This window comes from Quercus lobata, chromosome 8 (assembly GCF_001633185.2).
Source record: "Quercus lobata isolate SW786 chromosome 8, ValleyOak3.0 Primary Assembly, whole genome shotgun sequence".
NCBI classification, from domain to species: Eukaryota; Viridiplantae; Streptophyta; class Magnoliopsida; order Fagales; family Fagaceae; genus Quercus; species Quercus lobata.
This window is the reverse complement of record NC_044911.1, coordinates 23,100,881-23,172,969: the sequence shown is the minus strand read 5'-3', so window position 1 is coordinate 23,172,969 and position 72,089 is coordinate 23,100,881. Positions and strand designations below refer to the sequence as shown.

Sequence of the window (72,089 nt, the reverse complement as noted above, 5' to 3'; positions counted from 1 at the left end):
GTAACTTGGTATGGTGAAATTCAAAACCAAAGATTAGAAGTACTTGGGAACACTTTTAATCTTCACTCCAATTCCACTTGTGCCCAAGAAGTGTGGTCTCTCAATCAGTTTCCAAGGGGAGAGAATAAGAGAGTGGTTTATACTCACACACACACCATTTCATTATACAATTAGTGTCGCATAAAATTCTGTATGTTTCTCCCTTTATATCTAATTGGGCTAGTCTTTTGGGCCATCCTAATTAGGCTTAAGTATGTGGCTTGGAGTGAGACTAAAATGGAACAAATAAGACTCTAGCTCCAATGGACCTTGGACTTTTCAGTCAACTCTTGACAAGTCTAAAGTTACCATTAATTATATTTAATATCACTATATAAATAAAATTGCACTCTAGGCCTTATTAATAATTTATATCCCAAGACTTTATTGTACATGCAACCCCTTCATAAAATATTCATAATAATACAAAGCCATGAATATAGACTGCCACTTTGAAGATTACTATATCTTAATTCTTGAGTACCCGGTTTAATCTTTTAAGTTATTCATCATATATTTGTGAAATCTAATTTCATAAATATATACTTTAGTAACTCCTTACTAAAGTGGTTAGGCCTAATACTCTGAATAACCAAACCCATTAAACTTATCTCAAATGAATATTTTATATCTCCGTTAAGAGATTATGAATTCTATCTTGAGAATATATATTTCATCAACACTAAATGTGGTTGCCCAACATACTGAGATTTTGATCGTGACTTTAGATCTCACTCTTGATATATCAAAGCAACCTATACTTCATGATCAAGTCCATTATTCTCTCAGGATTAAGAGTTCATGTAAATAGAAGTCGTGAGATTTATTATTCATTTGACAGTCATTAGGAGAATAATAAATCTCACAGCAGCCTAGTTCAATATGTCTTAACTCTTAAAACATATCAAAATACTAACTAGAAGTTTCCACTTCCATGATCAAGACAAATCATCTTAGTTGATATGTTATAGTCTTTGCAGATGAAATGTTCAATTTCATCACCGACTATGAACTAAAATTCTGAGTTTACAAAGAACTTGTGATTTATATCTTCTATGACTAAATTACATACTATGCATCTTATGGACTAAATGATAATGTCCAAATATTCATGACATCATTATTTTAGATAATAATAAAACAACTTTATTAATTACAACATTAAGTCATACATAACATCATACAATAGGATTTAAGAGCACTAATCCTAACAGTAATATTATCTAAATGCAGTTGTACATCTTACTTGAGGCTCATTTTAAAAAATATTCCATTGAAATACATCATAACCACTAGAAAGAATATAGGTTGATAATAAAATATAGTAAGGGTCTCAACATAGAATGACCTCCTATCATAGATTCCTAAAGGAAATAGCTAAATAAAGTTCTTGGCTAAGAAAAATAACATGGCAAAAAAAAAAAAAACATAAAGAGTGACGGGATACTTAGCAGATTAGAGAGTGACAAAAGGGATTCTCAGTGTATTGGAACCTTTCTCTTTTCACGCATAGTACTGCTTCAGCCATTTTTCATTTATGGGATCTGCTAAGGTAGTCTCATCTTCCTTCGTAAGGTAATAATATCCACTATTGTGGGCTTCCCTGATATGTAAGGCCCTTCCCATTTTGGGGCAAATTTGGAGGGTCTTGGGACATTCTTCCTTACATGCTCCGCTACTCTTAACACCAGCTGCCCTTCTGTGAAGGTTCTTGGGTGTACTGTCTGCCCATATGCCTTAGCCATTCTTTGCTGGTACCTCTGACTTCTCCTTCTTGCCACTTCTTGCTCTTTTTTTAACCCCTCCAGATCTGCGAATCTTCCCTCATTATTTATGCTATCTGCGTCCTCTTGGATTCCTTCAAGTACTACTCTTGGTGTAGGGATAACTAACTCTACTAGACTGATGGCTTCTATCCCATTAATAAGGGAAAATGGTGAAAATCCTGTGGCTGTTTTCAGGGAGCTTCTGCATGCCCAGAGTACATTCGTCAGATGGGCACTTCATTTCCCCCCATACTCATGCTTCATCTTCTTGAGAATTTTTAGTATCACCCTATTGGTGGCTTCGGCTTGGCCATTTTGTTGTGGGTAGTATGGTGTGGACCTCCCGTGCTTGATGTGATATAACTCGATTAGGTTTTTTATGCCCTTTTTATGAACGGGTTACCATTGTCGCTGATCAGTCTCCTGGGTACCCCAAACCGTGTAATGATGTGTTCTTAAATGAAGTTTACAACAACTGGTCCAGTGGCCTTCTTCAAAGGAATGGTTTCTACCCATTTTGTAAAATACTCAGTGGCTGCCAAGATCCATATATGGCCATTGGAGGGAGGGTTTATGGGTCCTATAAGATCAAGCTCCAAGTGTGGAAAGGCCATGGTGTAGTCATATCTTGCAACACATTTGGATGAGTATAAATTTTGTCTTCGAGTACTTGGCATGCATGACACGTTTTAACTAGCTCCTCAGAGTATTTTTTTCATTGTGGGCCAATAGTACCTCGGTTACAATAGCTGCCTGTTGAGCCTTCTCTTCCCTGGGTGGCTTTTATAGTCATCGGAGTCGACTTCTCTTACTGCTTCTCTGGCTTCCCTGGGTCCTAGGCATCTTAAGGGATCCCCACTGTACCCCTTTTTGAACAAGATCCCGTTCTGCAGGAAGTACCTAATAGCGAGCTTCTTGAGCTGATGGGCCAGCATCCTATCAGTTGGCAGGATCCCTTGAGCCAAGTTTTCCATGAATAGGGTCCTCCAATCTTCTGTAATGAACACAGCATAACTTTCTTCTTTGTCCACCGAAAGCCGACACTTTTGACATTCTTCCTGTACAGTTACAACATCTCTGTTCATATTTGGCCAGTAGTACCCCATGTGTTGTATTCTTCTATATAGACTGATCTTTTTTGTGATCCCACAGGCTTGGCTGTGTAATTCTCCTAACCTCATCTTCCCTTCTTTTTCACTGATACATCTGGACAGGACCCCCCCGGGTAGCCTCCTGTACAGTTCTCCCTCTATCAAGGTGTAGTCTTTCAATTCTTTGATACTTCCTCCGTGCTCCAACTTTCCTATCTTCCCTTTTATCTCATCTCTCCAATCTTTCTGCTCTGATTCTTCAGGGAACATCCTTTTAAGAATCCCTATGATGGAATTTTCCTGCTTGTTTATCCTTATCAAAGTGCTATTTCCTTTTAAAGGGTATCTAGGATCCTAGAGTGGCTAGTGTGTCAGCGAACCGGTTTTCACTCCTTTAGGCATACTTCACACTAAAGGTTTGGAATTTCTATTCCACCTTCTATGCCCAAGTTCTATAAGTTGCCAAACTCTCCTCTCTTGATGCAAAATCTCCCTTTACTTAAGAAACCACGAGGTTGGAGTCTCCCAAAACCCTCATATGCTTTACTCTCATGCTGAGTGCTACGGCCAATCTAGTTAGGTACGCCTTATATTTAGTAACATTATTTAAGCAGGGGAACTCAAGCTTAAAGGATAATGGCACGGTATCCCCATCTTTGCAACTTAGCACAATTCATAAGCCATTTGAAGTTGTTGTTGTTGACCCATCAAACCTCATGGTCTACTTCTTTCTTGGGGGCTTTGCTACTATTACTTCTCTTGGGATCTCCTCACTTAGTGAACACTCTTCTTCCCTTGGGAACTAGACTAGTAGATCTGCTATGGCTTGGCTTTTGACAGCCTTGGAGGTCCTCAAACCGATGTCATATTGAGAGAGTAAGACCAGCCACTATGCTATTCTTCCCGTCAGGAAATGCTGATGGATAAGTGCCTTTATGGGATGAGACTTAGTCACCAGGAGGATCTGATGGGTTGAAAAGTACCGTTTTGGCCTTTGGGATGCATAGATAATCACTAGACATGCTCTTTCTATCTTCCCTGGTCTCTGTATCTTTTAGTGTCCTGCTCACATAATAAATGGGTTGCTCATTCCCTTCATCATCTTCCTGCACTAGTAGGGCTCCTATAGCCTAGGAATTTGATGCTAAATATAGCAACAAAGGTTGCCCACGTACTGGTGCTTACAGGGTAGGCAGATGATTCATGATCTACTGGATTCTCATAAAAGATTCCTACTGCTTAATTTCCCAAGTGAACCCAGCTCCCTTTTTCAACAGTTTGGATAATTCACTTGTGACTGAAGCTAATCCTTGCACAAATCTCCTAATGTAGGAGACCCTCCTCAAGAAACTTTTGAGCTCTTTAACCATTGTAGGCCTTTTCATTGTTGCGATGGCTATGGCCTTAGCTAGATCCACACTTATGCCTCTGTGATGTACTAGGAACCCAAGGAATTTCCCAGTAGACACTCTAAAGGCGCACTTCATAGGGTTCATGCGCAATTTGTACATCCTGCACCTCTCAAAAACTTGTTCAAGTACCTAGAAGTGTCCTGCCCTGGTTTTTGACTTTACTACGATGTCATCTACATAATCTTCCATTTCCTTATGCATCATATCATGGAAGATGGCTGCATGGTTCACTAGTACGTGGCCCTTACATTTTTAAGGCCAAAGGGCATCACATGTAATAAAAGTTTTCAATCGGGGTCCTGAACGCTATCTTTTCTGCATCTTTGGTAGACATCCAAATTTGGTTGTACCCACTATATCCATCCATAAACGAAAACATGGAGTTTTCCGCTGCTGAATCTACAAAGAGATTAATATTAGGTAGGGGGAACTCATCCTTTGGACATGCCTTGTTTAGATTGAGAAAATCCACACAATATCGGATTTAGCCATTCTTTTTCTTCACAGGTACTATGTTGGAGAGCCATTTGGGATGCTGGAATGGCTTGATGAACCTAACTGCCAATAATTTCCTAACTTCCTAAGTTATTTGAGCCTCCACCTTGATGTGAAAGACCTTGGCTGGTTGAACTACCGGTTTGACTCCTAGGTCCATATTAAGAGAATGGACTACCAACCTTGGATCCAAGCCAGGCATCTCATCGTGTGTCCATGCAAATACATCCACATACCTCTTGAGTAATGCTACTAACTGTTCTTTTTCTTGTACTATTAACTGACTGCTGATAAAAACAGGCTTTGGGGATCCTAGACCAGCCCCCAAGTTTATTTCTTCTAATTTCTCTTTAGGCTAGATCTGTGCTTTCTTGTCTGGGTCCTCTAAGATTTCTTCTTGAGCCATCATACAATCTGGTGGTCCGAGACCTTCTTGCACAACGCATTCGGGTTGCACGCACCTTCATAAACGATATATTAACCTTCCTCCGAGTTCCCGTACTACCACGCACTCCCGGGATCCTGAGGAGTTGGTCTCCTTCTTTTACCTTTTTCTATCCAGGAGGTTTCTTAGATCATAGGTAGCCCCTCCTTCTTCTTCTTCTAAGACATGTGCTCCAGGTGTCCCTGGTGTGGGACTCTCGTCATCTAGCCCCAAGTCGTCATAAAACATCATTTCTACAAAGTTCACTTCTTCTTGGCTAAATCGGTTTGGGTTGGCAAGGATTCTTATGGGCCTCCCATTCAATCTCCCTTTAACACATTGGTGGTATGTAGAGGGAATGAGACGATGCTTATGAAGCCAGGGGCGCCCTAACAGAACATGGTAGGAAACTTTTGAGTTGATCACATGGAATCTGGTCAGGGCTACTATTAGGCCTACTCTCAAGGCTAGCTGCACATATCCTTTAATTGATTCCGCCGCCTCCCTAAATCCTGTTATCTCCATAGGAGCTCCCAGGATCCTTCTACCAGTCAAGCCTACAACCTCCAGGGTACTTAGGGTGATGAGGTTGGGTGTTGCCCTTATGTCCACCAATGCTCTCCTAATCTGGACACCATTTATGGTAGCCATTAAATAAAGGGGTCTACGATGGTTCGGGTGCTCAACCTCCATATCTTCATCCGTGAAGGTTATTGCATTGGTTGTCTCTAAGTAAACTCAGTTGGCATGGGATTCCGCTATGAAACATTCTATCCCTAAATCTGTTGCTATACTTATGAGGGATTTTGTGGCAATCCTTCTTGCTTCTAGCCCAAATCCCAGTTGGTTGAATAGTGACTTGAACTTAGGGCTCTTTTGAAGGGTCCTGATTGTGCTTGGATGGAAGGATCCTTTAGACTCTTCTGCTTCTATTGGGTTCCCATGGATCACCATAGCCACTACTCCTTTTCCTTTGTGATTGGGTAAAGGGTTCCTCTGCACCTCAAGTTCCTGTTGGGTGAGCTCTAGGGTCCCCTCCCTAAGATTTTTGTGAAATAGCCTTCAAAAGGTCCAACAATCCTTAGTAGGGTGCTTGACATAGTTATGAATCCTACAAAACAATGGATTCTTTCTTTCTTCCTTAGTAGGTGGCCTAGATACAGAGAATGACCTAACAATTCTGTCTCCAATCCATTTATCTAAAACATGGTTCAACTCTTTTGCAATACATGGGATTACAAGTGGTTCCTTAGTCATTTTTCCTTCAAGTCTCTTTCTTTTTTCTCCTACGGAAGCTGTCATGGTTTGGGATACTAGTACTCTCTTCGTCTTCATGGTTAACGTTGTTCTCCTGGCCCTTTGTAGTAAGTCAGGAAACTAGGTTATGCATAAATTTTCGAGATTAAGCCTGTATCAAAGAGCATGTTGGATATGCAGGTCTCCATAAGCTCATTTTCTTCATGATCTCTATAACAGTCTAGAGAAACGTCCTCAAATCTTTTGATGAACCGGACAGGATCTTCTCTAGGCCTTTGCTTTACCATCTAAAGGCTTTGGAAAGTGACTTTATCTTCGCTTGGATAATGCTTTGTACAAAATCTTTCCATCATCTCATCCCAGGTCTTAATGGACCCAAGCCTCAATGTGGTACCATGTGTATGCTCTGTCTACTAGGGATTTACCAAACTCTCTTAGACATAATTCCTTGCCAAGGACTTTTGGTGGGAATGGGGGATCCTGAGAGAACTGCTTAGAGATCCCCAAGAGCTTCTTCATTTTTTGTTCAAGAAGGGAATTGACATCTACCAATGTGAGATACTGGGGGTTGGCTCCTCCTCCTACTGCTAACCCTCCATCTGGCTGGGCCATCTCTTGGTTGACCATAGGAGGAGTGTTATCCCTAATTTCTTGGGTTCTTCCCTCTTTGAGGAGACGGATCTCCTGCTAAATGTCCTTCATCATTTCTACCATCCGAGCCATAGGGTCTAGCTCTTGCACCTCACGCCTCTATCCTGAGATAACCTCATGCTCCACCAGAGGTACTTCCTAGAAGCTACTTCATTCTCTCCCACGGGCTCAGATACCGCGGGTGGCACGTTGGTACCCTTACTGTTCCTTGGTCTTGGAGCCATGCTTTGCGAAGGGATTGTTTCTTCCTTCTTCTTTACCAGTTCCCAGCAGAGTCGCCTTAATGTGTGGGTTTTTTTTTTTTTTTGGTAAAATAGCACATAGGCCCAAGTAAAGAAGTGTTGAGGTCCAAAAAATTACAGCACCCAAGCCCAAAGAAATAAGCACAAGGGGCCATGGAAAATGAAAAGAGATGGTAAGCCCAAAAGGCTTGAAGCCCAAAAACATAAAGAAAAAAGACAAGCCCGGAAGCTTATGAGAAAAGAAAGAAGAAAAAGAAAAGAAGCCCAGATCAGAAGATTGGAAAATTACTAGCGTAAAAAGAAAGCTAAGTTGGGATCCTCAGAAGCTGCCAAAGGCTCGGGATCCTTGAGGCATGTAGCACAGTCAAGAGAGGATTAAGACAGTTCAAAGGAAAAGCCAAAAGAACATGAGAAAAAGAGGATGGATACGTCCTTCTCAGGTACTAGAGATCCAATAAGAAAAAGAAGAAAACCTGGAGTGACCTCTCACAACGCAAGTGGACGGTACCTCGGGGAACCAGAATGAAAGGCTATAAAAGGGGAGTAGCAGCAAAGGACTTTCGAACCGACAGAGTGGGATTCCACCCATTTGAGAAAAAAGATAAAGAAGAAGGATGGCCAAAAGCTGAACTGTGAGGAATGTGACATCAGTGCACTTCGAAATAGATAGTCAGCCATGGACTTTCGAGGAAACAACACTAAAAGGAAGAAAAGAATGAGGAACAGGGAAAACTGAACCTCCTAGGCGATGGGCACAAAACAGGCTCTGGTACCCGGGGGGCAAAACAGGGGAATCAATAGTTCCTCGGGACTCCAGAATAACACTATAAAAGGGGGGAAGGATTGCGAAGAAGGATATAGAGAAAAAATTACAACAGAATCATTGAGAAAGTTCTGTCGAGAAGAAAACTCAGAGAAATTAGTAAAATTATCTCCTGGTATCCCAGAAACAGCCACTATAGCACATACTCGGATTCAAAAAGAATCAAACTTTGCAAGTCTTAGAGGCTTGAATAGCCATCTAAGACTGTAATTTTTGAGCTTACTTGAACCTTGTATCACGTCTTAGTGAGCACACTATAATCATAATAAAGAAAATTCAATGAAGTATTTCTTATTAATTTGAGGATTCTTAACCATTACTTTGTACATTAACAGTTTACTTTGCATTACTTTTTCTGTTTTGATTGTTGTTCAATACAAATATCCTCGTTTGCTAGTTTATGTGTATTGTAGGAAGTATGCCCTGTGCACCACTTGATTCTTAAACAGCCTTTTAGCTGCGATGAATCAAAGCCCAGTCCACCAAACTACAACTATTTGGCCCAAGATCCTTGGGCCTGAGTGCTAAAGAAAAAAAAGCACTCTCACAAGAAGCAAGGGTCCTGGGCTTGTTGCTTTATGCTTTAAGGGACTGGGCTTAGTTCACTATAACTAAATTGGGCTGATTTCGAACCAAGTGGTGCACAAAGCGTGGATCTATAACACATACATACTAACATATAGCAAACATATACGCATTGAACAACAAGAAATGGTAAAGAACAAAATAATGAGGAAGAAAAGTAAAGTAAAACATTAGAGATCCTTAGGATAATATGGGATGTTTCATTATTTTCTTAAGTTTTAATACATTATGCTCACTAGGATGTGTTACAAGGTCCAAATAGGTTAAAATCACAGACTTAGATGACTCCTCAGGCCTTTAAGACTTATGAAGTTTGAATCCAAGTGTATTCTCTAGTGGTTGCTTAAGGATCTCGAACGGTGTTTTCCCTCATTTTTCTCTTTTTGAATTTTATCTTTTCCCTCTAATTCACTATTGTTGAATGCCTTTCACTGTTGGCTGCCCATCCTTTTATAGTGCCATCTTAGGGTTTCTGGGGTACCATTGATTCCCTCTATTTACTCCCTTGGGTACTAGAACCAATGTTGTGTCAGCAACATTGGTGGCTGGTTCTTTCCTCATTCTTCACTATTTCCCTCTTTTAAGGTTCCCTCTTCAAAAGTCCCTAGCTGACTTTCCCGTTCTAAAGGGTTTTAGAGGGCTGACCTTTGATCTTTCTTTTTCCAAGGCTTCTAGATTCCACCTTTTCAGACCCACCTTTTTAGACCCACCTTTTGGCTGCTTTCCCTTTTGTCATTTTTCCCAAATAGGCTGATTCCTTTCAATCAGGCTGAAAGATCCCCAACCACCTTCCTTCATGGTCCATCTTCCTAGATTCCCCAAGGTACCGGACCCTTATTCATGAGTTGTTGGTTCCCAAGTCTTTTGATCCTTTTCTGCATCGTTGGGTGGCTGATGGGACATATTTGCCCTCGTTCTTCGTGTTTTTGGGCATGCCTTCTTGAACTGTCTCAGTCTCAACTTGGCCTTGCTACACATCTCGAGGATCCCAAGCTCCTGGGAATCTCCAAGTATCCTAGTTCAATTTTCTCCTCGGGCTCCTCAGTGATTTTCTTACCTTTAAGGGCTAGGCTGGACTTCTTCTTTCCTCTGTTTCGTGAGGTCCCAAGCTTGCCCATTCATGGGCCTGGGTCCTTCCTATAGGCTCTTATTGGATTTGGGCCTTCCCTTTTTTTATTGAAAGCCTGAATATTTCTAGATTTCAATCTTTTGTATTATTTTGGGCTTTGATACAACATCGTGATATTTTGGACCTCAACAATAAGTATTTCCCATCATCTAAGAAAACAAGTATAGAATCATTACAAGTCCTAAAAAGTTTTTATTGACAACGAAAACTTCCACGGCTCAAATTCCTCCCCCTATTGTTATAACTATTGAATTATAGAAAATAAAAATAAAATAATGATTGTTATCTATTAAGATTGTTTTTAAAATATTAAATACATCCTGGTATAGATTTTAACTATACATTAAATGTGAAATATATCATTTGAACATCTATATATTATTTATGTTAGAAATATTCTCAAATTATTATTTTAATTTGGTTATTTATTTAAGTTTTCTACGTACAGTAAGAAATCATTTTTCTTATCAAATAAATAATTTGGTATTTCTTGTTCACGGTAGAAAAGCCCATAATAAGCATTGCATGTAAAGGTTTGTTGACTTGATCACTCATAAACTAACTCATGAGTTCACGTGGTCCTTCCAAAATTGGAAGAGTAAAGGATTTTTAGAAGCATATGGAGTGGGTTTTTCAAAGATTTGGTTTGGTAAATTTTGAGGCTAAAATATGCCTAAATTGTGGAGTTAAAAAGATGTCTATGTGTGAGTTAGGGTTTACTATTTGAGTGGGAGGATTATCATTACGTGAATATGTATTGGGTTTGTGAGATTTTATAAGTATCAAGTTTATGACTTTGGTTTGTGATGGTAGGGGATTGCAAGTGTGTTTATGTTAATGTGATTTGTGAAAATTTGTAAATTTTGTAAATGTCATTTCTAATTTTTATTTTAATTTATATTGTTTGACAGTAGATTTTGATTGATATAGTGCCGGTTTGGATCCAGCTGAAACTCACGTCTTGCGTTTTGTGTTTTTTTTTTTTTTTTTTTTATTATTATTTTTCCTGCACCGTTTCTGCTTTAGGGGGACAAGAATACTGTTCACACACTATTGAGCACTGTTCACATACTGTTGAACACTGTTCATACACTGTTTGGCACTGTTTACGGGTTAAAAAATATTAAAAATGGATCCCACGATACTATTCACACATTTAAAAATAATTTTGCTATAGTATTTTCAGTTTCAGCAACAATAAGTTCAATCCAAACGGACCCATAGCTTGTAGATAACTAGATATAAACATGGATTTGGTTGAACCATGTAAAACCTTGGATCTTATACGTAGATTTTGATTTTTTTGTGTGTAAATACATGTTGATAGCGCGCTAAATTCCAACAAACTAATAGAAGAGCTTAAGATTGATCTTAGTGTAGTTCAATAGGAGATTATATTCGGTGCATGTTTGCAATTTATCTAAAATTAAAGACACGTGTCAGACATGTTTGGAAACAATGATTATCTTGTGAAGAAAAGCTTGCTTGTATTAAAATGAAATTTTTGTAGAAAAGAAGGAAGATTTTATATAATTTAAGTCAAGGTGAAAATATGTTGGAAATTACCTCAGGACAAAATTGGCCTTTGCCCCTTTCTATCAAACAATCCAGTATTTTGCCCTATTTCCCAAACTAATTAGGGAAATGCCTTTCTTTTAAAACTCGATTTTCTCAAAATCGAGTTATTAAAAAAAAAAAAAATTCTGAAACCCTATAGTAGCGTTTTAAGGAGCTTATAATGACGTTTTAAGGACCTATAGTGACGTTTTAGAACTCGAGTTCCATGAACTCGAATTCCATGCAATTTTTTTTTTTACCTATAACTCGAGTTCATGGAGCTCGAGTTCTAAAATGCTACTGTAGGATTCTTAAAACGTCACTATAGACTCCTTAAAACGCCACTGTAGGGCTTAACTTAATTTTGAGAAATTCTAGTTTCAAAAGAGGGGCATTTCCTTAATTAGTTTGAGAAAGAGGGCAAAATGCTGGATTGTTTGATAGAAAGGGGCGGCAAAGGCCAATTTTGTCCAATTACCTCATATTTTATTTGGATTTGGTTACTTATTTGAGATATGTCAAAGAGTAGAAATTAGAGCCTGTAAGTATTTCTTTTAAAGAGTTTTTGGTGGCTTCAGTTGGTCCTTTCATATAGGGAGATGGGAAGATTTTTAGAAAACGATAAACCAAGATTCTTCCAAAAGCTAGTTTGGTAGATTTCAAGTTTGAAAATATGTACATTGTGAGGTTAAACTCAATGGCAAAGGTTGAATGAATATATAGTATAGTTTATTGTTTGAGTGTGAAAGTGCCATTATTTTTTTTTTTTTTTTTTTTTTTTTTTTTTTTTTTTTAAAGTGAAGTCATTGCCATTAAATTATAATGAGTCAAAATACAATGCTTCCAACGCTGGTGGGGGAGATTCCTCCAACCACACTATTTCATCCTCAACTCCTTTAGCATATCTAGCCAAAGAGTGAGCCATTATATTAGGGTTTTGAGATTGTGAATTTGATTAATGTTTCCGAGGACTTGTGTTTGTTAGGAATTAAAAGTAGTGCCGTTAGGGGGCAAAATTAGGAAAAAAAAAAAAAACTTATCCACAAATTAATTCAATCGATAATAGTAATAAAAAAAGGATGGACATTTAATTGTTTAATTTTTTTTTTTTTTTGTCCCAATGGATAACTTATTTAACTTGATTATAATAAGAAAAATAATAAAATATTCCTTAAATATTAGTGAGTAACTAACAAAAGGAAGATATCAATGCAATTACATTATAAATATATGGAACATATAAAAATTACTGAAGCTTTTTCATGTTTCTTTTGGAGATAAAATATTACAATTTTTTTTCTCAACAAAAAATACAAAATTTTGTTTTTAAATGTTATAATTTATTACCCTTAATTAATAATGCAAATAAATTTCACAAGGTTTTTTTTTTTTTTTATTTTAAAAAAATATACTAGTAGAAAAGGGAATAAAAAACTCAAATTATCAATAAGTCTAATTTTAGAAGATACATTTTGACCATTAATGATTAGGGGTACTATATCATGACAATGTAGTTAAAATAGCCTTTAATTTTTTTATATTTTAACAAGAGTCCCGTTATTTGTAATTTTGGGTGGCATAATTGTAACAATTAAGTACTAGTAGTTAATTAAGTTTTGGAAGGGGCATCTTTGTTAGGTTACAAATAGACTTAATATGGAAGGAAGCAAATTAGAATTTACATGGCCTTCCACTTCTTATCTCTTGACCCCTTGGCTCTACTAATTTTTTTTTTTTTTTTTTTTTTTTTTTTTTTTTAGGACCTTGGCTCTACTATTGATTGCAAGCATGAATATTATGAATATTATACACATATATTATAATTATTCAAGCTTATTTATTTATTGATATGAATTAACAAAGCTTATTTTTTTTTAGAAGAAATTAATCAAGCTTATTGATTGGTGATATTAGTAAGAGTTTATGAATATTATAATTAATCAAGCTTATTGATATACATATATTGCGCTTATCCTTAGAGTAAAAGAACCAAATAAAATGCAAGACTACTAAGTATTCTTCCCGAATAAATTTCTCAAATTGAAGTGGCTTTGTGCTAGGTAGGCTTATAACTAACAATGTCCTTGTTACATATGAAATTATGCAATTTGTGTGTCTTAAAATATAATGCATATCACCACTACGGGGTGTTGTTTGATAGTAGGAATCCTTGAATTGATTTACTTGGTGAGCAGTTTGAGCGATAGTCCCTGTACGGCACCAAGATCCCAGGCCCATACAGGCCCTGGGCCCAGTCCCGATTGTACAGCGCCGAGATCCCAGGCCCATACAGGCCTTGGGCCTAGTCCCATACTGGTCTTGGGCGCAGGCCCAGTAGAAAGGTCCAGTTATCCTGCGCCCTCCTTGAAGCTTCCTTAATACACAGACAAGTGTAGGGCATTAAGTTAAGTTCCAAGAGGTGATCGGTCAAACGTTCCCGGGCAAGTATATGAATCGTTCCCAGGAAAATGTGGTATGCACGAGAGACTGAGTTGCCGAACATAATCGGTCCAGATGAAATCAAGTTCCAAGATCATAAATGCAGCACCGCCCTCTCACCTAAACATCCACTTAAATCAAATAATATTGGACCTTTAGTAGCACAAACGGTGGCTGTAATCATAATCTCCCCACTTACCTTGGCTATAAATAGAAGAAAGTTGGGAGAAGAAGGGGTTCAGAAAATTTGAGAGAAAAGAGTCTAGTGAGTGAATATCAACTAGGCGTTGCTTTGAGTCTCTCTGCCGAGAACGACCCATAGTAGGAAATCCTTAAGCCCACTACAAATAAATTGTGAGCCCAAGTGATCTAAGGCCCAGAAGTCTTATACTTGGTTCTTACAATTGGCGCCCACCGTGGGGCCCTCCTACAAAGCTGTGGTTCGACTGAGACTCAAACGACAAGAATGTCTGAGGAGCGTTCAGGAGAGCGTGCACCGAACGGCTCCATGGGATCTTCTCGGGGGTCAACGTGGAGGGAGAGAAGGCAGAAACGACGGGAAGATAGGGAGCACCCAAGAGGGGAGGAAAGGTCCGGATTGGGAGAGGGGTCGGCTCAGACACACTGGACGGTTTCAGACATCTCGACGCATCGGCAGTATGACGAAAGGGACCGAGAGCTGGAGTGGTTACGCAGACTGGTAATGGATTTAGAGCTGGAAGCAAGGGGTCGACAACATGAAAGGAATCGCAACCCCCAGCAAAGGAGAAACCAGGGCGAGGGCTCCAGCCGATCTAGTACGCAGCGATCCCGAGACCGATCGCGTTCCCAAGAGTCACACCGGCAACCACGGGAACCACGTCATCGGCGGAACCGTTCACGGTCGCATGGTTACGATCACCAAGGATCAAAATCGCCGGAGGAACGACTACACCACAATGCCGCCATGGACGCCATAAGCCGAGCCCTGCGGATGGCGGCTCGGTCACCATTCTCCGATGAAATTGAACGGGCCTCAATGCCGAGCAGATTCACATGACCACCATTCAATTCGTATGAGGGGAGGACAGACCCCGTGGAGCATGTTAGCCATTACATCCACATGATGTCTTTGCATGCGCACAACGATGCATTGATGTGTAAAGTATTCCCCTCTAGTCTCGGCTCTACTGCACTGAGATGGTTCAATGGGCTGCGGAAGGGTTCTATACACAGCTTCGCCGAGCTGATTCAAGAATTCGGCAGCAGGTTCGTGACATGCAGCCGAGTGCAACAACCGGTTGACGCACTACTTTCCATGAAGATGAGGGTCGGGGAAACCCTTCGGAGTTATGCCAGCCGATACTGGGAACTCTACAACGAGATTGGGGGAAGAAACGAGAAAATTGCAGCAAGCACCTTCAGGATGGGGCTCCCTGAAGATTCTGAATTACGGGAGTCACTGACAAGAAGACCCCCCGAGGATATGAGGCAACTGATGAGACGCATAGAGGAGTACAAAAGCCTGGAGGATGACCGGCTGCAAAGCAGGGGGAAAGCTCCTTTAGTGGGGAGATCTCGGCAAAGCATTTTGCCGACGAAACCGAAAAGAGACTTCAGAATACAAGAACCAGAGGTGCAGATCGATGGGGTTAACGTGGTATTTAAAGAGCCCGTGCACAAGATCTTGGAACGGATCAAAAATGAGCCATTCTTCAGGTGGCCGAACAAAATGGGGGGCGACCCATCACGGAGGAACCAAAACCTATACTGCACCTATCACAGAGACAAGGGGCACACCACCGAGCAGTGTCGGGTATTAAAAGATCATCTCGGACAGCTAGTAAGGTTCGGGTACCTGAAAGAATTTGTAGCAGATTCCATTGATCGAGAAACCGGGCAGGGTGCCCAACAGAAAAGGAATCCCCTTCCACCACCCCTGGGGATAATCGAAGTCATCCATACCGCACCAAGAGGGGCGGCAGCGGCGAAAAGGGTATTGACAGTGGCCTGCGCGGAGGGAGAATCATCCAAGAAGAAAAAAGTTGGACGGCTGTCCATCTCATTCGGAGAAGACAATTTTGAAGGGACGGTCCAACCCCACGACGATGCTTTGGTGGTGACAGCCCAGATAGGCAGATTCCTGGTGAAGAGGGTAATGATTGATCAAGGAAGTGGGGCTGACGTCATGTACTCGGACCTCTTTGAAGGGCTCGGGTTAAAGACCCAGGATTTGGTAAAGTATGACACGCCGTTGGTCTCGTTCGACGGGAGAGTCGTAATTCCCGAGGGGCAAATCTCTCTTCCAGTGGACATGGGAGGCAAGGGAGTTGTAGTTACATTTATAGTGGTCCGATCATTCGCACCATACACTACAATCCTGGGAAGGCCGTGGATTCACGCCATGGGGGCTGTTCCGTCCACCCTTCACGTGAAAGTAAAATTTCCTACTGAGAATGGAATTGCCGAGGTAAGGGGGAACCAACAGGTGGCGAGGCAGTGCCTTGTCGCCGCGGTCAGGTGGGAGAAGGAACAGCTCGGTCGAGCTGAGGAAAACGAGAAAGACAATTCATAGCAATTACAGAAACCCCGAGGGGAAACTGGGGCGGACTTTGCCGAGGAGGTGCTGAAGGTAAGAATTCTCCCAGATACTGACAGATATTTCCAGATAGGTACAAGCATGAATGACCGGGAAAGGGTAGAGATGTTGTTGTTCCTGTTGCAGAACATAGATGTTTTCGCATGGAGCCCGTATGAAGTGCCCGGCGTAGATCCTAAGTTCATTGTCCACAAACTCAACGTGGATCCATTATTCCCCCCGAAGAAGCAGAAACTGAGAAGAGCGTCAAAAGAACACGTCGATGCAGTAAACCTGGAAGTGCAGCGGCTGAAGGAGGCCGAAGCCATAAAGGAGATATTCTTCCCGAAGTGGTTGGCAAACACTGTCGTGGTGAAGAAGAAGAACGGGAAATGGAGAGTTTGTGTGGATTTCACAGACTTGAACAAGGCATGTCCCAAGGACCCATTCCTGATGCCCAAGATTAACCAGCTAGTAGATGCAACCTACGGGCACCCGAGGATGAGCTTCCTAGATGCCTTCCAGGGCTACCACCAGATTTCCTTGGCGCCCGAAGACCGAGAAAAGACAGCGTTTATCTCCCCGAATGCAAACTATCACTACGAGGTCATGCCGTTCGGATTGAAGAACGCCGGGGCTACGTATCAGCGAATGATGACGAGAATGTTCCGAGAAAAAATTGGATGCACGGTTGAAGTTTATATCGACGACATGGTGGTAAAAAGCAGAATCGAGTCAAAGCATACCGAAGACCTCTGGGGAGTGTTCGAGATACTACGTCGGCACAAATTGCGTCTGAATGCCGAGAAGTGCACTTTCGGAGTGGGGGCTGGAAAGTTCCTGGGATATCTGATCTCTACTTGGGGAATAGAAGCTAACCCCGACCAAATAGAAGCCGTGAACCGCCTTAAACCACCAAGCAATCCCAAAGAGGTGCAAGTGCTCACTGGAATGTTAGCCGCCCTGAACCGATTTATCTCCAAGTTTGCCGATCGCTGCCGGCCGTTTTATCAGCTTCTGAAAAAGTGGAAGGGGTTTCGATGGGACGAGAGTTGTGATGAAGCTTTTCGAGAACTAAAGGAATATTTGGCAAAGGCGCCGAGGTTGACGGCCCCGGAGCCCAGGGAGGATCTGTTTATGTACCTTGCAGTCACCAATCATGCCGTAAGTGCTGTGTTGCTAAGGGACCGGGGAGTGCAAATGCCGGTGTATTACGTGAGTAAAACCTTGGTCGATGCCGAGACAAGGTACTTGCCTCTTGAGAAGTTAGTTTTGGCCCTGGTGCACGCCACGAGGAAGTTACCACATTACTTCCAGGCACACACAGTGTTCGTCCTCACCGAGTATCCATTGCAGACACTGTTGAAGAGATCCGACTTCACAGGGCGGATTGCCAAACGGGGGACTCGGCTGGGATCGTTTGACATAAGATACCGACCTAGAAGCTCGGTGAAGGGACAGGTTCTCGCTGATTTCATCGCAGAATTTACACCCCAGAATGAAGGCAAAGTAATCTGTAGTGCGGAGATTCGCCCGTGGAGATTATTTGTGGACGGCGCATCAAATGCTATGGGGGCTGGGGCTGGCATTGTCATAATCACCCCTGAGGGTATACAACTGGAACACTCCTTCAGATTGGGGTTCAAAGCCTCGAACAACGAAGCCGAATATGAAACCCTACTGGCCGGGTTAAGGGCAGTATTGCATCTGGGCGCAAAGGACGTAGAGATCTACTCGGACTCTCGGCTGATTGTTTATCAGATCACTGGGGACTTCGAGGCTCGGGATCCCCGAATGAAAGCTTATCTAAGTACGGCAAAGCAGATTATCGGCCAGTTTGGAACTGTAAAGATATCCCAGGTAGCCCAGTCACAAAACAAGCACGCTGACTCTCTTGCCAAGTTAGCCTCATCGGCTACCGAGGACACACCGAGGCTTATCACGATAGAACTTGTAAGGGAGCCAAGCATCTGCGTGAAGAGTGTTCCCGACCAGGCCGGAGTAGAGGTTGCGCAGGTGGCAGTGGCTGGTCCATGTTGGATGAACCCGATCATAGACTTCCTTGCCGAAGATAAAGTTCCAGAGGATGAGGCCGAGGCCAACAAGATTCGACGAATGGCTCCCAGGTACTGGCTGTCTTCGGACCGAAAGTTGTACCGAAGGTCCTTCGTAGGCCCTTACCTCTTGTGCCTACATCCCGAAAGAGTCAAAGAGCTTCTGACCGAGCTGCATGAGGGAGTGTGCGGCGGGCATGCTGGGGGACGATCTTTAGCACACAGAGCGATGACACAGGGGTTTTGGTGGCCACAGATGCAGAAGGATGCCGCCGAATACGTTCGGAGTTGTGAACAGTGTCAAAAGCACGCCCCAATGATCCATCAGCCTGCAGGACGTCTAAATCCTGTCAGCAGCCCGTGGCCATTTGCACAATGGGGGCTTGACATCCTCGGGCCATTCCCCCGAGCAACGGGGAACCGCCGTTTTGTGTTGGTGGTTGTAGATTACTTCACAAAGTGGGCTGAAGCTGAAGCCTTGGCTAATATCCGGGATACTGACGTGAAAAAATTTGTATGGAAAAACATAGTCACAAGGTTTGGGGTGCCGAATTCGCTAGTGACAGACAGTGGGCTATAGTTCGACAGCAACGCTTTTCGGACCTTTTGCAGCGAGCTCGGCATCAAGAACAAGTATTCAACCCCGGCATACCCACAAAACAACGGCCAAGCTGAAGCAGTAAACAAGACTATTTTGAACGGGCTCAAGAGAAGGTTGGATGGAGCGAAAGGAAGATGGGCAGAAGAGCTACCCAGTGTATTGTGGGCCTACCGCACGACCCCCAGGAGATCCACGGGGGAAACCCCGTTTTCTCTGACATACGGAGCAGAAGCAGTGATACCAACCGAGGTGAGCTTATGTAATGCACGAGTTGCCGGGTTTGACCCCGTACAGAACGCCGACCTGATGATGGAGCATTTGGATTGGCTAGAAGAATGCAGAGAAGCCGCGACCGTACGGCTTGCCGAGTATCAGTAGAAGCTGGCCCAAAGGTACAACCGAAATGTAAAGGGCAGGGAATTCAGTGCCGGGGAACTAGTGTTAAGAAGGGTAGTGGGGAACATGCAGGACATAGCTGCAGGGAAGCTTGCTCAGAGTTGGGAGGGACCATACATAGTCACAGCCATCGCGGGTGCAGGGGCCTACTACTTGGAAGACCTCGAAGAGAGGCCGCTCCCCCGACCATGGAACGCCAACAACTTGGAAAAATTCTACGCATAATCATCAGTGTAAGCCAGAACTTGTATTCCATTGAAATTAAGAGCATGATGAACTTTTTGTATATGCTGTTTTTGACTCCGTAACCACGCACCAAGAGAATTACAAATAAGGACAGAAACCTGACCCTCGGCTCGATTAATATCGCCGAGCAGGTGGAAACCTTACAAATAATTCACTAAGGACAGAAACCTGACCCTCGGCTCGATCAATATCGCCGAGCAGGTGGAAACCTTACAAATAAATCACTAAGGACAGAAACCTGACCCTCGGCTCGATCAATATCGCCGAGCAGGTGGAAACCTTACAAATAAATCTCTAAGGACAGAAACCTGACCCTCGGCTCGATCAATATCGCCGAGCAGGTGGAAACCTTACAAATAAATCACTAAGGACAGAAACCTGACCCTCGGCTCGATCAATATCGCCGAGCAGGTGGAAACCTTACAAATAAATCACTAAGGACAGAAACCTGACCCTCGGCTCGATCAATATCGCCGAGCAGGTAGAAACCTTACAAATAAATCTCTAAGGACAGAAACCTGACTCTCGGCTCGATCAATATCGCCGAGCAGGTGGAAACCTTACAAATAAATCACTAAGGACAGAAACCTGACCCTCGGCTCGATCAATATCGCCGAGCATGTGGAAACCTTACAAATAAACCACTAAGGACAGAAACCTGACCCTCGACTTGATCAATATCGCCGAGCAGGTGGAAACCTTACAAATAAATCTCTAAGGACAGAAACCTGATTCTCGGTTAAACTCAAATCTCCGAACAGGCGGAAACCTAACAAGCGAATACTCCAAGGACGAAAACACGATTCTCGGTCAAACCAAAGCCTGATGAAAATCTAACCCTTTTACAAATACTAAATCAATTAGCGCTCTCAAATTACACAAAGCGCCGCACAACAGGTTTTCGGGGGTACCATTCTATTAAGCGGCCATAGCACTGGCATGATTCAAGCAAGACACATAAATAGATATAAATTCATTCAACAAATTGAAACGGAAAAAGAAAACGGACTACTAATTAAACAAATAAAGGCAATTGTTCAGTCACCACATCCCAGTGACGTGGGCAAATAAAACCAACAAATTAAGGCAATTGTTCAGTCACCACATCCCGGTGACATAGGCAAATAAAACTAACAAAATAAAAATAAACTAGCAAATAAAAGTAAAATTAGCTGGGAGGTTGGGTCGGCGGTGTCACTTCCTACTGGATGGCCAGGGGGAAAGGCGGATCCTCACCGAGAAGCTCCTGCACAGTCGGGATACTGGTGGCTTCCATTTCCTCGGGCTCGGCGTGGGCATCGATTTTTTCAACCAGCTCCCTCATACTGGCCGTCTCCTCCTCGTCAATAGCAACCGGGGCATCCTGGGCGGCAGGAGCAGGGCTCAGGAATGGAATTTGGCCGGGGTCTCTCAGATGCGAGTCCTCGGGAACTCCCATTGCTTGGAAAGCAGCAAACCACCCGGCCTCAAAGCCCATATTCCGAGCCCGAGCCACTACCGGCTCTGCAGAATTTTCGGCATCAGCAAAACCGACGTCGTACCATTTTTGCTCTGTGGCCGCCAAGCCTGCCCTGAGGTCGGCAATCTCCTCGGCGTTGGAGGTGTTAAGGCTAATGGCTTTGGCTAGCTTGACCTCCGTCTCATTCTGCTGAGTCAGGAGCTCCGCATACCTTTTCTCGGCCAATGCCCGGTTCTTCTCCGCAGTAGCAACCTTTTTCTCAGCAGACTCAGCAGCTTTCAGCTTTTCCTTAGCCGTTTTCATCGCTGACTCCCGCGCCTCCTTCTTGCGCTCGTTCTCCTCGGCAAGCTCCCGTGCCCGGGCAGCCACAATATGAGCCATTTGAGCGGCCTAGCAAGCACAAAGGTTAGAAAAGAAACAAAAGGAAATCTATATGAAGGAGTAGATAGACAAAAGAATTACCGCAATGGCGTGCCACTCTAACCGGCGCCCCACAGACTCCTTGGATCCATCCTCAAAAGCATGCACGTCCTCGGGAAGTTGGAGAGCTTCAGCCAAAGTTTGGGCAATACGGCCGCCCTCGCCCTTATCCCACATCCGAATGCAGGCGGTTGAGGGCAATGGCTTGCCGTCCAGAAGGAGTTTTGGCTCCCACGCTGGAGCCACTTGGGAGGAGGACGCGCCCCCCGTGCCAGCTTCGGTTGGCGGCTCGTGGATAACGATTCCACCTGTTGGTCGGGGAGGAGTCTGGATAGCGGCATCTCCCGGGCCCGTGGAAGGTTGTTCGGTGACTTTTTGTTTCTTTCGGGCACGTCCGGCCTGCGTGGAGGGTGAGGGCTGAGGCGCTTGACCCCGGCCCTGGGAAGGCGGGGGCTGATTGGGTTGCCGGGCACTGGGCACGAACCGTTCTATCGTCATCACCTTCCTTGATACCATCCTTCCGCTAGGTTAGATAGCTTCAGCTAGCAGGGCAGCCGCTTCTGTCACTTGTTGTTGAGACACGGCAGCTGGATTCTCGGGAATAGGCTGCTCTTGCGCTCGGCCTTCTTGCTGTATGGCTTCGTGGGCTATCTCCCTGAGGCGCCGGGATGCTTGTCCAGCGGATTCGTCTCGCAAAGGGGCTAGCTTGTCCGCGCAAGTAAACCGCCGACCAAATTCCCTTGCTTCCCCGGTTGTAAGCTTCGGCGGCAAAAAGTTTACGTACTGGACGTCTATATACGATAACAGGGGACTGTCAACTATCAGTGCCTGCTTGAAAGGCTACTAAGTAGAATAAACCGGCTCCACTCCGAGGATCAAGTGCGAGGCCCGGAGTTGTCCGTCCCAATGCACGTATATCTCAGAATGGAGGACGAAGTTTAAATCTTTGGCGTGGACGGCTCTGAGGTCCTGCACAAACACTTTGCCGTCTGCAAAAGAACAGGTGACGCATTAGTCTCTAATAATAAACTTTTTTACTCCAATAAGAAGAAAATGAGAGGTGGAGGAAAGCAATTATATGAAGGGGATGGTACGAACCCACTTCACGCCGTGTAAGGGGGCAAGGGATCTCCCCGACAAACCAATTGCCGCGCACCCTAATGAACTCCCCGGCGGTCCTGTTCGAATCAGGTAGGCATGATATCAGCCGTACCCGTGCATCTCTTGTCTTTAGGTAATAATTGGTGGCTTTGCTCCCACATAGGCTATACATTTGGTTAATGTCATGGTGGTTTAACTGTAAGTTAAAGGTGTGGTTCAACTTACTGACACAACTAACTACCCGGTAAAAATTGGGGGGAAGCTGGTCAGGGCACAGCCCATAGTAAGTGAGTGTGTTTATCAAGAGAGCATTTACGGGGAACCTGAACCCACCTTCTAAAATGGACATCAAAGGAAAGAAGGTTGTACCCTGCCCTCGGTGGAGTTCAATATCACTCTCATGGCAATAAGCCACATCCACGTCATTGGGAATGTTAAATTTATTCCTAAAGGTGGCCAAAGCAGCCGGGGATTCGAGAAGGTAAGAGTAACCCATCTATAACGCCTAAAACTATAGAAGTGAATTCAAAGAAATAAAGTTGAAGGAACAGGAAGGGGAAGAAAAACTTACTTTGGGTTTTAAGGAGGAAAAGAACACTGGGCAAGCAAGCACACAGAAATGTGGTCGGCAGAGAAGTAAGCACTAAAGATCAGAGGTGAAGGAAAAATGGAATGGTGTTCAGAGGGGGACTATTTATAGAGCCAAAAAGAAATGGGGGAAGAAGAAGCGCTTAATCAAGCAATAAATGGGCACAATTTACGAACAACCCAGCGAATGCCAAGCGTAATCGATTCGCGCGCCGCTTCGGTTCACGAATCGTCAGGCAATAATGACGACTGCGCCTGGCGCCGCGAAACGGCGCGTCTTTTGAGATGAATATTAATAAGAAGTAACAGTCATAAGTCCCAGGTTAAAAGATTCCCGAGGTCAAAAGGCCCAAGCGGCTCCTTGATTCTTCTCGGCGATCGAGTATGAATCAAGGGGGGGCTATTGTACGACACCAAGATCCCAGGCCCATACAGGCCCTAGGCCCAGTCCCGATTGTACAGCGCCGAGATCCCAGGGCCATACAGGCCTTGGGCCTAGTCCCATACTGGTCTTGGGCGCAGGCCCAGTAGAAAGGTCCAGTTATCCTGCGCCCTCTTTGAAGTTTCCTTAATACACAGACAAGTGTAGGGCATTAAGTTCCAAGAGGTGATCGGTCAAACGTTCCCGGTCAAGTATATGAATCGTTCCCGAGAAAATGTGGTATGCACGGGAGACTGAGTTGCCGAACATAATCGGTCCAGATGAAATCAAGTTCCAAGATCATAAATGCAGCACCGCCCTCTCACCTAAACATCCACTTAAATCAAATAATATTGGACCTTCAGTAGCACAAACGGTGGCTGATATCATAATCTCCCCACTTACCTTGGCTATAAATAGAAGAAAGTTGGGAGAAGAAGGGGTTCAGAAAATTTGAGAGAAAAGAGTCTAGTGAGTGAATATCAACTGGGCGTTGCTTTGAGTCTCTCTGCCGAGAACGACCCATAGTAGGAAATCCTTAAACCCACTACAAATAAATTGTGAGCCCAAGTGATCTAAGGCCCAGAAGTCTTATACTTGGTTCTTACAGTCCCAATAAGGCCCTAGTAATACACGTGATATTACCCATTACCGTAATATGATAAAGGGTCAATGAGTCCACAATGAAAACCCACTTTTTTCATTCAAAAAAAAAAAAAAAAAATTTACTAGCATATCTAGCTAATCCTCATGTGTGTATGAGAGTTGTTTTACATTTTTTTTTTTTTCTCCATAAATGCCACATGTCATTGTAGTTGGCATCCATTCAGCATAAGCAGGATATTTTAATATCTCAGTTAGCCATGTCAAACTTTTCTATCCATTATTTAACAATAAAGATTATTTTGACACAATAACAAATAGTTCAGGACTAAATGACACATTTAAAATCTTAGGGATTTTTTTTGAAATATGGGGCAAAGGTTGGGACCAAAAATGATGTTGGGAAATTCTTGGCTAAACAATGAAATTAACAATATTTCCACTCACACAAGTGTTCGCAAACTTGTCCCAGGATACAACTTAGCCAAAAATTTTACAAAGAAGCAAACTTGGAGATTTCTTGTGAATTTCTTAATAATGGTGTAAAAAAATGTAAAAAATAAAATAAATACGGAGGCAATAATTATAAGCAATGAAGAGTTGCCCTTGACAAGGCACTTATGAATGGTTACTTTGGTTGATACAAGCACTCAAAATCGTGTCTTGGTTATCTTCTATATATATTAAGAGGATTCAGAAAGTTAGTTATGGTTTTTTAAAATACCAAAAATACATCTAATCTAATTAGATAATCCTTATTCTTAAAAAATAAAAAAAATAAGGTTAAAATTGTAATTCAACACAATTATAAATAAAAAAAAAACTACAAGAGAAGCTTGGGAAATTATTGTGTATTCCCGTAGTATCATAAATGCGTATTCCCTCATCTCACATGAATGGTGGGTCCCACTAATTAAATTCATGGTGAGACCTACCGTTTATGTGAGAAAAGAGACTACGCATTTATGGTACTCCGGGAGTACTTAATAAATTGCTGAGGAACTTTTTTTCCTAAAAATTAGCACACACTAAACCCAATAGTTTACTCAATTTCAAATTCTAAATTTTAGTTTCTTTAAAATTTCTTCCTATATAACCTCATTAACAGAAGATAAATTTAAATTGAAAAATTATGTTAAACTCAAAATAAAATAAAAAAAGAGCCTCATCACATGTGTGGAGCGCATGTAATGAAGCTAGTTAGTTATTACTTACTATTAGATATAGAAAAATATCTCATTCACTTTTGCATTTAATTAATATATACTTTGCTCAAGTGTGGTTAGGTAAAAAATTTGACCTATTATTATAAGTTAGTTTACCTTCTTACTAGTTCTAGTAGTATACTTGTGTGATTCATAGATTACTTAAAAGTTTTATCTAAAAATATATTTTACAAATATTAGTAAGCCACTTGAAACTCTAAATTAATAATAATAATTCACTTGACACAAGGACAATATTTATAATGTAAGAGTTATCATATTAAAATCATAGTTATCAAAATTGTACTGAAAGTCGATCAGACTATAGAATTGGTTCACTAATTCATTGGTTCAACTAGTAGTTTATTGGTTGAATTGTAGGTTTATTAATTAATTAAATAATATATTATAATTATAAAAAGCAACTAAAATAAAAATAAAAATACTCCATTTAGGTAAATTAATAAATTATAACTATAAAAAATTACATCATATAACATAAAGTTAGAGAATATAAATAAATAAAAACACATAATTCACATAAATCATCCAATAGCCAAGTTATATAGTCCAAAAGTTCTGAAACAACATATCTTAAACAACCCATTAAAAAAGAAAAAAAAAAAAAAAAACCAAATCTCAAAGAAATTCAAAATAAAATTTTAGCTGATTATTTAAATCTCCAAATACAATTGATGATTTCAAGGTTAAGTGAATATAGTAGTTTGGTTTAGTCTTCTTGAGTTTTTTTCACATATACACATGGTATTTTTTTTTTTCTTTTATCCCCATGTTAAAAAGATTAACTTGTGCAATTTATTGGTTTAAACGGTTTGATAATGGATCATTGCATATTTGGTATTTTATACCAAACCATTCTATATAATATTTTGGTTCACAAGTTTCATGGTTTAACTGGTGTTTTGGTACGGATTTAATAACTATGATTAAAATATAAAATTATGATAAATGATTAAAATAATTGAATTAAATATCAAAATTTATTTTAATCTTTACAACTATTTAATTATTCTGTTTGAGATTCTCATTTTTTTTGTTAAAAAATATCCCTGCACCCTTATGTTATGTAGAAATAAAACTAAAAGATAATCTGGTAAAAATATAACTCTAACTCCCACTAAAACATTACCTAAAAAATTGGACCACTCTTTATTGATTTTCAAATTATTTTATCCACTTATAAATTCAATTTTCAAAATAAAATTATATATAAAAAATAAAGACAGTTTTTTTTTTTTTTTGGGCTATAAAATAGGACTACTAATCCCAATGTTTTCACTAAACTTAATAATAATAAAAAAAAAAAATTCATTGCATGCGCAAATTGCATGTGATGATACTAGTTTTCTTAAAATTTTTGGTAATAGAACTTTAATTGGAGCGAATTTTAAATTTATTGAAAATTAGATAATAATGTTTTATTAAATTAAACCATTCTAACAACTAATTTGAAAAATAAAATTTTATTTAGAGTATATTTTTAATTTCTTCAAAAAAAAGGTAATATAATTTTAACTAAAATTAAATTATCCTAACAGTTAAATAATATAAAATATTTTATTTTATTTTTTTCTTCTTATTAGTCAATAATTGAGTGTTTTATTATTATTTTTTGAGTTTTTCTTAATTTCTTCCATGATTATACCACGCCGTTTTAGAGGCACGTGCAATACACGCTGTTTTAAAACGCGTTCACCATTACTCGGTGCTTGGTTCAGAAATTAAAACATTTTATTTAATTTAATAAAGTACGAAACTGCTATAAAATAGAACTCCGATTAGAAAAACCAAATAAAATAAAATATAAAATAAAAAAACAAAACAAAACCAAAGAAGGCGTTTCTCTCTCTCTCTCTTTCTCTTTCTCTCTGAGATCGTCGATCGCCCTTTCTACGATCATAGGTGAGTTTCTGTATTCCTGCGATGTCTTCATATTTTTTCTTAATTTTTCAACATGATCGTTAACAAGATAACGGTAAAGTCTTTTTTTTTTTTTTTTTTTTGTGGATTTTAAATAATGGGTTGGGTTTGGTTATCTGGAAGAGTTGGGATACAAGAAGCAAGGTGAAGGAAATTTTTGTTGTGAACAATGGGTTTCAATTTTTCTTAGACTTTCTCTTCTGGGTATTCAAGATTTCGTGTGTTGTTCCTGTTTTTGAATTCCAACATGATCGTTAACAAGATAACATTAAGAGTCTTTTTTTTTTTTTTATTTTGTAAATTTTAAAGTGATGGGTTTCAATATTGTGATAAATTTTCTTCTGGGTATGTGTGATTTTATTAAAGCTAGTATCAAGTTTTTCTTTTTATTTTTTATTTTTTATTTCAACATGATCGTTAATAAAAAATAAAAATAAAAAAGTATAATTTTTTCTTTTAAAATTTAAGTAATGGGTTTTGGTTACCGTTACCTGGAAACTGGAGAAAAAAGAATAAAGTTGAACGAATTTATAATTTTCTTTTTGAATTTTGTGATAAGTTTTCTTGTGGGTATCTTAGAATTAGTTAAAAATTGTGTCAATATTTCAAGTTCTTTTATTTTTTGCAATTTCTTTTTTCTCAAGAGTGCAACATGATTTTTAACTATATGACGGTAAATTTTTTTTTTTAAAATAATTAATGGGTCTCATTATCTGCATGTATAATTATCTGGAAACTGGGTAGAGAAGAAGAACAGTGGAGATTCTTTTTTCTTTTTTTTTTTTTTTTGGAATTTTGTGATGACTTTTCTTCTGGGTATCCTATAATTCGGTAAAAAAAATAGTCCGTATTTCATATATATATATATATATATATTCTTATTTATTTATTGGCTTTTGCAAGTTTGATTTTGCCCCTTTATATAAAAATCTGCTTTTTAAACAATCATAGTTGATGTTGGTTGAATACAAATATAAGTCCTTTGAGTAGTTGGAACCTGAATGGTTTGCAAAACCTTTCCTTTCTATGGGTTTAGTTTTGGTGAGCAAGATTCTTTTTGTTGGTTGGTTCCAGTCAAGGTTTCGTTGTTAATTACTGTAGACATAGAAAAGGAGAAACAGAAGATTATATCATAAAATGTAAGCCTTTTAGAAATACTAGGCAGGAAGCATTGGAACTTTTTTTAAATTTTTATATCACAAGCAGATTATTATTGACATGCATTGTTTGTTTGTAAAAGGTTTACTAATGTTTATTCATTCGAAATCTCATTATCATATTTGGTATAAATGTAAATGATATTTAGGTTCTGTTTCATAGTTGCTTGTATGATTGGGTAGAGCATAAGTGTTTATTATGTCTCTTGATGAAGTAAATCATATACTTGTCCCTTTGAGAGGTATATAGGTAACCAAAGCTTATAACATAGTAGCTCCTATATTAGAGATCAACTTATATTTGGACCTAAAGGGAGCAGGATCTTTATGGATTCTTCTCATACTGATCAGTTTTTTGATAAGTAATAAGAATTTATTGATAAAGAAACCAGAACTTTATGTTCACATTGGTGAACACTAAGTATCTAAAACAATTAGAATCAAATCAATGAGATAAACTAATAGAATGAATGCTGGAAAAAAAAAAATGGAAGTACAGCATGTAAAACCTCAAATCCAAGACCAATCAAACATGGTCTGAATTAGCAAGGACTTTTAATGATCAAAAGGTCTCTCAACATCCTCAAAGATGTGGCTGTTCCGGCTGTTCCATCTGTCCACGCTAACCACATCAGACACACTGGCACCAAATTTGAACATTCAAAAAATGTTTCCCCAACCAATTTCGCAACCAAACAAAAGAGAGACAACCTTCTCTGGCATCACCCACTGAATTCCAAACATCTGAAACACTACACTCCAAAACTCATGAGCAAACTCACAATGAAGCAAAAGATGATCCACCGATTCCTCAAAACACTTACACATACAATGTTGATTGGCTAGGAAAAAACCCCTCCTAACAAGATTATCTATTTTGAGAATCTGGCCCCACACTGCTGTCCACAGAAAGAAAGACACCCTCTTGGGGGATCTTAACATGCTAAATGCTCTTCTAAGGGAAAGAAATAGTGAGGGTGCAACAAATAGAATTATAATAGGAGTGGACATCAAAAGTACCACACCCTAGTTAACCTCCATGGCATTCTATCACTCCCTCCTCCCTTGGCAGCTTGGAATAAATAAGCTCAAAGAAAGAATGCACGACCCTCAACTCCCAATCGTGAAGAGTTTTATGGAACTACAAATTCCAGCTCCTACTCCCCCATATGGAGGAGAAGTCAGCACATCAGAAGTCAAAGCTTCCATATCAAATGAACACAAACAAAGCAAGGTAAAGATCCTTTAAAGGAAGATGCCCACTCCAAGGATCATACCAAAACAGAATACAATTACCTTCTCCCACCTCATAAACCACACGCATAAAGAAATCAACCCCACTTGCTCTATGCTTCACCACAACCCATAACCATGAGTCCCTCTACCATTCTCATGCACACCAACCCCTATATCCTCACCATATTTGGTTGCAATCACTTGACACCTCAAATGGTTAACTTCCTGCCCAAAATGCCAATCTTTACCAAGTAAAGCTTGGTTAAAGTTCCCAATTCTCCTAATCCCCAAGCCACCAACCTCAATAGGCGAACAATCCATACTCCATGCCACTAGCGGGTACTTGAATTCCTCCTTTGATGCCCCCCACAAGAAATTTCTTTGAATCCTTTCTTATCTATAAGCCGCAAATTTAGGAACAGTGTACAGATATAGATAATAAGTTGGAAGGCTTGAAAACTTACTTTTTAACAAAGTCAGTCTACCACCCGTTGACAAATATAAATATTTCCAGCTAGATAACTTTCTATCCATCTTCTCTAAGGTAGGATTCCATATCAATGTAGCCTTGAAATGAGCCCCCAACTTTGCAACACAAAATATCTACTAGAGCATTCACATTGCCCACCTCACTCATAGGGACAATTTGACTCCAACATTGACTTTCAAGCCTGTGACAGCTTCCAAAAAAAGCACCATCCTTATGTATAATAATTGCTCCCTAGAAGCACCATCAAATAAAATAGTGTCGTCAGCAAAGAGAAGATGAGATATACTCAACCCCACGACGGGAATCATAAATAAATTTATCCAAGATGGGTTGAAGTCTAGTAGCCGAAACCTTTGCTAAAATTCTATCCACACTCCCGAAAGACTAATAGGAAGAAAATCCTTAATTATGCTTCTTTGGTATTAAAAATAGAAAAGTGGCATTAAGAGATTTTTCAAAGACACAATGTCTATGAGAATATGTAAACCAAGCCATCACATCCTTTTTTTTTTTATAAGTAATAAGATTATATTGATATAAAAAAGGAACACCCTAGTACACAGGGAGTGAACAAGGGATAAGAAATCAAATACAAAAATTGCAAGAGTCTAGGAAATCAATAAAAGAAGGGAATGATTGTTTTTGCAAAGCAAATAACCAATCCCTTAAAGTTCTAAAAAAGAGAAGCTTGTGGTCCAGAATAGATCTCTCAATATCTTCGAAACATCTATTATTTCTCTCCCTCCAAATACACCACATTAAGCAATGAGGAATGATGGACCAAATATAACCATTTCTATGGTGACCAAAGTTGCCTTGCCAACACCCTAACAGCCCCAAAACTGTGTGTGGCATAACCCAAGTTACTCCAAATAGGCCCAAAACCATAGACCATAGATCCATAGCAAAAGGACAATGAAGGAATAGATGGTCAACTGATTCACCGTTTCTCTTTCACATGTAGCACCAATCCAAAATCCACACCTTCCTCTTTCGTAAATTATCAATCGTCAAGCATTTCCCTAAGGCAGCAGTCCAAACAAAGAAAGCTACTCTAGAGAGAATCTTCTGCTTCCAAATACTTTTCCAAGGAAAACCAAAGAAAGTGTTGCCAACTAAAATTTTATAATAATCACTAACCCTGAAACCCTTATGTTTGCTAGGTATCTAACACATTTCATCCTCACCTAGCCCCCTTAAAGGAGAAGCATAAATGGTTTCCATGAAGTCTGACATAGCCTCTAGATCCCGATCATGCACCCCCCCCTAAAGAATCTCACATCCCAAAAGAGGACACCATTGGCGGACTTCATAAGCTCAGCCACATTGGCATCCTTATTCCTGCAAAATCTGAACAAGTCAGGATATCTAACAGCAAGAGAAGTCTCTCCACACCATTGGTCTCGCCAAAACTTCACTCTAGACCCATCACCAATATCACACAGAATATGGCGTGAGAAAGAAGGCCATCCCTGACTGATATTTTTCCATAAACCAACACCATAAGGACCATTCACAGATCTGGTACACCAGACCCCCACACATCCATATTTCATCTCTAACACTTGTCTCCAAAGGGCATCTTTCTCAATCCCAAATCTCCAAAGCCACTTCCCAAGTAAAACTTCATTGAAAAGTCTTATCTTCCTTATCCCTAAGCCACCCGAAGAAATAGGAGCACAAACAGTAGCTCATTTAACCAAATGAATTTTAGGATCATCTCCAAAACTGCCCCATAAGAAATTCCGCTAGAGCCTCTCAATTCGATTAGCCACACTAGCAGGTATAGGAAATAAAGATAGAAAGTAAGTGGGTAAATTAGATAGGGTGCTTTTGATTAGGGTGACTCTACCTCCCTTGGATAAATATAAGCGTTTCCAACCTGCTAATCTCTTCTTCATTTTCTCCAGAATTGGATTCCATATAGTCTTTTCTTGAATTTAGCACCCAAAGGAAGACCCAGATATTTCATTGGGAGAGAACCCTGCTTGCAGCCAAGAACGACCAGGAAAAGGTCAATATTATGGACTACCCCAACCGGAACAAATTCTGACTTGCCCAGGTTAATCTTTAGACCCGACACCACCTCAAACCAGATAAGAATCATACGAAGAATCAAAATCTGATCGAAATCAGCCTCACAAAAAATTAGCGTGTCATCCACAAAAAGGAGATGAGACACTGCCCTGGATCTTCCCTCCAAGTTACCCACACTAAATCTTGACATGCGTCCTTCATCAACTGCTTTGTCCAACATTCTTCCAAGAGCTTCTATCACCAAAACAAACAACAATGGAGACAACGGATCACCTTGCCTCAAACCTCTGGTGTTACCAAAGAATCCACAAGGAGAGCCATTAATCAAGATGGAGAAACGGATTGTAGATAGGCAGAAGAAGATCCATTGTCTCCATTTGGCAAAGAACCCACTTCTTTCTAACATCTGCAGCAGAAAACTCCAACTTACATGGTCAAAAGCCTTCTCTACATCCAGCCTACAAATCAGCCCTGGCACCCCAGACTTCAATCTACTGTCAAGACATTCATTAGCAATAAGAACAGGGTCAAGGATCTGTCTATCCCTCCATAGTAACACCGTCCAACCAGGGAGCCTTATCACCCTCCACCTCCTTCAGCACCTGAATGACTTCATCCCTATCAAATTTCCTGTCAAGAGATCATCTATCAATCTCGTCAAGGCAAGCAAAATCTAAACTGTCTACTGTAGGACGCTGTCTACTTGTATAATTTCTCATAAAATTGCATCATCTGATCCCAAATTGCCACATCACCCTCATAAATTGCACCATCCACCTTCAGGCCTCTCATATGATTGACCATTCTATGGGAGTTAGCCAATGTATGAAGAAAAAAAAAAACGTATATTGATGTCTTTCTCTTTCAACCATAGTGCTCTTGACTTTTGTCTTCAAGAAATCTCCTCCAAAGTGGGTTTTTGAACTTATCCTCACGGATATTGTTTAAATTGGGTTTAGATATCATAGTGGGGACTTATGCATCAGACTCATTTTCTATAGAATTCTCACTCCTTCCTCCTCCCCCCCCACTTCTTCTGCTCTTTTCCCCCCTTTCCACCTCCTTCCTTCCTGCTGTTTATCTGAAAAAGGAAAAGGTGCATTTTTTAAATTAAAAAAAAAAAAAAAAAACAATTTTAGGATATTCCTTTAGGATCTTCTCACCCTCTGTGACAGCATTTTTGCTATTTTCTATGAATTTTCGAATGAAATCTTGAAAAAGGAATATGGAGCTGAAGTAGGTATAAGTACATAATAGCAGCCTAGCAGGTTGAATTCCTTCTGCTATATCCTTGTGGTGGAATTTGGGATGCTTCACAGGAAGCTATAGTTGGATTCTGTTTCTAAAATGTATTGAGATTTTTAACATCCCATTTTCTATCTTCTGAGTTAAGTCAGGTAACACAAGCTGAAGTTTATTCTTCTATTTGTAGTTTTCATCTTGTGTTGTGTTCATATAGTCAGTCACCTGACGAGTTGAGTAATAGAACATGCATTTTATTTTTCTATATTGAAGTAGTGCATAATTGCCAATAATTATAGTTATAGTTATTGTTGTTGTTTTTGTTGTTATGGTTCATCATTCCAACTGATCTGACTTATTTTTGTCAAACATTGTGGCTTGAAAGCAGGTGTTCAACATGGGGCATAGAAGTATGTTAGCGGATCAACAAGGCCAGAATTATCTCCATTCTGAGCCCTGTATTGTTTTGGGGGCCAATGAAAACTTTGGACAACCTAATATCCGAACTATGGTATCATCTTCAGGGAATGCAACTAATCTTGATGTCCAATATATAGGAGAGCACTATGACAATGCTATGATCTATGGGATGACCCAGTACAATGGAATTCAGCATCATCATAATCTTGACTTAGGCGTTGCACCTGCATCCAACTTTTATTATTCTTACATGACACCTTCCTCTGGTAGTGGGGCATTACCTGTGCCCCGAAGTCATGGGACCTCTGGTCAGTTGCCATCTGCCAGCAATTATGGAGTCATTGGAGTTTCTGCAGATGAGCTTGGAAGGAACATTCACTTTATGGATGATGGCAGGGGTCCATTTAAGAGAAAATATGCTGAAGGAATTGCAGGGAGTTTCCAACAAAATAATGCCTCATCTGGTTCTAGTTCTTCAGTCGCCCCCTCGAATATAAGGCATCCTGATGGGGTTGCTGTGATGGATGCTGCATCTTTTGCCCTGCCTCAGTACAGAGGGGTTGCTACTACTCCATCACTCATCGAAATAGGACCCCAGAATAGTTTGAGGAACAGACCAGGTACTACTGGGATGGATTCTCTTTTGGTTAATGACCATAATCATTTGATTCAAGGAAATTATATGGGTCAGCATTTTCAGCCAACTGGTACTCTCTGGTTGGACCAACAGTTGAGCAGTAATTCTGGTGATGGAGGTACTTCAGCCTGGAACCAGGCTCCTGCAATGCCTTATATGCATGGTAAATAACTTATTTTTGTTTTTCCTTGTCACAGTTCCATTTGTTCCCATCGTGGTAATTTTATGTCAGAAAACTCATCTTGGTCAATCATTTGCAACAAGCTCTTAGAGGTTTACATGATGGAATAAGCAAAAAAAAATCTCAATTTGTTTTGTGGATTTTGACGTGTTCTCAACCTGTTTTGTTTCTGTTTATATTTTAGAATATGAAAGCAGTTCCTCCCCTGTCAGCGTCTGTTTTCTGAGTGGAAGATTTCTGTTGTGGCAATGGAGCCTTATTATTATGTTTGTCACTAGTCAACCTTCATTTGGGACTAATTAGATACCTCTCTCTTTCATATTCCTTACAGGGAGCAATGTCAATGGAGGTCCTATGGAGGCTCGGAGCATGGGTGTGCAGAGATATCATGAGACAGCTAGCAACAGAAGTTCCCCTAGTTTCCAGCATCCTCCTCCCATTAACCACCGGCACCACAGTCATCATCATCCAAGCCCACCAATGCAAGCAGTGAGAAGCCCAAATATAAACTTTCATCCCCAAGTAGCTGCACCTTCATATAGAGTTTCCACAAATTCTTCACGCAGCACTCCAACTCCTGCTCAGAACAGTTTTGAGATGGGTCATAGGCATCCCGGATCCGCTGCACCAACTGGGCTTCGGATATACCGTCCTCACAGAGGAGTTGCGCCTGAGGCAACTCTTAGACATCGCAACCTTCCACAATTGAGAGTTCTGCAGGCTGATGTAATATTCTCTCCAATTGTGCCATTTTTCTGTCATTCTTTCATTCAAATAAGTGGTTGGTCTGTTATTTGGAATTTATGGTATATATTAGTGAACAATGACTATTTATATTACTTGTTTTTAGAAATTGGTATTAATTGTTCTGGTTGATGTGTAGGAAACTGCCATACTAGAGATGCCAGAATTTTATCAAATGGGAAATTTGATTGATCATCACAGAGAAATGCGGTTGGACATAGAGCACTTTTCTTATGAGGTAAGCTGAGGAAGCTAAATTAGTCATAGTCCTTACTGGGAAAAGCTAGTTAGTGTAGATAATGGAAAGATACAGACTTGCATAGTGTTAATGTTTGATATATTAAACTAGAATGCTTATGTGGTTTGATTTTGTACGAATTTTGCTGACTCCTATAAAAGCTTTCTTAACTTGAAAATTTTAAATCTTCAGGAGCTTCTAGCGTTGGGAGAACGGATTGGCAATGTAAGTGTTGGGTTGTCAGAGGAGGCTATCACAAGGCAGTTAAAGACAAAAACTTATTTATTATCTTCTCCTAATATCAATCTGGAGGAGGCAGCTTCTGCGGATCAGGAAGCTGACTCTTGCATTATATGCCAGGTATCTTAAAACAAACAGTTTAGTGATAGAGAAGTTTGGACTGTATTTGGTTATATTTCTGTAAAGTTTTCCTGGCATTGTCATGTACAATTCATTATACTGTATTAATTTTTCTACGTGGGATATTCATTCTCCTAATTTACTGGTATCATTATGTTTTTTTGGTGGGGTTTTGCAGGATGATTATAAGAGCCAAGAGAAGATTGGAATCCTTGATTGTGGTCACGAGTACCATGCGAATTGCTTACAGAAGTGGCTGCTTGTGAAGAATGTCTGCCCCATTTGCAAATCTGAAGCATTGACCACAGGAGGGAAGCATGTATAGAAAGGGGTGGTGACAGTAGGAGGATCAAAAAGTCTTCCCTTTGTTCTTTTCACTAAAACAATCATAACAAAGTATCAAATTTGTTATGTATTTTGTATATGTACTTGCATATAAGACTAACAGTTGCACTGTCCAAGTCATTTATTTGTTGGCTTCTGGGACATGGGTCCTGTATCTAAACAAAAATTGTACAGACTTCCTCATTATGCTCTTAAGCTGGATTAGATAATATTTTGTTCATTTATATATTGATATATACTGGTGCATTCGCGGATTAATGACCCTGTTTAAAATGAAAATTTCAAATTTTTTTTTTGTTCATTCAAAATTAATTTTAAGCTTTTCCAATCTGTCTTGATGCATTCAGGCATGACAGTACATACTGTCTGGTGTTGCTGATTTTTCAAATGTTTTAATATAGTCCATATCTTTTAGTATTGTGTCAAAATGATCTTTACTCTCTCTTTTTTTTTTTTTAGGAACAAAATGATCTCTACCTTAATATTATAAGGATGAACGTTTTTTTATAAATATTTTCTATAATTTAATTGTTAAAACACGTAAATATATATATATATATATATTTATATAAAAGTAGACTTGAGGTAAGAGGTTCTTGGTAAATAAATGTGTTTATTTATGTCCTTTTAAATCAGTTTTTCGTTTCTTTCAATTTCTGCGTCTAAACTCTAAACTTTAAAGTAGTACTAGTATTTGCAAAGGCCTGTTTGTGCAGAGGCATAGAGCTATAGGGGTATAGTGGAAAAACCTTCTACTTATTTTCTTTATTATTTTGGGTGGTTGGTAGAGCTTCTTGTTTTTTTTGGATAAGTGGTAGAGCTTGTTGTTGGGGCAAAAATGGCCCATTAGCATTAATTTTTGAAATAATTAGCAACAGAGCACTGTTTCGGAAATAATTAGGGAAATACCACTTTTTCCGAAAACGCCGCTATAGGGCCCGAAAACGTCACTATAGGGTTTAAAAAACTCCACTATAGGGCCCCTTGAACCTGTTATGGAGACTTATAAAAAATTTTTTGCAGGAAAACGCCGCTATAGGGCCCAAAAACGTCACTATAGGGCTTAAAAACGCCACTATAGGGCCCCTTGAAACTGTTATGGGACTTACAAAAAAATTTTGCAGGAAAACGCCGCTATAGGGCCCAAAAACGTCACTATAGGGCTTAAAAACGCCACTATAGGGCCCCTTGAACCTGTTATGGGACTTATAAAAATTTTTTTCAGGAAAACGCCGCTATAGGCCCGAAAAAGTGGTAGATTGCTATATAGTTCGAAAACAGTGTTTCTGAGCAAATTATTTCCAAAATTGATGGTAATGGGCCATTTTTGCCTTGTTGTTGGTTAATAAATAGGGCAATCGTTGAACCCAATGCTACAGGGCTTTGGGCTGCCATTATTGCCAGTGGTGGCCTTCCGGCCTAATTTTGATTGGCCAAGTAAAAGGGAAAAACAACGGAAAAAATTGCTAGATAACATCATTTTTCAAACATATTTGTTAGTTAGTATTGTTTTCAAATTATTTAGAAAACTAGTATCTCGAGTCTATTAAACTTGATTTTAGAATGCTAAATCGAGTACGATGAACTCGATTTCAACACCGTGCTACAGTAGATGTGGAAATTTGTCAAGCATGAAAATCGAGCCTTGCAGAGTTGATTCTTTTAAATTGAAATCAAGTCAGTAAGGCTCGATTTCAATACCCAGCAATTCTTACCACTCGATACTAACAACAACAAAGCACTAGAGAAGCAAACATGAAGCAAACCAGGCGGCGAAAGCTTTAGGCGATGGCGGCGAAGGCTTCAAGCAAAAGAAATTGGATTAGACTTAATGTGGGTGTGGTTTCTTGCCGCCGCTCTAGTGGAGGAGAAGAACACATTGGAGTTCTAAAGAAGATCTTGCTAGAGGAGAAGCAACCCAGGTGGCGATTCTGACTAAACCCAAGCGGCGAAAGCTTCAGGCGAGGGAAATCGGATCGGACTTAATGTGGGTGTGGTATCTCACCGCCACTCCAGTGATGTCGCTGTCGTTCCAGTGGAGTAGAAGAACATGTTGGAGTTCTAGAGAAGATCTTGCTAAAGGAGAAGATCTGATCCGATCAGGTATTTGTTTTGGGGTTTGTATTTGGTTTTGTTCATGGATTTTTGGGGCTTGGAAGTGGAGAGTGGGACAGTAAGAACTCTGATCTGGAGAAAGTAAAAAAAGGAAAGGAAGAACAAGAAAGCAAAGTCTCTGATCAGTTCTTGAAGCAAAACTAAATCGAGTCCTACGAACTCGATTTATGTATGATAGAACTTGAGTCCATTTGACTCGAGTTCTATGTCTACGTGGACAAATTTCCATGTCAGCTATTGCATGATGTTGAAATTGATTTCATTGTACTCGATTTAGCATTCCAAAATTGAGTTTATTACACTCAAGATACTAGTTTCTTAAATAGTTTTGAAAATGTGCTAACTAATGAATATGTTTGAAAAATGGTGTTATTTGGCAATTTTGGCCGAAAACAACTTATTGGCAAAGATTCCATTTTAACTCTTATATTTTGGAGTTATAGTCAATTTGATCCCTTATTTTCAAATTGTAGTTAATTTGGTCCCTTATTGGCATCATGGAAATATTATAAGAGCGTACAAGCTTGCCATGCTCTGCATTGAGCAGAAATTGTTGGCTGAAACCGTCCCTATCTTGGTTGTTGATTTGGGTTTAATTTTTTTGGGTTCATGTTCTTTATACTCAAGATCTTTATATCCAAATCCTTTTTTTTTTTAAGATTTTTTCTTTAATTGATAATTTAATTTTTTATTCGGATACTAATGTAGCATTTTTAATGTTAATAAAAATATATTATTATTATTATTATTATTTTAGTAGTTATGTCAGCTTCAAGTGTGCCAACAATATATATCTAGGCATTTTCCATTAATGACTTAGGCTGTGTTTGGCTCTATGTAAAATCTTTTCCAAGTGTAAATTATTTTCAGTTGAAAGTTGTGAGAGTGCTTTTTCCGTAACACTCAGACCCAAGGATCCCGGGCCGAATAGTTGTAGTTTGGTGGACTGGGCTTTGATTCACTGCAGCTAATGGGCTGTTTAAGAATCAAGTGGTGCACAGGGCATGCTTCCTACAATACATATAAATTGACAAGTAAGGATATTTGTATTGAACAACAAATCAAATAGCATAGTAAATGCAGAGAACAAAATAATAAAAGCACAAAGTAACGTTTAGGGATCCTTAAATCAGTGGAAAGTATTTCATTGAATTTTTCTTTATTACGATTACAATACGCTCACTAAGACGTGATACAAGGTTCAAGCAAGCTCAAAAATTATAGTCTTAAATGGTTATTCTAACCTTTAAGACTTGCAAAATTTGATTCTTTTTGAGTTCGAGTATGTGCTATAGTGGCTTTTTCTAGGATACCGGAAAATAATTCTACTAATTTTCTCTGAGTTTTCTCCTCTTGACAGAATTTTATTAATGGTTCTCCCCTTTCTAATTTCTCTGCCCTTCTTCGCAATCCTTCCCTCCTTTTTATAGTGATATTCTGGAGTCCCAGGGGAACCGTTGGTTCCCCTGTTTTGTCCTCTGGTCAACAGAGCATGTATTGTGCCCGTTGCTCAGTAGGTTCCGTTTCCCTGTTCTTCATCCTTTCCTTCCTTTTAGTTTTGGTTTCTTTGAAAGTCTATGGCTGACTACCTATTTCGGAACATGCTAAGGTCACGCCTTTCTCGATCCCACTTTTGGCAGTTCTTCTTCTTTATCTTTTTTCTTAGACGGGCGGAATCTCATTCTGCCGGTTTGAAAGTCTTCCGCTGCTATTCCCTTTTTATACTTCTTCATTCTGGTTCCCCGAGGCACTTCCCACTTGCGCCATGAGAGGTCGTTGATTCTTTCCTCTTTTCTTGCTGGATTGTTTGGTGCTTGAGAAGGACGTGGCTTCTCCTTTGTTTTCTTGTGTTTCTTTTTTGTCCTTTTCTTTTGAACTATCCTAATCTTTTGTTGACTGTGCTTACACGCCTAGGAGGATTCGAGCCTTTTGGTGGTCTCTGAGGATCCCGGCTCAGCTTTCTTCAATCCTCTGACATGAGCTTCTTTTCCTTTTCTTTCTTCTTTTCTCATAAGCTTCTGGGCTTCACTTTTTCCTTCTCGATGCTTCTTTTGGGCTTCAAGCCTTTTGGGCTTATTTCTTCTCTTTTTTTCGTGGCCCCCTTGCGCTTATTTCTTTGGGCTTGGTACTGTGATTTTTTTAGACCTCAACAAAAGTATTTTTCGGAAAGGAAAGTATTTTCCAGTTGTTTGGTTGTGATTTGGAAAATATGTCTGAAATATATTTCCCGTGTTTGGCTTGGATGTAAATGTATTTCTAGTATTCATTTTCTGATGTTTGGGTTGTGCATAAAATAATATTCGAAAAATTCCAACCCATCATACTTGTAAAGTCTTCCCATATGTCATCTAGCAATACATGAATTACACAAGCAAAAATTCACCTTCTTGGAAGAATTCAAAGCATCCATGATACACAATAAAAACCATAAACATCATATTACCATTCATAATATTTGGTACATGACTATATATAGATGTCAAAAGTACCGTCTAACCATTGAAAGTATTCCATCCAAGGTCTACAAAAATGATATGTCCAAAGGTACCTGAACATTACAACTATGGACAAAACTTATATATAGTACCTCAAGTGCTATTCCTTAGGTTCTTCTCTTAAGATTCAGCCATGTGGTTACTTAACTAAAAAATACACTTCCATCCCATAAGAAAAAATCCACATAATATAATCTTAAAGGGAACTTAAGGAACAACACCTAAGTATTGTACCTAAGTCTTACTCTACAATTATACCCACCAAGCTTACACACCTACAACTGAAGATACATAACTTGGGTGATTGTACCATCCCAAGTCTACAACATTCTACATTTTAGTAGTCAAGGTATGTAACTGTTATCCCTTGGAACATAATAGTCCACAAAATATATGTACCGCCATCAGAATTTTGGAGTTAATAATACATTCATAGAAAAGTAATACCAACCGATGTTTATAGTTGATACATATTTGTCACATAAATGGTACTGTCACAAAAAACCTACTATCCTAAGTCATCACCATCCCAAGTCATCAAAGTTGAGTAAAAAAGAAATCATCCATCCAAAACTTTTGAAACTTAGCATCCTTTGCCAAAAATCCCCTCCTTTTGTTCAAGTATTCAGCATGTTTATGATGAGCCTGTAAGAAAAAAAGAAAAACACACAATTCATTCAACCACATCTAGTATAATCATTATTCACATGTAACCATCTTCCTTTTTGATATGTTGAACATATAGATTTCAATATTTATTCACATTAAAGGCATTATACATCTCAAGTGCAGCAATAATAACATACATTCAACATATAGATTTCAATGGCATACCATAACTTCCTTTTGATATGTTTTGGCATCACATGTAATCATCTTCAAGTTGTCATTCCATCCAAATCCACATTTTTTGCAGAGTTCTTGGATGGAAGACCACATAGTCCTCAATGTCCATAGCCAGTTCTCAACAAATGTAGGGTAACACTCTACTTCAAATTTCTCAGATATAGCTTTAGCTACAGTTGTAAATGACCCTGCCTTAAAAGTATTGGAGGGCTTATTTCCTTACACAGTCTTCTCGGCAAGGAGTGTAAGCATAGTAGTGTGCATTGAAGGTAACCATTGGAATTGCTTAGACCCCACCTTCTCTTTCGACATTGCTATATATATAAACATAACAATTAACAATGAGAGTAACATATAAAATAGTTATAAATAAACATAACACTAACAAGGGTTTAATATCTTAAATCAACCTTCAGAATTGCACAAACAACCAAACAAGTATTTATAATAACTAACCTAAACATAAGATAATTGTTGTTATACAACACATAGTTAACATATTACATTACAACATCAACTAGGGCATTATATAATACACATTGAAACCATAGAAAATTCAAACACACATATACTGCTATTCTCTACTCATTGTGTAATCATTTCACATGGCTTAACATATCTCCTCTCTCTTAAGATTTTATTCTCTACTTTCGTGAGTAGAGTCTTGACGTAAACATGTTTCCAGTTCTCTATCACTAAAATCTACTTGATTCATTGTAGCTTCCATAATATAGTCACTAGGATCAACCCCCATAATGTAATATGAATGACACAACATGCTAAAACTACTTCCACTTGTATTTCAAATGACCAAAATGGTTTTGCATCTAAGACTCAAACGTTTCTTCAATACTCCAAATCCTCATTCAATAATAGTTCACAAGGAAGAGTGATGGAGGTTGAACAATTCACATGCATTTTCAGGTGGACAATCACTAAACTATTTCAAATGATATTGAGCATTTCAATAAGATGACAAAATTCTATTTTTATTACCATACCCTAGCATCACCAAGATAATATTTACTTACATATATTCAATAAATAAAAACAAAATCACTACTAATCTTTAGGAGGAAAAAAAAAACAAAAATTGAAAATAATAAACCAAAAACCTCAAATCTTCCTATAATACTTTTGGGAATTGTAAATCTCCCTAGCCTACTGAGTGCATCATTTAACACACAAGAATCATGTGCACTACCTTCCCATCCAACCAAGATATATGTGAACTTCAAGTTAAAACTAATTGCAGCTAACACATTTTGAGTCGTTCCATCTTTTCTACCATGAAACCTTGTATTTCAGGTGGCATAGATACGCGAACATGTGTACCATCTACTGCTCCAACACAATCCTATTTTTTGATAGATTATTACTTTAAAAATTACACAAAATCTTATAACAATATACAAAAAATTCAATAAGTCTCAATATTTACATTAAAATATGGGTAGAACCTTCTGCTTTCCCCTATCTCTAGGGGTGTGCCTTCACTAGGTAGTCTTATTAGAAATTTATATAATTTCAAAACCTCCATAAGAACAATCCTAAAATATCTATGAACAGTCTTAGTCGATTTGTGGAACCAACTACCAACTACACAAAACATCACATTATGACCAATGACGTGTAAAAACGTCAATACTTGCTTCCTAATGGAAAGCTATAGGCTTCATTCTAATTTGACTTACATAATGTCTCACTTCCATGAAGAATATTATTTATGTAATGCTCTCTTTCAGTTGCATGATTAACATATGGTGCCCTAACCAATCGCCTACGCCTCAGTTTCTTTAACATTACAACCCCCACAATAAGGATAGATGCAATAGATAAAGGCATGGACTACTACTTTGATTTTTTTCTTCATCTAAAAATAACAAACACTGTGGTATAAGAGATACATAAACAAGCATGCTATTATAGACATAGTTAGTATATACAAAACTTCAATTACAACACAATGAATCCACAACCCAAAATACACAATCAACGAACAAAAACAGCAGTAACAGTCAACAAACACAACAACATTGGTCCTACAACCACAATCTACACATACCTCCACAATAATTGTTGTTCAACTATCCAACTTCATACACATACATATATTAATATATAACCATTATTGTAATTAGTACTAATCAGCCAACAAAAATATCTTTTCAAATGACTAAAAAAGTATGTGTGTGTGTGTGTGTTTGTGTAAAGATAATAGAAAAAATCAGGTAGATCTGAGGTGGGATTGAGGTATGATAGTGTCTATAGATATAGAGAGACAGAGGGACAAAGGGAGAGTGAAGTGGCTGGAAGGATAAAGTGAGAGAGAGTGACAAATCGGTGGCTTCGGAGTGGCAAATCAGTGACAAGACTTTTCAAATCGAGAAGAGAGAGTGTGGGTCTTGAGTTCCAGGGGTAGATCGGTGACATGTAGTTCATGATTTAGCCTTGATTGGTCAAAAGGAAAGAGAGAGAAAAAGGGAGGAAGAGAGAGGAGGAGGAGCTTACCTTCACTGGTGGACGCAGCATGTATGAGGGACGGCGGTGTGGTGAAAGGAGTGTCCGAAGCTTTGAGTTCTCTCTCTCTTGTTTGGCTAGTTGACTTGTGAGTGAGGATGGAAATAGTTTGAACGTAAGATGAGAGTGTAATATGTTTTACACTCAACATGGCTTAATTTTATGGTTAACTAGAATTTATTTTCAGTTTAACCGTATTTCAATGTTTACCCAAACACCATCAAGGGTGTAAAATGTTTTCTCAAATTTCTTTACAGCTAAAACAAACATAGCGTAAAAAAATTCTTCTACTCCAATGAAAATTTGATTATTATATCAATAATTAGGATAGTTTAATTTAGGTAAAACTCTAGTATCTAGGTGTGGGTGAGTTGGGCCCGAGGAACCAGGTCGGCCCACCTAGACAAAGCTCAACACAAAGCCCAAGGCCCATTAGGTTATGTGGGCCCGATACGCATGGGGGAAGGTAACCCTGGGCATCATTGCAATAGGCCTGATCTCTAGCTGAGTGCCGGGAAGTGGAGCGACCACATCCCGATAGATTCCTTATAGGTCGGTGGACTGAGTCAACCATAAAGGAAATTTGTGTGCGGTCCCAATAAGGTTGGTCATTGAGAACTAACGATTCTTAAAGGAATCCACTCCTGAACACTGTCTAGCGTCAGGAACAAGTTCTAAGGGAATCCTCTGAATTCATGAGGATCCCTTGGGATTCTGGTGGACATGGGAATGTGTGAGTAAGTGGGGAAAGAAATAATAGCCACCCCACTAACAAAGGGCTATAAAAGAAGGCTGAAGCAAGGGTAAAGGGGGTTGGACATTGGAGAGAGAGAGAGGGAAAGAGAGGAAAACACAAAGAGAGGGTGAGTGAACACGCTGGGATATTCAGGGGGATTAAAGGGGAGTACTATCACTTATTTGGGGCCTTGATTGGTAGGATTGAGTACAACCCCCACGTATAAATAAATTGCAAGCCCATTATTGCAGCAGAGACGATTCTGGGCACACACATTAGGGTTTAAGAAAATTTTAAAATTTTATTACAAAAAAATTCAAAATTAATTTTAAATATTTTAATCTTTTATCATAATTTTGTACTTTGATATAATAAATTTTGCACACTACATAAGTTCTCCGTGTCAAATGGCTCAAAACATACATGTATTTCAATAAGTTAATTTAGAGTGACTTAGTTTCAATAATTTTGTAAAATACTATTTTTTTAAGATAAAATTTTAATTAATCCCACTGGCATACTACTATATAGTTATATAATAATATATTATTTAAGAGAATTTAGAAGGTAAAATGCTACTCATGAGTATTATATATATTATGTTAATACTAAACTAGAAAATACAAGAACTTACCACCACAAACCTAAACAAGATTATTAAGTCATTAAGGATGAGGCTTTGCTAAAAATATTACCATTTCATTTTTATTCAATTATTTATTTTTGGCTTTACCTCCTTGCAAAACAATTTGAAGAGATGCAGAATAGCGTTGAAACAAAATACTTTTGCAACTTTCTTCAAAAAATTAGGGAAATTGGCAATGCTATTGCCGATTTCTTAAAGCAACTAAAATTTTTATTTTACTATATTTTTTTTAATAAATGGACGACTTTCCTGTTTTCTTTGATGTTTTTAATTGACAATAGCATTGCTGATTTTTAAGTGAAACATTACATTTGTAATAAAATAAATCCAAAATTTATTGAGTGGTTTAATATTGATAAAAGTTACACCAATCCTTAATTCAAACTGCTATAAAAGGAAATCTTTAATTCAAATCCAATATAATAGTCAAGATTCTTGTCACTCAATTGATACTGTTAAATGTTTATAATAAACACATTTAGCGTTCAAATCTCCACTCTTCCAACTTTCAAATTATCAAAAAATAAATTTAAAATATAATATAATGATTTTTAAATATGTAATATAATGATATTAAAGGTATTACAAACTTAATTTATCATATAAGTTTTATAATCAAATTAATGTGTCATTTTTTAAGCACATAACAACAAAATAATTGCTAACATTCTTGCAGTTTAACTAGTTAGCACTTGACACCTCTTGGTGTTTTTAAGAAAAACATTTAGCTTTGTTTGTTTTGAAGTAAAATATTTTGACATGTAAAACATTTTCAGGTGTTTGGTATGACAAGTAAAATTTTTCAAGCAAACCACCAAAACCGATGGCTCAACATTGAAGTTGTTGGTGCTAGAGGTTTAGTGACTGGACCATTGGAATTGGCAGTCATAGTCAAAATGGTGGCTCCAGCGATCGGACTATCGATGTTCATCGTTGGAGAGGTATCTTTGGTGACCGGACCGGCAACACTGGTGGACAAAATGACATCTTCGGTTATTGAACCTCTGGCACATGTTGCGGTGTAGCATCTTTGGCCATCGAACTACCTACACCATTCGCTAGTGAGGCATCTTTTGCCGCTAGACCGTTGGAGGCTAGAGGTGTGCATGGGTCGAGTCAAGAGGTTTTTTCAACCCAACCTAAACCATCAAAGGGGTCCAACCCAACCCAACCCAACCCATGTGAATCGAGTTAGACCCATGTGTTTGACATTTTTTTTTTTTGAAATTTACTATTATTAATATTAAATTGAGAATTATAACTATACTACCACAAATAAGAGCAAATTTATAACCAAATTATCCTGAGTATAACACCAACCTAACATAAATTATATGAGGAGAACTTAGAGTTTGAGTTTTATTTAGGAAGAGGGATAAAAAAAATAACAAAATTGTATAATATATTTTTAAATTTTTAAATATATATTAAATATAGGTGGGTCGGGTCGGATTAGGTGGATTTGTGAATCTTATGACACAAACCTAATCCGACCCACTGTAAAAACAAATTTCACAACCCAACCCAACCCACCAACCCCTAAAAACTGACCCAACTCGACGGTTTGGGTTGGTTTTGGCGGGTTGGCTACATCCCTAACTGGAGTGGAGTCTCTGACCTCTAGCACCGATCGTCGAAGCAGTATCTTCGGCCACCTGACCAGTGACCTAGCGACTAGATGGGGGAATGGAAGCCACTATGCGTTTTTGGAAAATATTTTACCAAATTTTCAAAAGTAAAACATTTTTCAATATTTTATAAATGATTTTACAATCAACAGAAAATATTTTACAAGTTTGACTATATTTTACTTGTAAACAAACACATGAAAATAAGAAAATATTTTGCAAAAACTATTTTACTTCAAAACAAATGGAGTGTCTCAAATCATCTCACCTGAACTTTTGATGTATAATAATAATAATAATAATAATAATAATAATAATAAAAACTGATCACATTTAGTGTCACATCAATTTGTAAATTTTTTTTCAAATAGAAATTGATACTAATTTTAGTGGTTTTCAATCCCACAATATTTCCCATGAAGACGTAAAGAAACTGGTTAGCTGTAATCCTAAATTCTAATTAGAAATCCCGAAAAATTTTGTTCTTATTACTCGAATATAGAAGACCAATTGATTAAGATGTACTATTTCTCTTGTTTTTTTAACGTGTTAGACGTACTATTTATAATTTTTTTTACAGGAAAAAATAATTCTAGTAGATTACAGAATCCTCTTATAGGCTCTTAGCATACCATGTCTTAATTCTTATCTAAGTTCAAAGGCTCAAACGGTGAAACCCCATTAAATTTCCTTGTATACACGACAATTTATGTTTTCGAAAAGGAAAAACAATTAAGGAAAATATTTTGATCCTGGAGTGTAATGATGTAATGAGTGTTTATTATTATATATCCGATACGTATTTTATATGTTGGATAAGTTTTACAGCAAATAATTACATACATATGTGTCCCTAGCTAATAATATTGTGCATCGATACGATCCCACTCTAATATTAAGTCAGCTTCATATCAATATCAAACCTGAATCGGTCTCTAGCTACCACAAGACACCGCTGTGAATTCCGTATATATATATAGATGCAACAAGAAACATTAATTACTCCTTAACCCCACCTATAAAAACCCTTGAATCCTTGGTATTTTTTCCAAGCAAAAAAACTCCCCTATATTTCTTTTCATTTTCATTCCCAATGAGAAAGAAAAATAGTAGCAAATTAATCATCCCACCATGGGGTGACTTTGACCCTTTCTTATTATCACATATACTTTCGTTTCTTCCCCTCCATGACCAACTGTTTGTCACTCCTTACGTGTCTTGTGCATGGCTCACTGCAACTCTAGACACCCTCTTCCACAACTCCATCTTAGATCTCGTTTTGATCGATGAGCTCGACGATGAAATCCAACGGCTGAGATTCACTCATCTTCTTCGACTTGCTATCAATCGGTACCATGGTTGGGTCTCTATTTATCTCCCAAGGAAGTACATGCTTAGTTACTTTGCTATGGTTTACATAGCCGAAAGAACTCCAATGATTTCAAGTCTTATTATGCCTTGTGATGTTGCTTTACATGCTGGCCTTGTTCACACATCTTTGCTATATTGGGAAAACCTTAAGGTTTTCAAAGCAAGACTTGATTCCCATGAAGGATTACTATTACAACAACTTGCTGATTCTTGCAAAAACATTGTTGAGCTTGGTGTTCATGGAGAAATAACAGAGAAGGAGGTTTCAAGTATCATAGAAGGGTTCCCTCGGCTAAAGATTTTGGATATTTCAGAGTCTACTTTGTGTCACAAAGCTTTGAACTTGCTCTTGGATGGAAAGTTGAGGAGCCTTAGGGAGCTAGACATTTTGCATTGTTCGATTGTCGGTGATGATGGAAAAGACATAACTCTCCCTACATCTCAAATGCTGTCCATGAAATTCAACAGGGAAATCCAAGAGAAAGCTTCTCAGTTAAAGAGTGTCAAGTTCACACATTGCTTGGGAATCTATTGTAAAGCACTGCAGGGAAAAGTATTCAGATTTATTATATAATTATTTTTTTCAACTTTTGTATACCCAGTTTTATGAAAATAATATATAAATTATTACATTGCTTAGGAATCTCTTGTAAGCTAGCTGTGCAAGGAAAAGTTTTTGAGTGGAAGTGATCTTTCGGCGAAATAGAATATTCAACTATATATGATAAGGGATTAGCGAGTAACAAAGGTAAGTATATATCATTATTATAGGTAGAATGTTATGAAGATGACGATGACCACGATAGATGGCTGCAGAACACCATTTTATCTCTATATGGTTTGTTTTGTGATAAGCAATGATGTTTTAACTATTATGCAATTTATTGATATATGCTTTATATAGTTTTGAGTTTGACTGGTTGTTAATGTTATATTAATAATTTTTTTTTTCTCATGTTCTTTCCTTCCGGATATTAATTTTCAATATAATAAGAGCTTTTTCATGTTTTGAGATATCTCTGAAAGTTTGAATATCGATTGAATTTTTATGGCTAAATTCCTAATGGTTATTATTGGTATATGATGATTTTGAATTTTCAACTCATAGTTTCCAAGGTGTGCTGGTGTGGTGCTTTCACCAATTGAATTACAATTCCGAGGAAAGAAAGTATGCATCGATCGTACATATTGTTACGATTTCATTTAAGCGGTGTTTGGTAGAAGAGTTTGATTAATGTTGTTTAAGTGTTTTTAATATACTTGTGAAAAAAGTATGTGAAAAAGTGTATAAATGTGTTTAAAATACTCAAAAAATTACTCAAAATAAGCTACCAAAATGGACCCTTAATTTCTACTTTATTTAGATTTGAATAGAAATCTAAAATAGTGATAAATTTTTTTTTTTTTTTTTTTTTGATAAAGAAAAAGTGATAAATTTGATAACCACATGAATATGCACTTTTAGTAGGAAGGTCTCACTGATTGCGTCTGCCGACTAGGCTAATCGCGTATGGACAAAATATACAAAGGAGCACTTGACACGAAAGTTATCTATGAACTTTTTGGGGACCCACGTAGTACAAAAAAGCCAAGTTGAGGATCTAGAAAAAGACCCTTCAGTTTGTTGCCCTTAAACGTGGACCATAGATCGCAGCTGACTCATTAATAGGTGTTTGTGGAACCACTCCGTCGGCTGTCTTTTTCTATAACGTGGACCATATATTCTCTCTTTTAGTTTTGTTCATTATCTTAAACACATGCACTCGACAAAAGCAGCACACCATCTTCATTATCCATGGTTGAAAATATCTAGTGGAATTCACTAGTTTCATTTATCCTTTATTTATTTTTTTTATTTTTTTGTGGGTTCTGGCCTTCTAGGGGGTGGGGAGGGGGATTGGTACACGTGCAAGAAACTATATCACATAGTTCAGCAAAAAAAAAAAAAAAAAAAACTATTTCACATCATCCAAACATTGAAGAACTAATCTTTCATCAGATACAAGATTAAATTGAATCCAAAAAACTCTTTCTATAATCTAAAGCAACTAAGTAAAACAAAAAACTACAGCAGCTAAGAAATAGAATTGAAACAATATACCACAAGAAATATAATATGTGGCATTTCTTTGGACTGCAAATGTTGAGCCCGCCTCAAGCTTAAGCACCACCATAACAATTAGATGGTAGTGAGAATATCCGGTAGTTGCAGGTGGAAATCCTCAGATTTCAAGGGCAGTGAAATTCGAAGAGAAAAGATTTAGCCTCCTTGATATAACTCTTTATGATTTATGCAGAGCAGCAACCAACTTTCTTAACAGCTGAAACATCATCTTTGGTTCCAACATTTATGGTTTGTCCTATAGGCAAGACTGCAGGATCATCTCCAATATCAAGTGCTTTCCGGCTGACCACTCGATATATTTGGGTTAGCACTTCAGTGAATGCATTCTCAACATTCATAGACTCAAGGGCAGATGTCTCCATAAAGAAGGTGTTCTCTCTTTCAGCAAAGGCTGTAGCATCCTCAGTGGATACAGCACGCAAGTGACGTAGGTCTGCCTTGTTACCCACAAGCATTATCACGATATTGGAGTCTGTGTGATCCCGTAGCTCCTTCAACCATCTCTCAACGTTCTCAAACGTGATGTGGCGGGTGACGTCGTAGACAAGCAATGCACCCACAGCTCCTCGGTAGTATGCACTAGTTATTGCACGGTACCTATGGCATCAAACGATAGAGGTATAATTTCAGAACTAAGAGGATAACATTAGAACCAAGAATTGGAAAAGGGGGGAAAAAGAAGCTTTTTTTTTTGGTTCATATATGTATTGCCTATTGACATCAAACGATTAAAGTAAATAATTCAGACCTTCAGAGCAATGCAACAGTATCATTTTATATTGTGATTGTAATAAAAAAGTTAGTCATATAAATCACTACCAAAATCACTGAAGGGACATTGTGAATCATCCTCCACCACCACCCCCCCACACACCCCCCCCCCCCCCCCCCTAAAAAAAAAAGATTGTTAAGTTTACATGTGCACTTGGTAGTTCTTGAACCTACCTTCTCACCCTCTTACAAGGGACAATTTGTCATTTAAGTTGAAGTTCATTAGCCCAAATCACAAATCAAATTATCGATGAATAAATTAGAGATTATGTACACCAAACAAACCACTTCTGCAAATTTCAGATGGTAGGGCCCCTTACACTATGAACAAGTACAGAGGAAAAGATTTACCATGCCTACAGTAAAATCACATATACCATAGAGCTGTATCATACCCATGTCTTCCATTTCAGTTAGTCTCTCATCCTATGATAATGCAAATCATATGAGTTCTAAGTGACAGAATAATGCACACACACATACAGGCAACAATGCACGCACATTCTGGCCTTACGCCCTTCAAGTGATTAAAAAAAAATGCATGAGGTGTTCTTAGAAAATATAGGTTATAGAAAATGTTGGCTTATGGGGAGGGCTTCTTTTTGTGTGTGATAAAATTTTATTAAACCAAAACCTCATGTGCACTAGATGCGTGACTATTAGTCTAAGATAGCCTAGAATTAAAGAAGAATAACAGTCGAAAAGAGAGAGTCAATGAAACTACAGTAAAATAAGTATCAGTAGGACCCAAATCCCAGGACTAGTCAAACAATTATCTCGTAAATAATGGCTTCGATTTCAGCAGAGATGCTTCATCTTCAAAAGTGCAATGATTCCTCTCTCCAAAATGTCCACAAGGGCATGTGGTAACTCTAACAAGCATGGACATGGACATGGACATGATGACGTGGAAATTCTCAAAAATTTAGGACACAACACTATGGCAATATGACAATTAATTAATTAAAGGGGGAAATTACACTTTATCACCCTAAACTATGCACTAGATTACACTTTACACCCTAAACTATCCGAATGCACATATTGCACCCTAAACTATCAAACTTATCATGCTTTGCACCCCGGTGTTACTTTTGCTGTTATGTTTGACGGAATCTTATTGCACATGACAAGCACATGCTTCTTGCTTAGATGGAACAAATTTAAAAGACTGAAACAGCCATCTTCAAAATCAATTAAAACAAAGGACCCTGCCTTAAAAGTATTGGAGCCTTAGCACACCAAATTCTCTTTCAAGTGAAAAGTGTAGTACTAGCCTCAGCCAAGGCTGCTCAAATAGAAACGCACATCAAACCTAACATTGCTATTCAACCTTCAACTCAAATGATCAAGGCCCTCTCTCAATGGAATACTAAAGTACAACATGTCAAATAACAATCAATTGACTCCAACTCTCAATCATGGAAATCTTTGATAATCTGACACGTAGGCCCTTCACTTTGATAAATTAGGTAAGAGCCAATCAAGGCCTAATTGGGTACAATCCTTCAAAGATTGATTCCCACTTTACTTAACACACCAAACCTCACCTAGTAGCCATCCCATACCTTGGATTGCACATGATCCATAAATCTTTCCCAACCTGCCCTAATTCTCCTCCATAAACTACAAACATGGGTACTCCTAACCCCATTTGTGGACCATGCATGTCTTCTTCTCCAAATTGCCAAAGCCATTTACCCAATAAAGCTTGATTAAAAGTGGGTAATTTCCTTTCCCCCAAACAATTGGCCACATAAGTTAGAATCATGCTTTCTAAAAGAGTCAAACTACCCGCTCGGACAAATAAAACTTCTTCCAATCTCCTAGCCTTCTCAATAATGGGATTACAAATTGATCTTACAAGGTAATTCATTTGTTACAGCACAGAACATCTGCCATGTTTTCTAACCTTTCAGTTCTCCTACCAGGACAATCTCACTCTTACCTAGATTCACTTTCAAACCTGACACCACTTGAAAGCATGGTAAAACACGTGATATAAAGGTGTTCTACATTTGACAAACCCCAGTTGAGCTGTGGCAGTGTCAGTAAAAGTACACAGCTTGAGAGCACTTTGATAGTCTGATTACCTTTTCATTGTTTCAAAGGAAAACATCACCTCTTTTAGTAGTAAAAAGAAAGCAGAAGTGAAAGAAAATGTAATAATTTTCCTAGGTCTTCAACTCTAACAACTAAACCAATGTAAACATAAGCAAATTTACAGCTTGTTAACTACTCTCTGTAGTTCTGCCCTTATATATAAGTACACAATTATTTGTGAAAACTGTTACAAGCATGAGATGCAACTACCCTAGAAATTATATACCAGTGGTGTAAACAGATACAAGGCAGTAGGATAATTGTTAAAATAGTTCAAAACATGATACCACCAAATGCTAACTTAGTGGTAACATATCCATTTTGATAAATTCCAGAGCACGCTGGATACCTGGTTCTAATATTACGCATTAGAACAATAGTCTGACAGAAACGCCTCACAAAAAACATATCCACATAAGTTCTGTATTGTTCATGTCACTAATCATCTTTTTGTCAAGTAGTTTCATTACAGACTATTATAATTAGTCAAATTAACAATCAAATACCAGATACTTGGATTTATCAAAAGTTTAATGTTGCTTGATCTAATAACTTGTTTTCATTAAAGAAAATGACGTTAACAATACAAAAAATAAGTAGGATGATCACTAGAGTGGTGTTAGGAGGTTATCTAAGTGGATTTTCTATTGACATTTTTCTGAGGGGACTCAATGTTTATATCTCATCTCCTCATTGCAGATGATACACCTTTTTTGTGAGGTAAATTCTACACACATTCGATATCTTCATTGTATCCTTGTGCTTTGAGGCAGTTTCAGGCTTGTGAATTGACTTGGGCAAATCTGAAATCATTCCTATAGGAGAGGTTCCAAACATTGAGGAATTCGCAAGCAATTTGGGGTGTCAAATTTCATCTCTTCCGATGAAATATTTGGAATTAGGATTTCCTTTAGGAGCTTCTTTTTAAGCTAATTCTATTTGGGATCCTATAGCGTATGCAAAGGAGACTAAGTTGGGTGGAAGAAAATGTATTTGTCGAAAGGGGTCGTCCTACACTTTTTTTTTTTGATAAGTAATAAGATTAATATAAAAAATGGATGCCCTAGTACACGGGAAGCGTACAGGAGTCAAACAAATCAAGTACAAAAATGACATGATCAAGAAACTCAAGAAAGGAAGAGAATGATTGGTTTCGCAAAGCTGACAGCCAATCTACTAAGGTTCTAAAGAAAAATAACTTGAGGTATGATATGGATCTGTCATTATCTTCAAAACACCTGCTATTTCTTTCCCTCCAAAGACCCACATTAGACAATGGGGAACAATTATCCATATATGACCATTCTAATGACGGCCAAACCACCCTTCCAACAAGCTAGGAGTCCCACAACTAACTTTGGCATATCCCAGCTTACTCCAAATAAGTTGACCACAAATCCATGGCAACTGGATAATGAAGGAAAAGATGGTCAACCAATTCACCATTACACTTGCACATATAGCAATAATCCAATATCAAAACCTTCATTTTTCTTAAATTGTCAATCGTCAGACATTTCCCCCAAGCTACAATCCAGAAAAAGAAAGCCACTCGAGAGGGGATCTTCTACTTCCATATGCTTTTCCAAGGGAAACACAAATCATTAGAGCTCACTAGCAAAAAATAATAAGCATTAACCATGAACCCCTTAGTTCTATCTGGTTTCTATCTTATTTTATCCTCCCCAATCCCTTTTACAGAAGTGCCATATATGGTATCCATGAAGCTCAACATAGCCTCTAATTCCCAATTATGGACAACCCTAAAGAAACTTACATCCCAATGAAGGGTTCCATTAGTTAACTTCATAAGCTCAGCCACACTAGCCTCCTTATCTCGAAAAAATCTAAATAATTCAAGATAGCTTACAGCAAGAGGTGTCCCCCCACACTATCAGTCTCACCAAAACTTCACCCTCGACTCATCACCTATTTCATACACAATATAATGAGACAAAGAAGGCCATCTCCAATTGATATTTTTCCACAAACTAACACCATAAGGACTAGCAACTGAACTTGTACACCAGCCACCCCATACACATCCATATTTCACCTCTACCACTTGCTGCCAAAGAGCATATTTTTCAAGCCCAAATCTCCACAACCACTTCCCAAGTAAAGCTTCATTAAAAATCCTCAAATTCCTTATCCCTAAACCACCGGAAGAAAGAGGATTACAAACAGTGGCCCATTTAACTAGGTGAAATTTGGGTTCATCCCCTAGACCACCCCATAAGAAATTCCATTGAAGTTTTGCAATATGATTAGCCATAAGCAGGGTTAGGAAATAGAGAGAGGAAATAAGTAGGCAAATTTGATTGAGTACTTTTAATTCGAGTGACTCTACCTCCCCTGTGTAAGTACAAATGTTTCTAACCGACTAATCTCCTTTCCACCTTCTCCAGAATCAGGTTCAATATTGTCTTATCTTTAAATTTTGCACCCAAAGGAAGACCCAAATATTTCATTGGAAGAGTACGTTGCTTACAGTCGAGGACATTCAACAATATCTCAATATTATGAACCACTCTCACAGGTACTAATTCTGACTTACCCAAATTTGTTTTTAGACAGACCAAAAACAACCTCAAACCAAATAAGCACCATACGAAGAATCAAAATCTGATCAAGGTCAGCATCACAAAAAATTAACGTGTCATCAGCAAAGAGGAGATGGGGCACCAACAAAGATCTACCCTGTAAATTACCTACATGAAAACCTGACATGTGACCCTCATGGATAGCTTTATCCAACATTCTTCCAAGAGCTTTGATGCCCAAAACAAATAACAAAGGAGATAAAGGATCTCCTTCTCTCAAACCTCTGGAGCTCTCAAAAAAACCATAGGGAGAACCATTAATAAGAATAGAAAAACGAACATCAGATAGATAAAAGAAAATTCACCTCATCCACTTATCAGGAAAACCACTACGCTCTAGCAAATTCATAAGAAAGCCCCAATTCACATAATCAAAATCCTTCTCGACATCTAGTTTACAAAGTAATTTTGGCATACCAGACTTCAACCTACTGTCAATAAGAACTGGGTCAAGAATTTCCTTGTTCATAACAAAAGCATTCTGTGAAGCTAAAATTATATCTCCCATGACCACGCGTAGTTGAGTAGCTAAAGCTTTAGCAATAATTTTATAAACCCCCCAACATGTCTAATAGGGCGAAAGTCCTTGACTTCTACTGTAGTAGATTTTTTTGGAATGAGAGTAATGAAGGTTATATTCAAGCTTTTTTCAAACTGACCTTTAGCAAAGAAATGGTGAAACATAGCCATAAGATCTAGTTTGAGAATCTCCTAGCAAGATTGGAAAAAAGACATAGGAAAACCATCTAGCCCGGGCAATTTGTCACCATTGAAATCCTTAATGACTTCAAAAATCTTTGTCTCCTCGAAAGGTCTCTCCAACCATTCCGCTTTATCTTTGGATATCGTTGGAAAGTCCAACAAATCTGGAAGAGATCTAACAACTTGTTGCTCAAAATATAAATCCATGAAAAATTAAGTAAAAGAATCCGCAATCATATCCTGATTGGAAGACAAACTCCCATCAACCATAAGATTCTCGATACCATTATTTTTTCTATTAGAATTGGTCATCCTGTGAAAAAATCTTGTATTGGAATCTCCCTCTCTCAAGTGCAGCACCTGCCTCACACTTATTAAGAGTTCGTTATCTGGTCTCCCCACTTATTCCTTATATTTTTTTTTCTATTACCTATGGGCGTATCAAATAGATTGGAGAAAATTCAGAGGGATTTTCTTTGGGGTGGTACGGGTGATGAATTTAAGTTTCATCTAGTCAACTGGAATATTTGTTGCATTATTGTTTGTAGTGGGGGCTTGGAAATTAATAAATTGTTGACCTTTAATCAAATTTTGTCGGATAAGTGGTTCTAGTGTTATGGGTGTGAAGAAATTGCATTTTGGAGATAGATGGAGAGTTTTGGTGTTTGGGTGTCTAGGGGAGTGTATGGGGTGGGTTTGTGGAAGTGTATTGGAAGTGGATGGGATTTAGATTCAAATGCTTCATTCATTTTGATATTGGTAATGAATCTACAGTTAGATTCTGGCATGATCTTTGGCAAGGTGAGATCCCCCTCAAGGAGAGGTATCCTGCGTTGTTCCTTATTGAGTGAAGTAGTGATGCTACAGTGGCTTATTATATTGAGCATGGGCATGGTTAGGTGCATTGGATTCTTATCTTTCTATGTGCAGTGCAAGATTGGGAAGTAGACAGTGTGCCTCGGTTGTTGGTGGAACTCTACAACACAAATATTCAACAAGGGAAGGATGATACATTGGTGTGGACCCCTTCGCCTCAACAGGGTTTTCAAGTGAAGAGCTACTACAACACTTTGCAAAGGGGGTGGTGCAGACTTTCTTTGTAAGAGCATTTGGAAAACTTGTATCCCTTCGAGGGTTGCTTTCTTTTCTTGGTGTGCGGTGTTGGGGAGGATCTTGATTGCATGAGTAGGGGTCTCTTTGTTACCAAGCGGTGCTTTATGTGTAATGTAATGGGGAGGATGTGAACCATCTATTTCTTCATTGTTGTGGCTAGGGATTTGTGGTCTATGGTAATTCATTTGTTGGGTGTTTCTTGGGTGATGCAACTTTAGGTGCTGGAGATGTTGGAGTGTTGGAAGGGGCTGTTTGGCAGGAGAGGTATTGGGAAGGTATGGCAAGCGGCTCCTTAGTGTGTATTTGGAGAAAACATAATGCCTGCTGCTTTGAGAACCAAGAACTCAGTGTTGTGAAGTTGGAAGTATTTATTTTTGAAGACTTTATATGAGTGGACTTTGCTGCATGTATCTTTGTCAGTAGAGGGATTATTAGATTTGATGGATTCTTTGTAAATTGTTTTTTTTTTGTTCTGTCCTCTACTTTTCTTTTGTATCATTTTTGTGCTTTCTTCTGTACACAGCTTGTGTATTGGTATTGCACTTTTTTTATTAATAAATTTATTTACTTATCAAAAAAGAGAGAAGAAAATGGCAACCATTCTAAAACGATTTGCACTCTAGATATTTCATTCCTTTTGACCCTAACCCATGCACCAGTCAATAAAGCAAGCCTAGCTACATGAATAGGAAATGAGAATTCGTCATAAAACTCACACTGGCAACCATCAAAATATACAAACTGTAAGCCACAGATCAAATATAACCAAAGCTTGTCCAAAATTTTAGAGCAGAATATAATAAGGTCAATATTACCTTGGTTAAGCCTGATGAGTAACGATATAAGAGATTTCCCTATCTAAGGTGGTCTGCAACAGATATAAACTAAGTTTCATATTTAGTTAATCTTGGTTACTGCTAACTTGTTGAATTTCTAAAAGTAGGTTAATTTAGGCTCACTTCAAAACTAAACAGGGTTGCAAATAAACTGCTAAATCTTGTAAGTGCTTAAATGACTATGCGCCATTTAAGTAATTAAGGTTGACAATCATCCACCAGAGAGTTATAAGTCTTCCTTGTATCTTTGTTCATATCTTCATTAATAAACCATTGAAATGGTTGAATTGTGGAAAAACAAATCGCTAAACATAATAAAACAAAAGGTATTAAAAGACTCCAGCTGGTTATGTACACAAATGCAGGAGACATGTGGAAACCCCTAACATTATTCATACTGCAGTAAGAGAGAAACTTAAAACACACACACACGCACTTGCTGTCTTTTTCTGTGTTTTTAAACAATTAATAGTGCTCCTAGCCAAGGCCGAGCAATTGGGACAGGGACACGTTGCTATCTCAGAACTCTCCTTTCTTATTCTTAATAAATAAAAATATTAAGAGTCTTATACAAAGAAGAAGAAAAGATGGGAAAACCTTTCTTGGCCAGCGGTGTCCCAAATCTGGGCTTTGACAATTTTGTCGTCGACACGGATGCTGCGAGTGGCGAATTCGACACCGATGGTGGACTTGGACTCGAGGCTGAACTCGTTTTTTGTGAAGCGAGACAACAGGTTCGATTTGCCTACACCTGAGTCTCCTATTAGCACCACCTTAAACAGGTAGTCGTAGTCGTCTTCTGCTCTGTAAGCCGCCATCTTTATCTATTTCTATTTCTATTTCACACACTCTGTCTGAATATTCTCCAACAAACTCGGATCGGATCAATATTACTCTACTACTATTATGCTCTATGTTACGTTTGATCTTGAGAGAGAGGCAGAGAGAGCGAGAGTTCAAATAAATTTGGGAATTGGAAACGATTTCAAAGACCAACGTTACGTTTAGCATTAGCAACACATGTACCCATGTCACCTCATTTTATTTGTATGTAGCTTTGTTTGGTCTTGGGCTTGGGCTTGGACTTGGACTTGTGGCTCTTCTTCTAGACTTGTGCAACTGATATGGGTTCAGATTGTGAGTTTTTTTTTTTTTTTTTTTTTTTGGGGGGGTGGGGGTTTCAAATTACATTTTTAAAATTTATAATTTGAGGTTATTTGGATTTTAAATCATGAATTTTCAGAATTTAGATTTTATCTCCTGAAGTTTTTAGGAAGTTTGGATTTTACACTCAGAAATTTTAGAATTTAAATTTTATCCTCTAAAATTCAGAAGTGTTTGAATTTTACTGCTTAAAGTTTGGAAATGTTTTTGGATTTTATACCCCGAATTTTTAGGGCACGTTTGATACACTGTAATGATTATTACATGAAAATATGAATAAGTATTATAAGAAATACATTAAAAATTGGAATGTAATAATTATTACTATTCATTAGTTTGGTGACCATTTAGGAATAGAATTTTGAATATGCATCCACAATTTAGTAGAGTATAAAAAAAATGTGTAATTAAATCATTTTTTAAGTCAAATTTCCTAAAATACACTTATTTTAGGGTGTTCAAAATAGAGTTAATAATTAACAATAAGGAAATTTTATTTTCTTTCCTTTTGAAGATGTGGCAATTAATGGCTTTTTAGGAAAAATTTTTAAAAAGTTATTACATAAGATAAAGGATTAGATATTCAGTATTTTTTATAAGGAATAGTTATTCCTCATTTTGAAGAATAGCTATTCATAAGAAATACTATTCATTGTAATAAAAACATAACCAAACAACCGAATAGTTATGCCATAGGAATATCTATTATATTACAGTGTCTATTATAGTCTACCAAACGTGCCCTAATAGAATTTGAGAATGTAAAATCCAAACTCCCCTGAACTTTAGGGGATTAAATCTAAATTCTAAAATTTTAGGGTGAAAATCCAAATACCTTGAAAATTTAAGGGGTAAATTCTAAAAATTTCAGGGTATAAAATCCAAATTCTAAAAATTTCAAAGTGTAAAATCCAAACACCCCCAAATTATAGGGTTATAGTTTGCAATTTAACCTTTTTTTTTCTTTTCTTTTTTTGAGAAGGAACTATATTCAAATTAATCCTCACAATATACATACATACATACATACATATATATATATATATATATATTTATATATATATATATAAAAGTTAGCCATACACCTATCATGGTAACTCTCTTAATGGGAAATCTTTAAATAGACATATATGTTAAAATTCAGTTATATGACGATTTATTTAAGTCTTGTTTTAATAAGTTTATGATTTTCATTAGCTAATTTGCATAATATTTATTAAAAATTATACTTTTTGATGGTTTTTATGTTAAATCATAAATGTATGACAAAACATATCAAATAAATAAATAAATAAATGTATGACTAAAAGTTAAAAGCTAGCCAGATAAAATAAAATAAAATAAAAACTAGTTTTGTTAAATTTAACAAAAAAAGAAAATTAAACTAATACAAAAACAAAATGTAAAAAACTATTTAGCTTTTGCCAAACAGACAATCTAATTTAAAATCATCCTTGAGAATGGTGTTTAAAATGCAATTTACCTGTTATATTACGAATTTCTTTGTCTAAATACAAATTACCTTTTATATTACGAATTACTTTGACAATTGTGGGGACACAAAAACTGGCCCCCGAGGAGTTCTCCGCAGATTACCACTACGATTATTCAAACAACCTATATATAAGTAAACAACAAGGGATAAAAGCTCCACAATGGGAAACTCAAGCAATTGATTTCTTTGACCTCAAATGTTACAATTTCTATCTAGATATTACGATAGGTAGCTCTCCCGTCCCTGCGGTGTTACCCTTACTCTCTCTTTGATTGATTTTTCTTCTATGTATTCCCTTCCTTCTTCTTTTTTTTGGATCCCTTGCCTTTCGCATTTCCCTCCCCTTTTATAGCTTCAGTCCTTACTCTTATCACTACAGTTGTCCTATTGCTTGCCAGAGTCTTAGGGATATTTTCCTTAACTTTATCAATTTCCTCCCTACCTTATCCTGGAATTCTGACTTTTGGGGGTTGTTTGTACTGTTCAGGTTGTCTTATTTGTATTTAATGCAGTAGAGGTTAGGTAAGAATCCCATCATTAATGTGAGGGCCTTTATCTTCTACTTTATTGCATGTTTCGAAAATTTCCCATGGTTCCAAGCATCTACTGGAAACCACAAGTGGACAATCCGTGCAACATCCTTTGGATAAGACTAGTTCTTTACTTCTCCACAGGCAGGGACGGACCTAGGTAAAGGGCTAAGAGGGCCCAGGCCCCCCCTAGGCCCAAAAAAAAAAAATTTAGCAAGTAAAATTTTCCCCGAAAAAAAAAAGGGGGCTTAGGCCCCCCTAGTTTTTAGCTCCGGGCCCCCTCCCAAAAATCATGAACCCCTTCCCCTAGCCCATCATCCGGCTAGCTTAGAGCAGAGTCCATGACCCATGTTAATCTTTAAAAAAAAAAACTTAGCTCTCAGCAGTCCAAAACCAAACGAAGAAAGCAAAAAACAAAGGAAAAAAAAAGAAAGGAAAGTGAGAGGCGAGAGCTGTGAGACAAAGATAGAGATAGAGATAGAGAGTACAAAGACCCATCTTGATTAGATTCAGAGGCCCGTGTTGCCGTGACGAAGAGAGACAGAGAGTCGTGTCGCCGTGACGGAGAGAGATAGAGAGCAAGAGAGTGCGAAACCCAGTCTAGTACGGCAGTACCTACGCTGGCGAGAGCGAGACCCACGCCGCCACGCGAGACGAGACCCACTTGTCGCCGCTGCCACTGGTTGCCATTGCTCGATCTACCTAGCTAGCCCAGCTTCGAGCCTTCACAGTTCACAGGTATTTACTCTTATCTTTTCCTTCAAAACCTTGTGATCTGAGAATCAAAGAAACTATGCTTGTGCCTTGTGGACTTGTGGTGTTTCATGTTTGTGTGTTTTACTAATGAGTGATGAACTGAATTGATTTGGTGATTGTGAATTGAATCTGTGCTGCGGCTGCTGCCTGTGGTGTTCTTTTTTCTTCTTCTTTTTTGGGCTTTTTGGCTTTGTGACTCTGTCACTCTGTGTTTGTGACTCTTGCATTATATAGATAAAAAAGATAGATAGAGAGAGTAAAGTTTGTAGAGATAGTCAGATAGTTTTTTCTTTGTTGACTGGTAGTTGGGCATAATAATAGGGAAAAGTGGAGTTGGGCAATGAACAAGTGACAGAAAAAAAAAAAAAAAAAAAAAAAGAGGTAAAGTTAAGAAAAGTTTTTGTTAGTAGTGTCTGTAGTGAGATTCATTGGGAAATTTGGGTTAGTGGGTCAGAATTAGAAAGATGGAGACAACACAGAGACATAAATAAAGGCAGACCAAACACAAAAAGAAAAAAAAAAATCATATAATATAAAAAAATTTCACACAAATTTAAGAAAATAACGGTGATTCTAATATGATTTTTATTTTATTTGTAGATCATGAAAAAATCAACTACAATGCTTGATTTTTTCAAAAGAAAAGGTTCAAATTCAAATTCTTCCGAAGTCAACATGGAATTGCCAACAACTAATGTTGCTATTCCAATTCTAGAAAATGTGGATGTTCCAATTTCGGAAAATGTGGATGTTCCAATCTCTCAAACACAATTTCAAAGAATTGACCTTGATTCTTTGGATTATGATCCTGGAACACGCAAAAAAATATGGGAATATCATGTTAATCAACGTGATGAAATTCGACAGGCTTACATTAAAAAAGATCCGCACCAACCTCCTCTAGAGACATTCAAAAAAAGTGGAAAGCGCAATTGTAGCTTTCAAGCTTCTTGGTATAGAAATAATTCAAAATGGCTTGAATATTCTCCTACAACAGATGCAGCTTATTGTCTACCTTGCTTTGTCTTTCATAATCCAAATGTGGTTGTGGGACAAAATACATTCATTATTGGTGGATTTAGAAATTGGAAAAAGGTTGGGGGCAAAGATTGTTATTTTCAAGGTCATATAGGAAAGGATCCTAACTCAGCTCATAGAGTTGCTGAGCAAATGTGTAAGGATTTGATGAACTAATTGTAGCATTTGCAAAGGGTAGTTGATCATTTCACTACTGAACAAATTGCAAATAATCGGTTGCAACTGAAGGCCACAATTTTTATTATCTGATATCTTGCCTTTCAAGCTATAGCTTTTAGAGGTCGAGATGAAAGTTTTAGTTCATTAAATCGTGGGAACTTTCATGAATCATTGGGTATTGTGACTTTTTGGAATGAAAAGGTTGCTGAAATAACAAAAAAAGCTCCCAAAAATGCAACCTACACATCACCTAGGATTCAAAAGGAAATTCTACATGTTTTCTCAGCCAAAGTGAAGAAGGCCATTCGGGAAGAAATTGGTGATGTAAAGTTTTGCATAATGATTGATGAAGCTCGTGATGAGTCCATGAAAGAGCAAATGGCTGTGGTTTTTAGATATGTTGATGCAGAAGGCTTTGTGAAAGAACGCTTTTTTGGGCTTATTCATGTTATTGACACTGCGGCTTTGACTCTAAAGAAGGGGATATATTCTTTGTTATCTCAACATTGCTTAGATATACAAAATATTCGAGGGCAAGGATATGATGGAGCAAGCAACATGCGAGGTATGTGGAATGGATTACAAGCTTTGATTTTGAATGATTGCCCATATGCTTACTACATCCATTGTTTTGCACATCGCTTACAATTGGCATTAATAAAAGCATCAAAACAAGTTGTTCCCATTAGTCATTTTTTTCTTACATTGCTTTTTCTGATCAAAATTGTTAATGCTTCATGCAAGCGCAATGAGCAATTGAAAGTTGCCAATGCTAATGAAATAGCACGTTCGATTGATCATGAAGAGCTTGAGACTAGAAGTGGACTTAATCAAATTGGCACTTTACAACGACCTGTAGAAACACGTTGGAGTTCACATTTTAGATCAGTTTCTAGCTTATTAAGGATGTTTACTTCAACTGTTGAAGTTTTACAAAATATAATTGATGATGCAATTGATGGAGAACATCGGGCAGAAGGAGAGTCAGCTTATGATGGTTTAACTTCATTTGAATTTGTCTTCATCTTGCATCTTGAGAAGGAAACTATGGAGATCACTGATAAACTTTGTCAAGCTTTGCAAAGCCAATCTCAAGACATTTTAAATGCCATGCATTTAGTTTCATCTACTAAAGCACTTATCCAAAAATTTAGAGATGATGGATGTGATGGCTTACTCACCACTGTGATGATCATTTTGTGAGAAGCATTGCATTGATGTCTTGGATATGAATGCTCGTTATGTTGTGAGGCAAGGTCGAGCTCGTAATCAGTTAGATAACGTTACAAATGAGCATCATTATCGAGAAAATATTTTTTATGCTACAATAGATTCTCAACTACAGGAACTAAATTATCGGTTTAATGAAGATGCAATGGAGTTACTTAGGCTTAGCTCAGCTTTAGAACTTTGAGAGGCATTAAAATCTTTCAGAATTAGTGATCTTTATTTGTTGGTAAAGAATTTCTATCCATAAGATTTCACAGATTATGACAAACAAGTGTTGGAGAAGGAGCTTTATCATTTTGAGCATAATGTAGTCCAAGATCCAGAGTTCAAAAAATTGAAAAGTTTGGATTCAATAGTAGATGATTTTGAAGATTTGAAAGAGCGTCGAGTTCCTTTTTCATAGATGATTGTATAAAGAAACAATAGTGTTTCGTGTCTTTTGTTTTTGTTAGTAGATTGTATCTTAATATATTAAGAAACAATGATTTTTGGGTATTTGTCTTGGTTGATAGTTTATTAATACTATATGGATGCGTATTTGAAAATTTTTTTTTGCTTATCTCCGCCCTCCCCCCCTCCCCCCCGGCTTAAAATCCTGCGTTCGTCCCTGTCCACGGGAACCACCTTCCTGCGACGCATTCTTCTTCCATAGTACTTAGGTTGGACTAGTTGCTTTTCCTTCACAACCCATTACCCCTTGGGCCTTCCTTGTAGCATATAAGATGGGCCTAACTCATTTCCTATGGCCCAACTACTTTTTAGGCCCTAGGCTTGGATGGGGACTCTTCCACTCTCCACAACGACATTAAAATAATAATAATAATAATTAATAATACATATCTACAATCATCATTTAATACTAGCTTGTAACCCCATGCATATGCATTAAATACTTAAAATATTTACATTAAGATGCATAGTATAATTATTACATATATAATTTAAATATTATTATAATTTACATATATAATTTTTATATATATTTTTTACTTTTTAAAAAGTCTTGTAAGAATATTATTAGGTAGAAAATGTAAATTGTTTTTTTTTTTTTTTTTAAATTATGTTCATTCTAAACTTTTTGGTTTTTGTATGCAATAACTCACTTGGCTGAATATTTATGATGTGGTTCCACATTTGACTCCAAAATTAAGAAATAAAACCCTTTCTAAAAATAAATAATTTAAGACACATGACACAAAATTAAACTTCAATTGTAGAATCTAATTGAATTTTCTCTAGGCTTTACCTATTAATATATATATAGATTCCTTATGGAATGTGGATACATATTTGACCCACAAGCTGTTGAGAGGGTATACATCGAACCTCTCATCCGTTGGTCTAATTTTTAGGTCACTATAGCATAAGTACCCCAGCCAACCCTCGGTATCCCCAGAAAAAGGAAGATTAAGAACTATAGTGGCCCGAACTCTACTCTTAATGGCAAAGCCCTCAGGTTGATCCCTGGCAATAACACTCAAATGGCTATAGAACCACAGCTGTAATAGATGAACATAACAACGTAGCCTACCCCTACCCCTACCGGTCTCCCGACACAAAGACAAGGACCTAATGGTCTCAGAAAGTAGAGCAGGAATGAAAGAGGTACCATGAGGTAGGGCACTCACCAGAGGGAGAACGACAAAGCTGACAGCTCCTGACAATGAAGGAAACAACATCGCACTAAAGAAGGCCACCAGGAAGGCTTGACGCCGGTAGGATGTCCACCGCTCCTCTGAGTCCACAAAGTCATCTCGGTAACTAATAAGACACTCTAATGAGTGGAACCGATCATACAAAAAATTGAAGGACATGCTCCCTCCTATCCCAATGCCATACCAAGTTAGTGCCTCCACAACGGGCCTCTTGAAGCCCAACAGATCAATGAGTCTCTTGCAGTAGTGTGGCTACACTAGTGGAACCAAAATAGTGCTCAGAGGAGTAGAAAGAGAAAGAAAACAATCATACTCTTCCAAGGTGGGCACCAGATCAACATCCCCAATGGTGACACATCTCAAGATAGGATCCCAACAAGAAGTAATGACCTCCAACAAATGCCAATCTAGTGTGGTGTGAAGAAGAGCAGTGGCATCTCCAAGAAGTTGACGGATAAATGCCCTGTCATCGCAAGAAAAGGAGCTCAACCACCTCCTAAGCTTCTTCTCCTAATAAGACTCCCTCTTAAGCTCGACCAAAGTGTCATAGGAGTGAGTACCAAGAGCATCCATGAATGGATCCTACTGAATCTGATGATCTGATGAGAATCTATGCGAAAAATGATGAAAAATAGTGTTTTCTACACATTTTAGGTGAAGAAAAGGGTAGAAGAAGACCCCAGAAAATCGCAGACCAAAATGAGGTGAAACTAGGCTGAACCCAGCTTTTATGCACGAAAACTGAGGTGCCACCTTGTAGGGCCACCGGCGCACCTACAATGGCCGTTGAGCCTCGGGACACCTGCTGAGGTTTTTCAAACCCCCATATACTTTGGCCACTACCCCCCTGTTTGGGATGTTTTTGACCGCCTTGGAGCAAAGATTCCTCTGTTTTAGCACTTGTTGTAGTTCACGGTCGGCCCAGTAGTGAACTAGTCAGAAATTTTCTTTCATGCATCTGAGACCACACAAATCCTACACTAGGGCAATTTATCTTTATGCGTCTCGATCAGCACTTCCAAACATCTTGAACCTCATTTTTCTAAGCTCGGTTCACCCGGTTCAGGGGTTGGTTCAGCCCCGGTAATCAGAGCTCACAACAAAAGGGCACTAGAACCTGTTCTCAGACATTCGGTAACTTTTTTAGCTTATTTGGAGGATAGAGGGAGTTGTTTCTCATGATGTTTCCCGAAGAAACCTGTCTTTGAATTGATAGCCAGCCCAAGCAATAACAAGAGCAATCAGTGCATACCGCCTCATGGTGTGTCTAAGAAGATTTCGTTCAGAATGTCCGCATTTATTACTTGCATTTGGTATGGTTTATGAAGTCGAGGCCATTTTCAACCAGTCTGCAAGCTTGGAACCCTGCAAAACCCTAAACTAGGGCAGTTTATTTTGTACTGTTCCCTCCACTCTATCCAATTTACAAGAATGGGTCTGTCCCGCTGAGGATGTGTCCCTCATGACAAGAATCGCATGAAACCCTAAACTATGGCAGTTTATTTCACACGGTCTCTCCATTCTCTCTCCCCCTAGTGAGACGATCATTGTCAAAATCCATTAATAAACCCTTGAAACTGCAGTGCAATACAAATGAGTGTGACACAAGTTGGTTCAAAACCACCATCTATGATGAAAATACGATAGTGCATACATACAGCAGCAGCCCTTTGAAAGGCAACTCCTAGAATTATACATGTAAGTCCTACCTAGAGACATTGTTTCATGGATACATCAGTAGCCCTTTTAAAGGCGACATCCAAAATCATACATGTAAGTTCTACCCAAAGGCATTGTTTCATGCATACATCAGCAGCCCTTTTAAAGGCGACATCAAGAATCATACATGTGAGTCCTACCCAGAGGCCTTTTTTCATGCATACATCAGCAGCCCTTTTAAAGCCAACCTTCAGAATTATACATGTAAGTCCTAGCTAGAGGCATTGTTTCTTGCATATGTTAACAGCCCTTTAAAAGGTGACATTCAAAATCATACATGTAAGTCCTACCTAGAGGCATTATTTCTCACACACGTCGGCAACCCTCTCAAAGGCAATTTTTCTATGGTTGTACATATAAGTCCTACCTAGAGCCATTGTTTCATGCATACGTTAGCGGCCCTTTTAAAGGTGACATCCAAAATTATACATATAAGTCCTAACCAAAGGCATTGTCTTTCATACACATCAGCAGCCCTCTCAAATGCGACTTCCTAGAACTATGCATGTATGTCCTAATCAGAGGCATTGTTTTTCACATATGTCGGCAGCCCTCTCAAAGACACTTTTCCTAAAATCATACATCAGCCCTTTCAAAGACGGCTTCCTAGAACTATGCATGTAAGTCCTAATCAGAGGCATTTTTTTTCACATATATCAGCAGCCCTCTCAAAGGCACTTTTCCTAAATTCATACATCAGCCCCCTTAAAGGTAGTTTCCAGAATCATACATGTAAGTCCTAACAAGAGGCATTGTTTCATACATACACCATGAAGCTATAGAGAGATAATATCATACATCAAGGCCCACTGTGGGGCAATATAATACACACATGTCTACGCCTATCAAGAGGCGATACACAATATACATACATAACTGGCCCACCATAGGGCAATGTCTACAAGATACATGAAGAATACATACATGCCCATGCTAGGGCTACATCATGCTACAACAGAAAGCTAACCCTACTGAGAATCATCACCCCTAAAAAACTGGTAGGCATCGTCATCATCATCACCATCACCTGCAAGGGGGTCAATGGAAGGACCTGCTTCGCCTGAAGTGTCAGGAGTGTACCTTGGGTCCTGAGGTGGCCATGGAGCCTGAGCAAAAGAACCCCAACTCCCGGTGGACCTAGCGAAGCTAGCATGTACTTTGTCTCGCCTGGTGGAATAATGGGTCCCCGGCTCGACATGTGAGGTGAAGGTGGAATATAGGCCTGAAGTGCCCGCAGCTCCCCTATCAAGACCCTGGCATAACCATGAAGCATGGCTAGCTCACCCTGAAGCTCGCTCCGCTCTCTCTCTCTGTGACAGTAGTACGGGCCTTTCAATCCCTTTGCCAAAGCTCCCTCTCTCGAGCAGTCTCCTCCTGCATGTGCACCTCTCTAGCAGTAGCAGCAGTCTTAAGCTGTAAGGTTGAATTTATTCAACCATCTTATTGGCTTCATTCCGTGCCAAATTTGCTTGTAATTCAGCATTTAGTAACCCTGTATTTAGGTGGGTTTGATGTAAGGGTAGTGAGTGAGATAGAGTGAAGTTTGCTCAAGAGTGTGCAAGAAAACAGAGTGTCGCGGCTGGGACTCGCGGGTGACTCACGGCTGCAAGCCGCCAGAAGCTGCATACGTGCCAAGCATGTTGGAAGATGAACAGTCATGCTAGCTGGAGCACTACAGGACAAAACAGGACAACTGGCCATACGGTTATCTCGCGACTGGATCTCGCGACTTAGTCAAGCCGCGAGGTCAAGCCGCGAGCCACCCCTGTTTTGTAAAAACCTGACGTTTCACATTCCTCTCCATTCCAGTATAAATACCCCTATTACCCACGATTGAAAGAGAGCTTCCAGAGAGAATTTTGAGAGAGAAACCCTAAAGAAAAACCAGATTGTTTCACCCACAATCTCTACCTTAGAATCTGTTCAAATTCCTCAACTCTCTTCCTCTCCATTGTTAAATCCTTAAGAGGCATTATACCAAACCAGGTTCTCACCATCATCATCATTGTGAGACTGCTGTTTGGATTTCTGGGAAGCAGTTAGGAAGGAACCAATCTTCATTGGTTGATGCTACGGTCTAGTAGCGGAATCCGGGAAGCTAGAAAAGAAAAAGGTTCGGTGTAACCTCGTTGGAGCAAGAAGCTTGGAGGGCTTAGGTGGAGCAAGAAGCTTGGAGGGCTTAGGTGCACTGGGTAGATTAGGCTTGGAGGGTCTATTGCTGTCCTTGTATCCCAACTATATTTTCTAGTGGATTGATTACCGCTTGGAGGGCGGCGGAGAGGTTTTTCGCCGAGGCTTCGGTTTCCTCTTCGATAACACATCGCGTGTTGTCTTTGTGTTTGCATCTTCCTTCCTCTATCTTTGCCTTTAAATTATCTGCTGTGGATTTTATTTTGTTATGGCTTAGATAGTATTTAATCAATTTCGTATGATAGCATATGTTAAGTTTCCGCACACTAGTTGTTTGACATATTGCTTGAATTGATTAAGTTGTTATTTGGGGTCTAAATGTTCAAAGGTGTTTTTTTGAACTTTTAATTGGTATCAGAGCAGGTACACTGATATTGGTTTCATTACCATTGTGTGATCCTTGACTCCCTTTTGAGATGGATAGGTCTTAATCCCTAAATGCACCTCCATATTTTGATGGTAGTAATTATACTTTTTGGAAGGTTCGAATGAGAGCTTTTCTGTGTTCTATTGATGAATCCGTTTGGGATGCTGTTGAGATTGGTTGGACCAAACCAGAGGCAGCAAAATCCACATGGGATAAGGCAGCACTTGCTGCATCTAATGCTAACAGTAAAGCACTCAATGCTATTTTCACAGGATTTCTCATATTACCGTGGCCAAAGAAGCATGGGAGATTTTGGAAACTACCTATGAAGGCATGAAGAAAGTGAAAGACACCAAGTTACAAATGCTGACCACTCGGTTTGAGGAGCTCAAAATGAGTGAGGATGAGTCTTTTGACTCTTTCTATGGGAAGTTAAATGAAGTAGTTGTCAGCAAGTTCAACTTGGGGGAGAAAACGGAGGACTCGAAGATTGTAAGAAAGATCTTTCGATCATTGCCAGAAAGTTTTCGAGCTAAAGTGACAGCAATAGAAGAGAGCAAGGACCTCGATGACATCAAAGTGCAAGA

General features: G+C 38.5%; 4 protein-coding genes across 5 annotated transcripts; 3 read left to right on the top strand and 1 right to left on the bottom strand.

Annotated features, from left to right (window-relative positions):
* Positions 1-27,386: 27,386 nt before the first annotated feature.
* LOC115955827 (probable E3 ubiquitin-protein ligase ZFP1) lies at positions 27,387-36,847 on the top strand. Of its 2 annotated transcripts, XM_031074187.1 has the most exons (7): positions 27,387-27,484; positions 32,296-33,084; positions 34,053-34,884; positions 35,234-35,628; positions 35,786-35,884; positions 36,077-36,244; positions 36,423-36,847. In XM_031074187.1, exons 2-7 carry the CDS (start codon positions 32,611-32,613, stop codon positions 36,567-36,569), a joined length of 2,115 nt encoding a protein of 704 aa, XP_030930047.1. In that variant the 5' UTR covers positions 27,387-27,484; positions 32,296-32,610; the 3' UTR covers positions 36,570-36,847. The 2 variants fall into 2 exon arrangements, with proteins under 2 accessions (XP_030930047.1, XP_030930048.1); XM_031074188.1 differs by lacking the exon at positions 32,296-33,084.
* An 11,679-nt stretch (positions 36,848-48,526) lies between these two features.
* LOC115957702 lies at positions 48,527-50,164 on the top strand. The gene is made up of 2 exons (XM_031076012.1): positions 48,527-49,499; positions 49,587-50,164. Exons 1-2 carry the CDS (start codon positions 48,669-48,671, stop codon positions 49,602-49,604), a joined length of 849 nt encoding a protein of 282 aa, XP_030931872.1. The 5' UTR covers positions 48,527-48,668; the 3' UTR covers positions 49,605-50,164.
* Positions 50,165-50,797: 633 nt separating this feature from the next.
* Positions 50,798-60,216, bottom strand: LOC115956089 (ras-related protein RABA1f). Its single transcript, XM_031074552.1, has 2 exons — positions 59,797-60,216; positions 50,798-51,668 (listed from the first exon to the last, which is right to left on the bottom strand). Exons 1-2 carry the CDS (start codon positions 60,015-60,017, stop codon positions 51,236-51,238), a joined length of 654 nt encoding a protein of 217 aa, XP_030930412.1. The 5' UTR covers positions 60,018-60,216; the 3' UTR covers positions 50,798-51,235.
* A 3,603-nt stretch (positions 60,217-63,819) lies between these two features.
* On the top strand, positions 63,820-65,974 carry LOC115956623 (zinc finger MYM-type protein 1-like). The gene is made up of 3 exons (XM_031074943.1): positions 63,820-64,318; positions 64,454-65,410; positions 65,829-65,974. Exons 1-3 carry the CDS (start codon positions 63,820-63,822, stop codon positions 65,972-65,974), a joined length of 1,602 nt encoding a protein of 533 aa, XP_030930803.1.
* Positions 65,975-72,089: the final 6,115 nt, after the last annotated feature.

What these genes read in the sequence shown, in the direction of transcription:
- LOC115955827 (XM_031074187.1), top strand. Translation starts at nt 32,611, where the DNA reads ATGCGTCCTTCATCAACTGCTTTGTCCAACATTCTTCCAAGAGCTTCT. An exon ending in TGCAATGCCTTATATGCATG is followed by an intron (nt 34,885 to 35,233) that starts GTAAATAACTTA and finishes TATTCCTTACAG; the next exon opens with GGAGCAATGTCAATGGAGGT. An exon ending in ACTCTTGCATTATATGCCAG is followed by an intron (nt 36,245 to 36,422) that starts GTATCTTAAAAC and finishes GGGGTTTTGCAG; the next exon opens with GATGATTATAAGAGCCAAGA.
- LOC115957702 (XM_031076012.1), top strand. Translation starts at nt 48,669, where the DNA reads ATGAGAAAGAAAAATAGTAGCAAATTAATCATCCCACCATGGGGTGAC.
- LOC115956089 (XM_031074552.1), bottom strand. Translation starts at nt 60,017, where the DNA reads ATGGCGGCTTACAGAGCAGAAGACGACTACGACTACCTGTTTAAGGTG. An exon ending in GACACCGCTGGCCAAGAAAG is followed by an intron (nt 51,669 to 59,796) that starts GTTTTCCCATCT and finishes TTGATGCCATAG; the next exon opens with GTACCGTGCAATAACTAGTG.
- LOC115956623 (XM_031074943.1), top strand. Translation starts at nt 63,820, where the DNA reads ATGGAATTGCCAACAACTAATGTTGCTATTCCAATTCTAGAAAATGTG. An exon ending in TAGAGTTGCTGAGCAAATGT is followed by an intron (nt 64,319 to 64,453) that starts GTAAGGATTTGA and finishes TTCAAGCTATAG; the next exon opens with CTTTTAGAGGTCGAGATGAA. An exon ending in GGAGATCACTGATAAACTTT is followed by an intron (nt 65,411 to 65,828) that starts GTCAAGCTTTGC and finishes AAGATTTCACAG; the next exon opens with ATTATGACAAACAAGTGTTG.